At 47.8% G+C, this 72,089-nt stretch overlaps 2 long non-coding RNA genes across 4 annotated transcripts in view; both read right to left on the reverse strand.

Annotated features, from left to right (window-relative positions):
* Positions 1–26,999: 26,999 nt before the first annotated feature.
* Positions 27,000–47,801, reverse strand: LOC135920385 (uncharacterized). Of its 2 annotated transcripts, none has more exons than XR_011508848.1 (3): positions 47,629–47,801; positions 44,108–44,265; positions 27,000–27,097 (listed from the first exon to the last, which is right to left on the reverse strand). It is a non-coding gene; the product is annotated as an uncharacterized lncRNA (long non-coding RNA). The 2 variants fall into 2 exon arrangements; XR_010570244.1 differs by lacking the exon at positions 27,000–27,097 and adding an exon at positions 41,593–41,847.
* Positions 47,802–69,203: 21,402 nt separating this feature from the next.
* LOC135920411 (uncharacterized) overlaps positions 69,204–72,089 on the reverse strand; it is a 23,033-nt gene continuing 20,147 nt past the window's right edge. For both annotated transcript variants that reach the window (XR_010570254.2, XR_010570253.2), the window contains 5 exons: positions 71,029–71,196; positions 70,755–70,953; positions 70,471–70,677; positions 70,226–70,393; positions 69,204–70,150 (listed from right to left, as the gene is read on the reverse strand). This is a non-coding gene — a long non-coding RNA (uncharacterized lncRNA). The remainder of the gene's footprint in view (positions 70,151–70,225; positions 70,394–70,470; positions 70,678–70,754; positions 70,954–71,028; positions 71,197–72,089) is intronic.

Consider the following 72,089-nt stretch of genomic DNA (forward strand, 5'->3'; position numbering starts at 1 on the left):
CCTTTATGGACAATCTAGCGACACCACAGTTGCTAGCATTTCCAATTGCATCCAAATCGGTCGCTCGCTCGTTCACTATATATATATATATATATATATATATATATATATATATATATATATATATATATATATATATATATATATATACTTTTCTAAATAAGTGTCAGGCCCTCATAAAAATTACTGACGCATTCAAGTCGGGATGCTCGTAACATTTAATTAGCTGAATGCCAATAGATAGGCTGATGCTTTCTCATGACTAACGAGTGTGTATTTGTCACCAGACAGTGCCACCACAGACCAATAGAAAATGACTACACTAAGGCTATTATGTCTACAGGCGGTCTATACATTAAGCGACCAAAAACCTAATCTATACAAAGGCAGGGCTGTCCGATTTTACTTTATTGGGAATGTGAAAACATTCACAATATATCTGAAATATATATCTGAAATGGCTGAAACAATATCTGAAAACATTTTGTAATGAAGGAAGAACAGGAAGAGAAACGAACAAGCAAGAACGAAACACGCCGTAGTTGTCGCCAGACAAGACGGGCTTCAGAGCAGAGTTATAGCCCTTTAGCGGAAAGCGTACACCTAAATGACGTCACGCTCAACGTGCATGCAAAACTCTTATAGGCGTGACAGAGTCACGCCTACGCTGTTGCACTTAACCAAAAAATAACGATGTTTAAAGCCATTATGCGGCTTGGCCTAAAAAAAAAAAGGGGGGGGGGCGGCACGTGTTGCTCGCGCAAGTGCAGACACGACTCGACGACATGCAAAGTCAGCAGACCGTGAGGCCGTTTGGTTAATAACCGCGAAACGCACAGCAGTTCGTTGTGCACAGCTGATTCGCTGCTGCACACGCGAGAAAACCGTCTGTAGTGCGAGAGTTCATCTCGACCTTGAAAGTGTTACAGGCCGACGCGGTGGATGCCAACCCGGCACGCATGCGCCGACGGGGCAGGAAACGGGTCGCTAACGAAATACCGACAACCCGTGGCCTTTGACGAACGTCTGCGCTCAACGTCTGTCGTCTGTTTCCAGACACTTCGTAAAAAACAAACGAGCGGACGGGGGACATCAATTTGAGTTCGTAAACAGTACGGTTAAACAGTTCAAGCTTTATTGTTTACAACATACACGTAAACCGTTTGCGTAATTCCACAGCGAGAACTCTTATACTGTATCGACTTCTGTGTTTTGAGTGAGTGGTACGGGCTGGGCGCAAGTCAGTACTGTTTGCCTAACACATCTTCTGTTCCGTGCATGCCACAGCTTGCGAACACGCGCGAGGAGCTGCTCTTCCCACATTGACGAAATAAACGGCTTTCTAGTTTGCAATGATTTATTGCACGATTATGGAGCAAATCGGTTTACTTAAGAGGGAAGGCAAGAACCAAAATGGCTGTCGCAGACCGCGCGATGGAGGGCTCCGAATTTGTATTGAATATATGGAATTTGTCAACACGGGCATAGCTCGCTATACAAACGTTTTCGCAGTCCGCGCCGAAACGAATTTGGTGTGCTAACGAATACCAGTTGGAACGCGTTACCGCATGTACCATATCCGCCAGAATTTGCACTGGTGGTACAGAACCGTTGCCAACCACTTCTCAAATAGCGTATGCAGGATATATGTATAGTAAGTTACTCGCTGGAGGCTGTGGATAAGTGGCTGCGAAACTTTCTGCTTTGTGAAACGCTCTCCAGACGGCAGTGGTCACATTCTCCTGAAGGACAAATGCATAGGCGCTCGTTCACTGAGATTTAACTGCTAGATAAAAAATGAAAAGGCGTGAAACATGCATTAAATAAGAGAATCCCAATCGTTCCAGGCGTTCGATCGGGCCATGTATAGCCCGCAAGGAAGCTTTGGAATGTCAATGCGCAAAAATTGTAGCTTATATTAGGGTCAATTTCCCTGCTGCAGCAAGTAATCTTATTGACACAGCGCATCCGAGTAACATTTACGATAGCGCATGGTTTTACACGCCAGCCCAAGCTCAACCGTTTTATCACGGCCGCACATATATGCTGTACGTGTCTGATTCCAGGCCCTTAATTTGTACGGGCGTCTAACAATAGCCACGAAAACTCAATTTAGTTTACGCAATAAGCTAATCTTGAGGTATAAGAATCAGTTGAGTACAACGCCTGCATATGTGACAATAGGTATGCCACGCCAAAGTTATTCTTGGAATACGAAAAAAAGAATGATAATAAATTAAAGAATTTCAGACTGCATGGGGTTGCTACTGTCGTTTTGCCGATGTCAAATGAGGAGACCCTGGGGAAATAGGCCACCCATTAGCCGATTATTCCGATCGCAAAAACAAACACCCGGCGGCTTTGCAATGTAAGAAAGAAACAAAAAATGCTGAGAGGAAGAATAACGAGGAGGATTAATATGCCAACTCAGCAACTTCCTCTTTTTGAAATTGCATGTTCGTGACTGTGAGTTGAGTAACCTTTTCCTCGGCGTGTTCTTCAACGAAGACATTATCATTATCATTATTATCGTTATCATCATTATTATAACGTGATTTCCTTGCATTTATATCCATTGTGTATGCAGAAGCGTGCAGTGCTAAAGGAAAGGCGACCAGCCCTGCACTGGTGAAACTTTTAGCCCATCGTGGTACTGTTCTTCATAGACTAAATATAATATTTCTTTTTTTATAGCGCTGAGCTTGTTATGTAAAAGCGGCATTAACCTCAAGAGAACCACATGTCGCACGCTTTCTACGCTCACTCTCGCTGCAGAAAGCGCTAATTGTCGAACAATCTAATAAAATGTCTCCAAGGCCAACCGTAAATAGACGAAGTCCACGCATACTACCTCCTGGACGTTCTGTTAGCGGTCAAACCAAAGAAAAAATACCACAACAAAAGGAAGCCCCTTAGACAACGTTCAGCCCGTTGTCGACGTACTTGCGTCGATCGTACGAAATTGGCCGAGACGGACTTGTGCTGCCATCTGGTGTAGGATGTGTGCAACTACACTGTTGCCCTCGCTCATTTTTTTTTCCCGCTCGGTTTCTCTCTCTCTCTCCCTAGCCTTTCCATTGGCTCCGCCCTTCCCACCACGCTACCGCGGCACCAACGGCAAATCGCGTTGTTCAAAATTGTTTCACCCTGTAGAAACACTGAAAAACTTCATTACAATAACAGCGCTTTGCCCACTGGTTAAGCAAACACCTGAGGCGCTTGCAAGGAATTTTCTTATACATGTCCCTGTTATAATATTGCGAACTTATAGCCAAGCCAGCAAAGCAGCAGATAATGATGTTGCGCAGAGTACAGCAGTTCAGCTAAATACACACCTGTAGCAAAGACTAGAGTGCATGCACAACCGCACGGTAAAGCTCTCACTCTCACTCTGCTGTTTTTGAAATTATATTGAGAAGACATTCTGAAACTGAACAGAGAAAGAAGAAACAGAACTTGAGCCTATTTGCATAAAAAATCTACAAAAAAAAGTATGTTTACGTCTAGTAAAGGGGGCTCGACCACTAAGCACATGTGCGGCGTAGAAAAGCCAAAACTAAACATTAGGTGATCTTTTTTTTTTAAAGTGGGCTTCTCAACGAGCCTCAAATGCAATGTGGTGCAGCCCCCTATAACGGCGACAAAGGTTGAACGCTTGCGGGAGAACAAATACGCCTTCGGAGACAGGCTGAACTACGCACAAGATATGAATAACCGAGCATAGACAACATACAGAATAAATGTACAGGTCACAGACACCCATTTCGAAAGCATTTGCGTTACTGACCGTCTTTCTATCTCATGTTTATGGTTTCCGTGCGTGCCGTCGTGTCGCGTTACAGTGGCATCACTAACATTTTTTTGTTTACATGTTTTAGACACCAGAAAATCCACCTCCTTTATTTTTTAGATTTCTGAGTGAGTTAATATAACTGCGACCGTGACAAAAGTGCGCAAACATTATTTATTTTAGTCTTGGCACAACTACAATAAAATTCAGTTTAAATAAGTTCAAGAGAAAACAATGGTCAACAGTTTATCATATCTTCTTAATCGTATATCATGATCAAGGAATTGCGAACTTTTCATGTGGGGTGAGTAGTTGAAAATGGTCCGCGTAATAAAACGAAATGGTACTCGCGATCGCTAATGGGTCGCTAGCTGGAACGCTAGATTTCAAGTGCATCTGGCGATAACAATAAATCAAAACAGAAACCATGCGCAAGGTATACCAACCCTGATTATCTTGTAGCCGGTGCATAGGGCTGTGTCTGGAAAATCCATCGCGTACTTCCAATTTCACCAGCCGATGACTCCATCAAAGCGTAGTCCGAGGAGACTTGCAATCGCATCGCGTTAGCTGACGTCGATCACACCATCAAAGTAACCGAGGTCGAAGCTTGCACGAGCCTTTCACCTCCGCTGCAATGACGGGCACTTCACCACCGCTTTCGTGTTGCCAGATGACTCGAATTTACTTTCGTTAATCCGCAATGTTGGTGACGTTCAGAGTAATCCCGCAATCAATGTCATTTGCATCTGTAAGGGGCTGATGAGATTACACACAATAAGGCGTCAGTCCGGTACCGATCGCACGTGGTGTTCGAACCAGACAACAGATGGCGTTTCGTTCGCAATGTGCACTGATCCAGGTTGTTGAATGTTCCACCTCTGGCCGCATTGCTGCGCGAGGCTCTGCTGAACGACGCGGAAAGCACACATAAACACGAGTGCACTAACACATGCGCATACAAACAAGGAATACGTTTGCATCTCACGTGACAGCACCCCTGAACTGTATGAAACAAAACATGAAGTGAACTGGTCGCTGCACAAGACAAAATCCCTTGCCTCAAGAGTCATTGACAGATGTATTCGTTAAAGTGAGATGAGAGGGACACTTCCTTTGTAGCAAAGTGTTTAGAGGCCGATATTTTTTTGCTTTTTTTGTTAATGATGAGATCCAATGAAAAAATAAGCCTCTAGACGGGCGGCTATCATAATCACCAAAAAAGCTCCAAAGACGGTAAAAAAACGAAAACACACACACACACACACACAGAGAGAGAGAGAGAAAATGATGCATAGAAAGGGGGGGAGGTTAACCAGAGTATTAGTTCTGGTTGGCTATCCAGCACGGGGGGAACGGTTAAGGGGGATAAAGAGAGAGAAAGAGAGAGAGAGAGTGGAAGGGAGAGCTAGAGAAAAACATAGACGAGCACGAACAAACCGCGTACACAACAGAGCGGTAGTGGGCGGGGTTCTTAATGTCTATCGTGAAGCCCCGTAGACCGCAGGATCAAGTACTGACCTAAAACAAAAACAAACTAAAGAAAAAGGAATAGGTGAAGAAAGGAAAATTTGGAGAACAACAGAACAACACTCAAGGATTCGTGTCCAACTCTCTGTCGTAATGAGTGTAATTAGCAATTTTTCCCGTGAGACAGGATAATACAACTAAAAGAAATGTTATGTTAACAACCACATATTGCAGGCAGAATGTTCCGGACCATTCTTATGAGGTTTCAGCTTCATTTCCTCGGTATGGGAATCATCTTGCACAGCACGTAAAGAATTGCGGCGACTTGCAACGTCGCTTCCTGTTCACTGCTGTGCATATTCCTATGACCTCATTTCCAACTTGCGCACCCGACCGCTCTGTGCAGTTGGCTCAGCTTACGCAGAATGAAGGTGTGTCACAATGTATAAGATTCAAGGCATCCCAATTCCGAGACCTCCGTAGAATTCAAGAACCACTGCCTAGCAGTGCACTTGGATGCTGCAGAAAAAAATGCCTTCACGGCGCCTCCTTGCGATTCTGTTTGGTTGACTCTCCCGAAAGCTATTCTTCTGTCTTCTTGACGGCAGGAAACTATGAACTCATCGCAGAGGAGAATATAAGCACCCTGTGCTTAAATAATAATACAATCTTATAATGGCTGTTATCGAACATTGTCTTCTGACCGACAGCTGTCCTAAACGTCCTGTGCGATTCACCAATTTCACACAATGTCCAATTCACTAATGCCGTAGACTGAACACTGGTCTTCAAGTTCATCTGCAGTAGTTTGAGCATTCAAAAAGCATAAATCCCCCTGCACGTTACTGTTTTTTATACGCCTTTCCGCTTTCTTACACGTGCTGTCTTGTGTGTGGCTCGAATACCAATGGCATATTGTATTTCCTAGTTTACAGTGGTACCATGGCCGTAACGTCTTGCGCATGCTCGACAGAGAAAACTGCAGCAACGTCTACTGTTTTCTCTTCCCCTTTGATGACTGATGGTGTTTTGTCAAAGAGTTCATAATCGAGACTTTCGTAATTACCAATCAAATGACGATTTTAGTCCAGTTTGAACTTCAATGAAATCGACACTAAAAGTGAATACGCTCGCTGAAGACAACGTCTGCTTAAGTGAATTGAATGGCGATGCCGTCTGTGAAATTGAAGCGATAATCCCTGACCCAGAACTGGAGAGCCGGTTGCCTTGTGGCGATAAATATTACGAGCCCATATGACGAAGGAATACTAAAGTACACTGGCGTAGGCTTCATCTTTGTACACACTGACGCCGCGAAGTAGTTCGTCGTGGCCTCACCTAGCAATCGAATAACTATCTGCTGAGGAACGACAATTCCTACATTAAATTGAATGCCTGTGGTGCAGACTAGTCGTTCCCGCCTCAAATATTATCGCCAGTAGCACCACTTCCTCCTCACGTGCACGCGTTATTGTTGATTCACAGCGTGTAGCGTTGTCATACTATACTTCATTCCACCACTAATGACGAACGTTTTATCATAGCTTTGTCAAACTAGGAGTGCGCCTTCACCGGACCCGTTGGTATCGCGATTCCCGCACAAAACAGTCCTCCAGTGGGTTTCTCTAGTGGTTTCCCGATCGAAAGTGGCGTCGCAGCCAAACAGTTCAGTCCGTGGCATATCACACAGGTATACTAGGGACATCTGCACCACACGATGCGGTGGATCTTGCTGAACAATCGACATTGTTTTTCAATTCAAACGCCCACATATCCCGTCTCGGGCCATGTTGGCAAACACCTCTTGACAACTGTTAGGCAGAAGATTTTTCCTGTGCCTACAGAGTCCCTTGTCACTACACAGCGTGTTTCGTTGGCCCTTTGACTACATGGCTTCCGTTATCATTGTGATTCCTTTTTTTTAGCTCAGATAAAAATTAGACTGCCGTAGCTGTTTTCGAGTAACACCGTTGTACTTGTCTTTTGATTCCCTCGCGTAGCGGTTACCTGTGGCAATGCGTTTGTCAGCTCCACAGAAACCAATGCACCTTAAGCAGAGCACGTGATATTCTGACCACTGGTAACTAAGTCTACATCCCTCGAGTACGATCTAATCCCCGACGGCATATGGCTGACTGCCTTAAATTACATAATACAATCACGTCGAATAAGGACTGCACAATGCGGAGTTGGAACTCAGATAACGTTTCGTTGTCGTAGACCTGAGCAATTTAGGCGCTACACATTCAGCATGCCACGATGACCTTCATCGAAGACGTCCGTATCTTTTTAGTGCTGTCAAGAATTCTACAGGGAGCTCACAATACAGGTATACTGCAGATGGAAGCCCTTAGGTTATTAGTGTTTACGTTGAGCTGCTATTGGATCCAATGGCTGCGACATTCCACCATCGATCGCGGAAGTTCCATGTCCCGTATGCACTATATACGGGACATGGAACGTAATGTCGACGATGGGGCTTAACGATGGAACTTAATGTCGACCATGCGGTCTCCTTTAAGTTACGTCGAATCCAATTATTGTTGCATATGGTGTATTAGGTTACGCATCATGAATTTCAGGCTGCAGCGGCTCAGGTGGTCAGGGTCCACGTCCCTAGGTATCGTGAAAGTTGCCAAGGATTGGGTTCAAGGTTCGACGCTACGTAGTAAAAGGAAAATATTAAAGCCAATACACCGAGGAATGCGTCAGTAATGCTTGGGTGACGAGAAAAGAGCACTTCAATGCGGTGGTACCATTTCCAAATTGGAAAGACATCCAATAGACGTAAGGAGCAGCAGGAACTGTATCCACATGGCGCTTCTTCCGGGAAGCAATATCCCAGCCCCTAGGCACCACAACCATAGCATCCACGGCAAGAATCGCTGATCTGCTCAGCCGGTAAACCCGCAGACTCCATCTCCTTTAGTTATACTACACAACTACACACACTGTACTTGACGTTTGGCACAACACAACGCAAAAACTAGGCACTCGCTCGCCGGCGCCAAGGACACCACTTGCACACCACGAAGTCCAGATCAGCAGGGCTAGTCGTTTTACATTTCATGATGCAAATCACGAATGCATTGCGTCCAGGCGGTCAGGTTCGGAACTCTTCGCTCTCTATGCTCCATGGAGTCCACTCTGGCTCAGCTGTCCGTTCAAGTTTGCACGAGCCCAATGGTAGGCGATTGCGCCCAGGATATGAAATCGGGATTCTTAAGCACCATGGCGTCCAGCTGATTTAGATCGTCCTGCTGGGTTGCGTTGCCTCTATCCCAGACTGCAACGCCAAGAAGAAGAAGAAGTCCTTGCCGTTATGCTTGGCGACGTCCAGCACCGCTTTGTCTGTCCTTTAGGGCACGCGACTACACTCCAGGAATGCCACGCCCAAAAGAGGAAGTCCGCGTCCATATGCATGACGAGGACCAGCGTGGCCTAGTTAGCCCTGGTGGGTTGCGTGTCTTGAATCCAGGACTACGACGCCCAGAAGAGCAAGTCAATGTCTCCATCCTGCGCGACGCCCCGCGCTGCTCGGTTCACTCCTCAGAGTCGCGTGATTTCGACTCGAGCTCGCTGCACTCAGAATACGAAGTCGGTGTCTTTTGAGAACCACGACGACCAGCACGGTTCGGTTCGTCTCGTACGCTCACAAGGCTTCAATCTCGGCCTCCAACCATACACCTAGAAAACACCAGTCCGCGTCAAAACAACCTGTCCGGCGAGGTCGGACTCGTCGTACAGTTTGTCCACGTCCGTAGTCCCTCGTGGGTATGGCCTCAGCTGGTCTCGTTCCGTTGGTTGTAACAATCGTGCATCCGGAGGAGCGGGCCGTTCTTCGACGGCGGAGTTCTCGGCGGCACCGAGCGCGGAGCCCAGCCTCCGCAGTCGCATCCGACGGCGCGTCGGTGCCCGACTCTGGCGTGCGTCTGGCTGCGGTGCCGCGCTAGAGGTTCGCGCCGGCGGGCCGCGTGCTATTTCTCCCGGCCACTCTTCCACTATCATTTCGTTCACTTTGCCCTTCTCGCCGTCGCCGGCACTATTCTCGACACCCCCCCCCCCCCCCCCTTCCCTTCCTCGGCGTCGCCACGTCGGGCGCTGCTTATTTCCACGCGATATCATAAAAGTGCAAATTGCCCGCACGAAAAGTACCGTATAATAATAATCGCGCGCCACCAGAGCGCGCGGGGGAGAGACACACAAAGTACACTGCCCCATAGAGAGCCGCCGCCGGCCCGTTTCGTCTCGGCTTGCCGGGCTACACAGCGGTCCAAGACGCGGGGGTAGAGTGGGGGCAAATCGGTCCGCGGATTCTTCCTCCTCACTCAGACACCCCCTCCACCGCTACATAACGCCGAGCCGGCGTGTCTCTCTCACTGATTCTCGCCTCGCACGCGCGGGCTCATCATATTTTTATTTTCTCCTTCGTGTTCCACAATTAACAATCGTGTGTGTGCCACGGAACACTATCATTTCGAGGAAACCCCGGCTCTTTTCTGCACCCCCCCCCTTCCCCCTTCCTATTTCTAACCTACCGCCCTTTCCGCCGCCTTGCCTTAACGTTTCCCGTGAGGTCTCGCAGCCCCCCTCTTCGCTCCGTGCCTAGGCGGAAATTACGGCGCTGCGGCGTTGATATTTCGCCGACGGGAGGGAGTCGCCACGGTGCGGCCTCAAATAACGCCAATCGCCGTCGTTTTCCGTTGGTTAGTGTGCGCTGTCAATTTTCGGGGCTCCGCAGTAAGCGGACAATGGTTCCTTTTACCGAGCCAAGCGGGGGTCCGCAATAAGCGAAAATGTTGTTCGAAGCTCTGCTCGCCGCCAGGCAGCGTGAATGAAAGGGCTCGTAATTTGTTGTTCGCTACTTCCTGCACCAACACATTCACTGCGCGAATGTGTTGGTGCGCACAAGGTCATTGGTTCGAATCCCCGGCCGTGGTTGCCGCGCTACCGCAGAACGCAGGATGCAATCACGCCCCAGTGCTTCTTACAATAGCGCGTTGAAAAAATGCGATGTGGGAGAAATTATTTCAGAACATTCAACTACGATGCCCTTCGCACTCACTCACTCACTCACTCACTCACTCACTCACTCACTCACTCACTCACTCACTCACTCACTCACTCACTCACTCACTCACTCACTCACTCACTCACTCAATCAATCAATCAATCAATCAATCAATCAATCAATCAATCAATCAATCAATCAATCAATCAATCAATCAATCAATCAATCAATCAATCAATCAATCCTTTGCATTGCACTAAACCCCAAGCGTACTCCTCGGCGCGCGCATATCAGTTTCAATATTGGCGGTTTGAATTACCATGGTTAGAGTAGAAAGCGTTTACTTCCGGGCTCACCATACGTAATTTCTGTTAGTTGCACAATTCGTTTCACATCTTAGCAACACTCCTCAACAAAGGAGCGTGCTTGCTCATGTCAGCATCATGTCAAATGAATGAATGAATGAATGAATGAATGAATGAATGAATGAATGAATGAATGAATGAATGAATGTCGTTGCAAAAAAGACTGTTACAATCGACATAATTTTGTAGGCCCAGGCAGCTTGTTGACCATTCACGCAGTTTATGAAGTCCGTAAATAATTAGGCGTATCAATGACTCTAACACGGGATTAATGGGAACCAGTAAGACGTTATATAGCTGCATGAGACAGGACTGATTACAAATCCAAAACTACTTTATAGCCAAGGGTGGTCTTACAAAAATATTGCTTCAGCTTTGGTAGACTATATAGTTGCAGCTGTGCCCTAAGAAAACGAAAATTTGAAACAAAACATTAAGCGTAAGTTACAACATTCGTCAAAGAGCTTAGTTGCAACCATCACGTGTCCCTTACGCGCTAACTCAAGGGTTGCGGCGCCACTGGACAGCGGAAATACACGTGCAGCATGCCACACAAGCCGACGTGTGCGCCTTACGCACCACGTTCACAATACACGGGCTCGAACTCTCAGCGGAGAGGGAGAAAGAACAACCGGGCCACAGTCGACGGGCCGTCCGCATAAAAGCTCACGAGCAGTTTTTTGCAAATCAACGCAACCGGCCATTTTGCATCCGCCTGTAATTTGACTTCAGAGCTCGAAAAGGGAAAATCTAAAAGGGGGGAGGGGTGGGGGAGGACGAGGCGCCATCTTAGTCGCCGCCAGCTGCTCGCCTACGTACACCCCGAATCAGACCCGCGCGCACTAACCGACCAATCGCGGTCCCTCTCGGCGTTTGAAAATTGGGATCCTTGACTATCATTACGGCATTACGCTGGGCGCCCGTTGGAGCACACAAAATTCTCAGCGCGCTTATTTTCCCTCCTTCTCCGCTTGTCTCGGCCAACGTGGGCTCGCTCGAATGCCCCGAACAAAATGACGGCTGAGCGGCTCAACCGGGGGAAAAGAAATTTGAAAAGAAGAGGCAGGAAGAACGGAAAGGACCTCACGCAGGGGAAAGCGAGGCGCCGCAAGAGTGGACGCGTAATCGCCGGATCGAATTCTCCGTCCCGACCGAGCACACACGACGAGGTGCGTCGCCCGGAGGGGCGCAGTAATGCCCGCCGTGCTGGCGTACATAGTTTCACCTTGCGCTGTGCGGTATAGGAGCAGAAGTGCGGCATTGTGTGCGCCAGACGGCGCTGCAATAGAGTGTTCCTGCATATTACAGGAACACTACTGCAATATAGGGCCCCTAGGTAAACAAGTTTCAAGCTTTAGTGCCATGTCCCCTTTCTCACCCCCCCTGCTCTAATCGTCCTCCTACGTGGAGCGCCGCAGGGACACCCAAAATGTTCCAAACTTCCGAGTCTGCATGCCTGTGCAAAAAAAGAAAAGAAAAAGAAGCCTTCTCTTTCTGTCGTATATACGACATTTGCAGTCAATATTCGTTTTGAAGTCCTATTGCGTGTAGTACGTAAATCGTTGTTTATGAGCATGTTGGCGTAAACCATAGAACACGCAGAAGGAAACGAAAATAAAAGAAATACCCTGGGGAATTTAGCTGATGTTTGAGATCAGTGTGGTGACGTGAAATAACACGTGACCGCAATAATTCAATCACGCACGGGAAATGGCGGGAGAGCCAGAGGATCAGCAGGACGGCGGCTAGATTAAAGAAAGGCGCTACCTTGAAACTTGATTTCTAGGGACGGTACGGCAATATAAAGCGACCGACTTCCGAGCAAATATGGAATCGAGGCTTTTAGTGTACCTGCAAAAGTACTGACCTTCGCAAAATACCAGGTTACCGCAGACAAAGAAGACAGTAATGGTGTGATTTATTAGCATCCCCTTTGAAACGGAGGGGGGGGGGGGGGGTGACAAGCAGTCACCTAGCCTGCTTTAGTTAATCAAGAATGTAGTGCATGCTTATCCATCTTGCATTTTCGTATACGTCTGCTTAATCTTAACAATTCTGCATAGTAGCGGTACCTTGTGACGATTCATGCAACCACAGGGCGGGGCTGTCTTATGTTATATGTGCAATACGCGTGCGAGCCAATCTTAATAAAAATGATTAATATTAAAGACTGCTAAATGGTGGTGATGGCCACATGTTTCAGGATATTGACACGTGTACTTGTTCCTCTTTCTCCGGTGGGAGCTTTTTACCGGCTAATAAATGTTAAACGTTGTCGCTCGGCGCGGGACGCGCTTGTACGTATCGGAAGTTTCTCGAATGTTATCGGTAGTTCTAATCGTCGTCTGTTGTGACCAAACCTTGCGTAACCTGATTGTATGCGCGATGTGAATTGTGTAGTGCATTCTGGGAGGCATGCGTGCACAAGCGATTACGAGCAGAACCTTCGACGAGTCATGTATAAACATGAGGCTTATAGCGTGTGAAAAGACAAGGACGAAAGGAAGACGTGACACACACAGGCGCTAACTTGCAACAATATTTATTTCGAGTAAAGGACCCATGCATATATACAACTTTTTCGCATACATCATCATACATGCGCTGTTTGCAAAAATACCTTACACGCCATTGCGCAGGTAAGCTAACTCTTTGCGGGAAAGGGCAATTGATGGCTTTTGACACACAGTTATCCCCAAGCCTATTAATCATTTCTGATTCGATAATTTCGCGAGTTAACCTTTCTCGGGCTCTTCCCACAATGGAGTGCTGGATACGTGCAATTTTTCGCGCGACCGCAATCGTGCGTCGCGGCTTGCGGCGATGGGCGGCTCGGGCGTAAATCGGCCCTTAAACGACCGTTGAGGCATCAACCGCTTTGCCCCACGTAATTTTTCCCACACTTTAAAGGAAGGTTGTAAACAACTGCTCCGGCACATTCAAAAAATGGTTCCTGGTGTTTCTTTTTGCACATGCGTTTGTCATACAGGCCTGGTCTGGTCAGTCTGCACACACACTGCAATTTTGTAGAAGCTGAAAACACCACCCTAACATTCGCACGTTGACCTAATTTCTTTAAACGGTGCGATAGGCCGTGAATATACTGGATGACAGCAACGCTCCTCTTATCTACACAAGGCAGGCTGGGGGAATTATTTGATAACTTCGACGTGAGCAGACCCTCAGAAATGCTAATAAGTACATGCGTTGGGTAACCTGCCAATCGAAGACGGAGGATCTGATCGTTGAAGCTTTCGGTCATCAGCTCCGGGCATGACTTACACAATGCGTTTGACAAGCATGTCTTTGCGATTCCCCTCTTAACCAACTTAGAGTGCGCCGACTGATATGGGAGCAGTGGCTTGTTCGCGCGAGGCTCGTACCTCTAGCGTACATGGTCGTTGCAAAATAAAAGCTTAATGTCAAGAAATCAAATACTTCCGTCAATCGGCAGTTAATGCGTTACCTTTAGAGGAGATAAACCCTCGCGTATAAAAGAAAGTGCATTAGTGGTTAAAAAACCAAACAGTTAGAGCTGCAGTCAAGCAGAACTAAAAAGTCATCAATGTATCTAAAAACTTCGAGAATATTAAAATCTGGAAGCCGACCCCTCATGTTCTTGTCTAGTTCTGTTAAGAATATATTGCTAAGAACGGGAGCTATACTCGATGCGATGCAAATTCCCTCCTTCTGTATACAAGGCTGTCCTTCCCACAGAATGAATGTAGACCGAAGATGAAAACTAAGTTCTAAGAAACCGTCATTCGACCTCCCAGTGGCGTTCGTGAAGGCAACATTTTTTCTTCTTGTATTTTGTGGCACTTCAAACTGCGGCGAGCTAAACCACTGGGCAGCAATGCTGGAATCGCTACTGCGTGTGGAGCTGTCTTCAAACACACACAAGGAATATATAATTACTTTGTTTAGCGCAAAACAACGGACACAAGAAAGACAAGGCGCTACTCTCAAATGATATCACTTAGGTGTGAAAGATTGCACTTGTGCGCATAACACCTCATCGGCAGCCTTCTGCTGCACAGAATGTCATGAGCTTTCGTATGCATTGGTCACTATCTCACAAACCGGCTGCTCATTTTGTTAGTTGGAATGTAGTAATAATGCAAAGCAGATTTGACGTTCTAACAAAAAGAATTGTGCCTTCTTATTCCCTAATTCTCCTCACGTGATGCCTAGTGTTATAATAGCAGGGTTGGCACCCTGAGAGTCAGTGTGGTGTATAATTGTGTGTATGGCGGGGGGGGGGGGGGGGGAATGTACAATAACTTCAGCAACTCTTCCAGATGACTTGAATCAGTATTGTGGAATGCTGTTTTTTTCGCTCATTGTTACCAAGTTTCACTTTGGTTGTGGCAACAAGTATAATGTAGTTCGCTAGCGCTCCTGCCTTCATATATTATGTGCAGGCATCTGTGTTGAAAAAAAGAGCAGCTAATGGTTTGCCAAGAGCTAAGGTCCATTTAGACAATAAAATTTTGAGCTTACACCAGTGGAAATAACTGTTGAATGAAAGTCACACAGGAGGACTGCCCATAATATTTTCTTTCATTATAATAATGCTGAAATTTTAAACAGCATTTGAACTGAATTGTTTAAAAAATGACCCATTTCCTTGTTCAAGCAAGACAAAGGTTCCACAGGAAGACAGAAACTTGAAGCCGTCAACAGCAGCGTGAATATAAACAGCGCTTGTCGTTTCGCAATCTTGCACCTGGTTATCATATTGTCCATCCCATTTTTTACCACAGGATGTTCTTTACTTTTTTATCGCCATACCCAGTTTAATTTCAATGTACCTATTTTTAAATATTTGGTCAATACATCTTTTCTTCATCGGCTTTCAACAAGATATGTATTCATAATGTGCCTTCATTTACCATTTACACTGATCGTAACCAGATGCATCTTGATACAAAATTTATTTTCCTTAATTCTTCGTCGCTTTTTTCCAAACGTGCAAACTGTTTATCTTAATACCTATTTTGACTTCTGGGAAAATTAGGTCTACTGTATTGATGACTGCTTACACGTGTACATCGTTTTCTGTTTTAGTCATCCCTACTCTTTGCAAGAACTGACAGCAGTGCTCATACCCGCTCCATCACAATCAGCACCGCTAAGCACACCCTTTCTGCCTTTATTTTAACACTTTGGCTTCTCTTGACCTATTATATGCACCAGCTTCTTCTCCCCCATGGAGGCTAGAATCCAGTGAGCTATGCACACACACACACAAAAAAAAAACACAGCCAAGGAAAACTTTTGCGGCCCTGATGACAAGCACCTATGTCGAAATGCATTGGCTACAGCAACATCCCTTGTTCCAACAATGTTGGTCTACGTACACGTTTTTCTAACACAGAAGCTACTGCTTTGTTCTGTTCTGTGATTATACCTCTTTGCCGCTTTCTTTGGGATGTAAATTCACGGATACTATTTGTTTATCCTAACAGCAGCAAGTTTATCCTTGCAAAGCGTTTGGGGTCAAGAACAACTTTCACCAGGAAAAAGTGCAAGACGAGTGATTAGAGAAAATAAAGTTGCTTCTGTGATCTAAGAACTTCAGGACTGAAATTTTGCGCGTTTTTGTATGTATGATATGCAACGCATTCGTATCACAAAGTGCAAAGTGTTTTATCTCTGCAGCCATGTCAGTGTGTTGGCGCGACAATTTTCTCCATGGTGACCTGCTGCTTCAGCTATGAGCTGCCTTCATGACATTTGCATTAAAGGAGATGTACTATCATGGACAAAAGTACCCTGGAAGTGCGAGCACGACCAAATTACATCTCTGTTCAAGACCACTGAAAACAGTGGGTCACGTATGCACATTCCGAACGCAGATGTTAGCGCGGCTCATCCCAGCAAATAGTGCACCAATAAAATTCGGTCGACTCTTGCGCGTCCTGGGCAATATTGTCCCCGATGGTACATTCTCCAAACAATGGATATGCTCTGCAAGACGAAATACGGGAAGCACTTGTACTTTTAATGGATATAGTACAGATTCAGCATACGGAGTCTTTCGTTTTCTGAATATGGCAAGCACCTGTATTTTAGCGGTTATAGTACAGATTCAGCCTACAGTGTGTTCCGTTTTCTGAATACGAGGAGCACCTGCACTTTAACGGTTATAGTAGAGATTCAAAATACAGAGTCTTACGCTTTATAGATACAGAAGCACTCATATATTGTATTACGGTCTCTCTGTTACAGTTGTCCGTTCTACGGAAATGACCGTTCTTTATTTACGGAAAAGTGTTCAGTCACAAATTACCAGCAGATATTGTGTAAAATAAGGCTATTTTTTGCAGTGTATATAAAACGTATTTTATGCTACTAACGTTATCAGACAGCAGTAGTTGGCACTTCCGTTGAGCGTTATATCTATGCGACTGCTGCAACCTGAGCTGTCGCCCTCTGAGTTCATGCTCTATCCGTTGGAAATAGCGGAAGCATAAAAATTCGTAACACCGAAGCGTTGCACTCTAGGAACTGCATTGATTTTCTGCCAGTTATCTGTAACAGAAGTCCCAGCACCATGGGATACTCCAAATTGATAAAGACAGAAGTTACCTTCACTATTTATTGATTCAGGGGCTCCAGTGCCTCCATCTCAATAGTTGCGTCCGTTTTGTTTCTACTTGATCCAAGTCGCCTCCGGTATGTCACATTTGCTCAGCAACAAACGCTGACCGCTTCCATTACCATGTGAAAACGGAAAGATAATGATAGTCGCTACTGTACAACTACTACTACTGCTACTACTAGTGGTAATAATACCAACCAAAACTTTACGCATCCGACGCACTGAGTCTGGGTGATAAGAATCTTTACTTGCGTTTATAGAGAAGTTGTCAAAGGCTACTGTGTGCCATGGCTCTCGATTTGATGCAGATCGACGGTGAAATCGACATTCTGTGGCTTACTCACCATGATTGCTTTTTTTTTTCATGTACCATAAACCAAACCTCAAATCTATGCGAACTAGAGTGGACTCTATGCTTGTGCTTACGTATACTGACGAGTACAGTTCCTGCATATAATTATCGGCATAGGCAGCGGTCTCACTTTGTTTTGTGCACTGGAGCAGTATGCACGCTCACCTTCACCGCCGCGCCGTAACACATCTGCAGCATCTCTGAGCATGACGGGGCACCCCGAACCGGGACTGCACGCATCTCACTGAAAGCGGGAAAGCTTTTCACTCCGTGCCGTGCAGACGAACCATTGTCGTCTGCAAGAGTTACTGCGTATGGGCCGCTGTCCTAGCTAAAAAGGAGCGTTGTAAATAATCATGCTGACAGGCGCGGGATTTTCGAAAGAGAGGCGGCGTATCGCACAAATGGTTCTGGACAACTTTATAACCATATAGCTTACGTGGCCATCCCAAGTCATGCGTTCAACGAAGTATAGATTCCAAGGGATTTTACTGATGGTACTAGCTCTGTGTCATTTAACTTTATTAGAACAAGCTGAACAGGCTCGTTTTGTGGTCGAATTAAAGCTCCCACCTAAACATGTGAGGCCAGAAAAAGAAAAAAATGTCTGAATCGGCAAGAAATGCACCGAACTTGATAGTATTCTTTGCGTTTGAAAATAAATCCAGCGAAAATCCTAGATTTATACCATGAACGCGTTTAAGTGTTTAAGGCTCATGCAGCAATTTCGAACTTATATTTTTAATCATTTGGCAGAGAATATTTATTACAGTTCACGCAATAAAGAGCTCACAATCTTAATTTTTTTTTTTCACAGAGGGAATGTCAGAGTAACGTCACGGGTTTCCAAGTATATTTCCAGGTAGGCCGTTATGGTATACCCTCTGCATAATTCTTATGCTGGGCCGTTGGCCCCTTAAAGATTCAATGTTCTCGTTCTTTACCGATAACCAGTCGCCAGTGACTTGGACATCGTCAACATATGTGACCTTACGGAAAGCTGGTGAAAGAACCTCATGTTGCGAGACCTTTCGCTGTTAAAATAAGAATGACAAATGTTCATGAAATATAGGTTCATGCAAGTTGTCATCGTTTTCCTTCTTGAACTAATATGGGATATAGAATTCGCACTTACCATTTTTTAAAGGTCACCAATAATTTCACAAGTACTCGATTCAATACATTAAGTAAACGAACTTACCTCAATCCTTTAAAACAGCCCGCCGCTTTACAAACTCTTCGTCATGATCTCGCGTGAAAATTGGGCTCTTTTGTTAACGTGCTCACATATACACAATGCAATAAATAAATAAATAAATAAATAAATAAATAAATAAATAAATAAATAAATAAATAAATAAATTGCTAAGAGATTTATTAGCAACGGGCGCGAACGGGTAGCTGTCACAAGCGTTCGGCGAAAGACAGCAACCACGAGCTCATGCCGGTAGCGATGGTGCTGTGGCGCAGGCGGCTACTCTTCTTCGTTACAATCGCCCTCCGCAGAAAAAGGCGCCATCCTGGCGGCTCAAGGCGAAGAGACTACTATTGGGTCGTAGTACGGCTTAAGGCGAGAGACGTGGACAAGTTCGCGGCCGCGATGGCGTAGGTCCGTCGATGGCGTGAGGGGCTCTACGATGTAATTGACGGAGGACGTTTGCTCGAGAACGCGGTAGGGTCCTAGGTACTTTGCGACAAGTTTTGAGGAGAGGCCGGGTGTAGTAGCGGGTACCCGAAGCCATACGAGAGAGCCAGGCAAAAAAGTTGGTGCAGAACGGCCGGCAGGTTGACGGGATTGCTGCTGCCACTGGTCCTCGGTGGAAAAAGAGCGGGCAAGCTGGCGGCATTCCTCAGCATGACGAGCAGCTTCAGATAGCGGAGTACTTTCGGACGCGTCAGGTGTATATGACAGAATAGTATCGAGAGTAGTAGAAGGTTCTCGTCCGTATAGGAGAAAGTAAGGGGAAAAACCAGTAGTCGCTTGGGTCGCAGTATTGTACGCATACGTCACGAAAGGGAGAACTTGGTCCCAGTTTGAATGATCAGAGGCGACGTACATGGAGAGCATATCGCCAAGAGTACGGTTGAAGCGCTCGGTCATGCCGTTAGTTTGCGGATGGTACGCTGTACTGGTGCGGTGAACGATTCGGCATTCGTCGAGTAGTGCCTTCAAAGCATCGGAAAGAAAGGCGCGGCCTCTGTCGCTCAGAAGTTCGCGAGGGGCACCGTGGCGAAGAACGAAATGTCGTAATAGGAACGATGCAACGTCGCGGGCGGTGGCAGTCGGCAGAGCAGCTGTTTCAGCATAGCGGGTTAAGTGATCCACTGCAACAATAATCCAGCGGTTGCCTGCTGGTGTGGAGGGTAGCGGTCCGTAGATGTCTATGCCAACACGATCAAAAGGCCGACGAGGGCAGGGAAGGGGTTGTGACGGGTAGACTTGTCCGGGAGGTAATTTTCGGCGTTGGCACGGAGCGCAGGAGCGAATGAACTTTCTGACGTAGTTATACATGCCTCGCCAATAAAATCGGATGCGTAGTCGAGCATAGGTCTTGAAGAGGCCGGCATGTGCGCACTGAGGGTCTGCGTGGAAAGCGTCGCAGATAAGGTCACGGAGATGGCGGGGTATCACGAGAAGCCACTTGCGACCGTCAGAGAGGTAATTACGACGATAAAGAAGGCCGTCGCGAATGCAGAAGTGGGTAGCCTGGCGGCGAAGAGCGCGCGATGGTGATGAGGTGGATGGATCAGAAAGGATGCTGATGGGAGCACTGATCCAGGGATCCTTGCGCTGCTCCGACGGCATGTTGCGCAGTGCATGAGATGGAACTGTGGGCTCAAGGGCGGATAGGCAAGCGCAGTCAGCGGAGACCGGTGAGCGAGAAAGGGCGTCAGCGTCCGTGTGTTTGCGGCCGGAACGGTAGAGGACGCGGATGTCGTACTCCTGTAGCTTAAGGGCCCAGCGAGCAAGTCGGCCAGATGGGTCCTTAAGGGTAGACAGCCAACAAAGGGCGTGATGGTCAGTGATGACATCGAAAGGGTGACCATACAAATAAGGACGGAATTTTCCAAGGGCCCAAATAATGGCTAAACACTCTTTCTCTGTAACAGAGTAATTAGCCTCGGCCTTTGTCAGAGTTCGGCTCGCGTAGGCAACGACATATTCATCAAAGCCCGCTTTTCGTTGTGCGAGTACGGCGCCAAGTCCGATGCCGCTGGCATCGGTGTGGACCTCTGTGGGCGCTGCAGGATCGAAGTGGCGGAGGATAGGTGGCGAGGTTAGCAGGCGGCGTAATTTCGTGAAGGCGTCATCACAGGCGGGCGACCAAGCGGAAAGTTCTTTGTCGCCACTTAGAAGGGCTGTCAGGGGTGCACTTATGGAAGCGAAATTTCGAATGAAACGTCGGAAGTATGAGCATAAACCAAGAAAACTTTGGAGCTCTTTTAACTTCTTTGGTTGCGGAAAGTCGGTGACAGCGCGGAGCTTGGCTGGATCCGGAAGGACGCCGTCTCGTGATACAACATGGCCAAGAATAGGGAGCTTTCGGGCACCAAAACGACATTTTTTTAAGTTAAGTTGAAGTCCCGCGACAGTAAGGCATTTGAGAACTTGCTCGAGACGGCTGAGATGGGTTTGGAAATCAGCGGAAAAGACAACTACGTCATCCAGGTAGCATAAACATGTGTTCCATTTGAGGCCGCGTAAAATATTATCCATCATTCTCTCAAAAGTGGCGGGAGCATTGCACAGGCCGAAAGGCATTACGATGAATTCGTACAATCCGTCAGGTGTCACAAATGCTGTTTTAGGTCGATCAGATGGTGCCAAGGGGACTTGCCAGTATCCGGAACGTAAATCCAGCGAAGAAAAGAATTCAGCTCCCTGCAAACAGTCGAGGGCGTCGTCGATGCGCGGTAACGGGTAAACGTCCTTGCGCGTTATCTTGTTCAGACGTCGGTAGTCGACGCAGAATCGAATAGAGCCATCCTTTTTCTTAACGAGGACGACCGGTGATGCCCAGGGACTGTTGGAAGGCTGCACAACGCCACGCTTGAGCATGTCAGCAACCTGGTGGTCAATGACACGGCGCTCAGAGGCGGAAACTCGGTAAGGGCGCTGCCGTAAAGGTGCGTGACTGCCGGCATCTATTTGGTGAAAAACGGTCGATGTGCGGCCCAAACCGGAAGCATGGCTGTCGAAAGAAGCGCGGAACCTCTGCAGGAGAGCAATAAGCTGGCTTCGTTCTGAAGATGACGTGCCATCGTCGATGGAGCAGTGGAAAGCGTCGAGGAGTGACTGGTCAACCGCAGAGTCACAAGTAAGTGCGCCAAGGCCCGCAGAAGTAGAAACGGCAGGAGTGTCAAAGATGCAAAAGGTGTCGACTGGTTGAACAAGGCCTAGGCATTCACCATGAGATAAAGCTAAAGGGCAGGCTGTGGGATTGTCGACGACCATTTTCGTGACGCCATTGCGAAGAGTAAGGAGAGCAAAGGGCAGCGGAGAACATCGGCGGCGAATGAACAGCTCAGAGGGCGTAAAGAAAACAGTGGCATCAGAAATAGCGGCGCACGACACAGGCACAAGCAGGGAAGAGCGTGGAGGCACGGAATTGTCTTCGGAAACAAACAGTTTAACACTGGAAGGGTCGTTGTCGATAGGCTCGACGTCTGGAAGTGCAGAAAGTTCGAGTTCGGCGTGACAACAGTCAATAACGGCGTTATTATTTGCAAGGAAGTCCCAGCCTAATATGATGTCATGGGAACAAGTGGGCAGCACGACGAATTCGACGGTATACAGTAGACCTTGAATGAAGACGCGAGCAGTACAGGCAGCGAGAGGCGTTATATTTTGAGCGTTCGCGGTTCGAAGGGAGAAGTCGGAGAGAGGCGTCAAAACCTTTCGTAGTGTGCGGCAGAGTTCGGCGGAAATTACGGATACGGCGGCTCCTGTATCTACAAGCGCCAGGACGGCGATTCCTTCGACAGAGACTTCGATGACGTTGGCTGGAGAGGGACGAGGACTTGGGCATTGCGACGTGGACGCAGTTCGTGCCTCGGGAACTGCGGCCATCAGTTTTCCTGCTCGGTGGACACGGGACGACGCCGCATCGGAGAAAGCGAGCGACGGCGGGGAGATGGTGAGCGGCGAGTAGAGGCGGTTGGGCGGTCAGGGGAAAAGGAAGAAGTAGGAAGGCTGGAAGGCGACGAGGAAAACGGAGCGGGGAAAGGTGGCGCCCGCCGGATGTTCTGAAGAGGAGGCATGCCACGACGACAATGGCGCGCCACGTGACCAGCACCACCGCAAGCAAAACATATTGGGCGGTCATCGAAGGTGCGCCACTGGTGGGGGTAAGGGCCGAGTCGCGGTTGAGCATTCGGAAAAGGCTGTCGGTCGGGCAGCGGCATAGGAGGAAAATGCCGGCGGTCGTGAAGCGGCATAGATGGCGGCAAAAATGTCGGTGGTCGATGCATAGAGGGCGGCAGGGGCGCTTGTGGACGAGATCGGGAAACTGCTTCAGCGTAAGTGAGAGGAGCCGTGACTGGTGGCTGCTCAACGGCTGGAGGAACGGCTTGAGAGACTTGTTCTTGAATGAAGTCGCGGATCGTAGGATGCAAAGCAGGGGGTGGTTCCTGGACAGAAGATATCAACGATAGCTGGCGGGCGACCTCTGCGCGAACGAATTCCTGGATTTTGATGAAGAGAGTAGCATGGTTGTAGTCGTCGACCCCAAGGCTGGATAGAGAGTCGGCGGGCGGGGTGGGACGTCGGGTGTGAAGCCGTTGCCTGCGCAACTCGTCGTAACTCTGGCACAATTCGATGACTTCAGCGACAGAGTGAGGACTCTTCGATAATAACATTTGAAATGCGTCGTCCTGAATACCCTTCATTATATGTTTGATCTTCTCCTCCTCTGACATTGACGCATTCACCCGTTTGCAAAGGTCGACAATGTCCTCAATGTAGCTCGTGAAGTTTTCTCCGGTCTCTTGGGAACGTGTGCGCAAACGTTGTTCTGCACGAAGCTTTCTTACTGCAGGCCGACCAAAAACTTGGGTAAAGTTGGTCTTGAAGACCAACCACGAAGTGAGGTCGGCTTCATGGTTGAGAAACCATAGTTTCGCAACGTCCGTAAGATAAAAGGCGACGTTTCTCAACTTGGTAACGTCGTCCCACTGGTTATGGGCACTCACTCGCTCATAAGACGAGATCCAATCTTCAACGTCTTTGTCATCTGTGCCGGAGAAGATAGGGGGATCTCGCTGACGCAAGGCACCGGCACAAACCAAGGTAGCCGGCGCCGTTGGAGGAGCTGGAGGAGTGCGTGCGTCGTCGGGCATGATGGGGGGTAGAGTGCGACTCCGAAGTTCCAGGGTGGTCGAAACCCAGCACGTCCACCACTTGCTAAGAGATTTATTAGCAACGGGCGCGAACGGGTAGCTGTCACAAGCGTTCGGCGAAAGACAGCAACCACGAGCTCATGCCGGTAGCGATGGTGCTGTGGCGCAGGCGGCTACTCTTCTTCGTTACAAAATAAATAAATAAATAAATAAATAAATAAATAAATACACGTGCTAAAGCACATGCGCGAAAATGAAGAATTACTAACAACATTTTAGCGTGTTTTTAAAAATTATGGGGTTTTACGTGCCAAGACCACTTTCTGATTATGAGGCACGCCGTAGTGGAGGACTCCGGAAATTTCGACTACCTGGGGTTCTTTAACGTGCACCTAAATCTAAGTACACGGGTGTTTTCGCATTTCGCCCCCATCGAAATGCGGCCGCCGTGGCCGGGATTCGATCCCGCGACCTCGTGCTCAGCAGCCTAACACCATAGCCACTGAGCAACCACGGCGGGTATTTTAGCGTGTTCCGAATTTTCACCTAAATTTTGGAAAAGATGAATCATTTGTTAAGGTAATTGAAATATGCTTAAGGTAATACATTCGAAAGTAGTTGACAGAGATATGGCTCCAGCATGTGAGCAGTCAAATGACTTGCCCCTGCCCTACCTTTCAGCTGAGTTGTGCCATGTGCATGGCCATGAGCTGAAACCAAGGAGACGGGGTGAAACTCTCTTTAATGAACAAAGGCAGTTGATCCATGTGCTTCATGATTTGAATTATACAGAGTGATGAAACTAATGGCATTTACAGCTGGACGCGACACTATATTCGGTGCGCCACTTGCACACGCTTCTCTTTGATAGTGCTCGCTCAGTCCCCCGGTGGAAGCTTAAAGATGTGAATCTATGATGTCGCTCAGCTTCAGGTACTTCCGAAGATGACGAAGGCAGTATTCGTTCAAATCGTCCAACTGAGTACGGCCGTCAGACGAGTCGAGGCAGACAATCTCATCGCGAATGACGCCGGCGAGTCGCATGAATTCGTTCATGTCTGCCATGCTATGCTTTTTCTTGTCAATCAAGTCCACTGCCTGTTGCTTCTCCATAGCTTTGCGAGAACGAAGTTCTCCCACCAGCAATGGACAATTGGGCATTCTCTCCAGCGCTTCTGCGGTGTCCTTCTTGGGATATCCGACGATGAAGTCTGCGGCGCGCTTTGCAGGGCTAGCGTTTCTGTCCACGACGCTTCGTATTCTGAGCTTCTCTTTCAACGTATTTGATCCGCCGTCCGTGAACCTCACGAGCCCCACGTTGTAGTTCTCCTCGAGCTTTGGCTTTGACAATTCGCGGACAAACTCGCTGAAGGCTTCGGGCCCAGGAGGCTCCAGCATAAATTGACACAGGCCACGGCTTCTCTGCAGTAGGGCGGCCAAGGGAAGCAGGCCCATTCTGGGATTCTGTGGCAAGGTTACGCTGAGTTTTCTGATGGTCGTGTTGTGGAGCACAGCATCGCAGAATGATGGAGCACACTGGTTCCAGCAGCGGCTGCAACAGGTGCGGTCAACCTGGATGGTTAGAGTCACCATGGCGGGCGCTCTTCGGATGAGCTGAATGAGCGGCGAAGCGGCTGGTTCAGTCACACGTGTAAGGCAGAGGAAAGAGAAGACTATCAGATGCACGTGAGTGACGAGGTCGCACGCGGCCACCTCAAAGAGTGTGCGTTCAAGGTCACAAAAATTTACATTTTCAATCTGGCCTAATTCATACCGCGGCAGTCGATTTGTGCTTGGATATGCAACGTCATAAGAAATGTCGGCGCTCACTCTGTCCATAACTCCAGCCGTGGTAAGGAACTTGTAAAACTCAGAATCGTTCTGGCCCAGACGTACCATCGTGACCCTGTGCAGCGTAGTGTTCTTGGACAGGGCGTTTAGGAATGCTCGGCACTCCAACGTGCAGAAGCCCAACATGGAGAACCGCAGCTCATTAAGGGAATCACTTTCCTGCAACAGGGCCTGTATCCAAGGCGTGATGCGATCGGTCTCTTCCTCATGAAACGTGCCACATCTCAAGCAGTGGGATAGTGGTCGCGCTAGACCAGGGATAACAACACGGTGGTAGAGTTCGTCGACACACTTGTAAGTGAGGCTGAAATACTTGAGGGTCTTGGTAGAGCGCAGTAGGTTCCTAACCGGAGCTGCAAACTCTTCCTTAAGCGTGAAAAGCATCAGGTCGAGCCGGGTCATAACCGAGTTAAATGACACGGCCTGGCAAATGGATTGGACATCTACCTCTAGTTCACGCATGACAGAAATCACTACAAGACTGGTGAGTGAGCGACTCGTCGATAAGTACCTAGCAAAGCCGGCCGGTCTGAGACCTGGTAATCTACCGCTGTCGTAAGCTTGAAGTAACCCTGTCGTGATCGAGAGGGATGATAGAGTTTTGTTTTGATAGAGCCCTTCGAGAAAGTCCTTGGCTCCATACATCCCCCTACAGGCTGAAAGGACGCCAAGCACCTTCAAGGAAGACGTAGTTGCAAGCAGAGGCGCCAGATTGTCGAAGAGCTTCGGGAAGTCCATCATTAGGTTCAGTTCCACCAGGTGCTTCATGGAACGGATAGCTGTGACGAGAGCTTTGCTCGTTGCTGCCTTGGCCGAGGATTGCAGCAACGTCAGCGCCGAGATCTTGCTGCCGCCGAGAGCGCGGCACACGACCTGCTCGTGGCCTACGAAGACGTCATCGTTGATGGCCGCCTTCACGACGCACCTGTGTTGAGTCAGCAGCCAATACAGCAACGTGGCGGCCTGCGTCTTCTCTTCGGCCGTGGCCATGTTAGCTATGGTCACACCTTCGCGTGATCCGAGGAGCGACAGGGCTCCGCAGTTCTCCTCTCGCAGCTCAAGGCCTACGTTTAAGAAGAAGCCGTTCCAGGCGGCAGCATTCTTGCAGACATGACACAGTTGGCTTGGACCAGCCGTACATGTTTTCTTGTAGTCAACGCTGAGTCCTGTGTGGCGGCTGCAGATGCCGTCCATGTCGACCAGTGGTAGAGTCATGCCATTGTGCTTCTGTCTTTTGACCATTGTGGAAGTACCTGTGGAAGCCTCCCGTTTTCTCCTTGGCATCTCTGGAGTTAGAGGATGAAGGATGAGCCTGCGAATAGACGTATTGCAGAAGAAAACGCTGCTGTCAAATTTATACAAAAAGTACGCTTTCGTATAAAGAAGAGTTTTTGAAGGCCGCAACTAAATAACAAAATCAAGCCATTAAATGGTCGAAATAAAGAAGAAAACACAAGACCGGTATTCAAGTAATTGTCAATCGAAAAACATCACAACAACAAACATCCAACGCTACAATGCTCCCTCTTCAAGGACTGTAGGCCCGACAAGCTGTGCATACCGGAACTTGATAGACAAACGTTAAGTGCCGTGAAATATATAAAGATGCACGTTTCTAATTTTTAAAGGCAGCGAGTACTCTTTTGATATATTGTACCTGTCCTTGAACTATATATGGCTCACAAGAATTTCCGTAACCTCGATATTACCTTCTACCTCATGAAAACTATCCAATATGCACGAGCCAGTGCGGCTAGTTGTTATTAAAATTTTTTGAGGAGGGGGAGCGCTCTACCGTTGCCGGCTGTCACGACTGTGACTGCGTGGGGACTACCGACTTCCTTTACAGACCGCTAGTTTCCCGGGACGGCCGTGATTGTGTAACAAAATGGCAGCGTCCAGGCTGCCATTTTGTAGAGCGATCCCTTCTATGAAGAGGTAGGTGAATATAAGCTCTTTCGGATACGAAAACAAAAAATGAATTGTGACTATCGAATCTGAAATACTCATATACGCCGACGCATATGCTTGCGGCAGTAATATATATTTCGGTATCAGTAGACATACCACGCCTGTAGTTATTAGTGCAAAAAAATTGTGCAATGCAGGCAGTTGGCTAAGCGGGATTGTTTATGGTTCCGCGACGCGCTACCAGGCTAGCAAATGTGCTTGTGCATATCATGTAGCTGTGTGTGTAATGCGAGTACAGCGAAATAGAGTTAACGCGAGAGGGCGTGTTTGTGACGACAGCAAAGAGACGACGTCGATGGTAACGACGACTGCGTAATCTCTACGAACTACCGATTCTCGTAAACGAGTGACGTTGAGGTTCGACACTGGTAAGAAATGCCGAAATAAATTAAACATGGGCCGAAACACGTGGTATCATTTGAAGGACACCAATAAAACACATATATCATCATTATCATTTCGAGGACACGAACAGGTGACTTGAGGCTGGAACTGCAGCACAACCCAAGCCCATGTCCTTCGATATAGTAAGTCGGACGACTGGCTTGGTGCACTCCTGACTCTTGCGGAGCCGTGATGACGTTGCCATAGTGTAATTGGGTGCAACATTGTCATACTCGGACACTATGTGGACCAGGAAAGAGCAGCTCATAATGTTTGATTAAGCGGCCTCGTAATGACGGGAGGAGCGAGGAGGCGGTGCACGTTGCTGTCCGGTGTTCGGTAATCGACGCCAGCGGAGAACTTGCTTTTCGATCGGTGTTTGGACGGATGCAGCCACCTATAGTCGGATACAACTTTAGAAAAAAGGAGAGGCCCCGCCCAGATGACCGAAGCGCGACAGCCGAGTGCCTCCGCGACTAAAATAGTCCCGCTAAAAAAATCGTGCTCCTGAAACGCGCAATTCTCGGTATAAATAAAGACTTTTGTATTTTGATGACTGGTTTAGCAGAGCTCTCATGTGCTACAGAACATGCCGGATAGCGACAGAAAAATAACACCGTGCCTTTTACAACGCTGCCCGTCGTCTGCTCTTTAGCTTCATTGCAAGTCACAAAAGTAGAAACAGCAGCTCTGCATGGCTTTTGCGCTTGTTCGCATGTACACGGCGTATCTACTACTCGTTTTCCAAGCTTAAAATAAATTAGTTGCTATTGAAAAAGTACTTATATAAAACAATGCGTTTATCGCTGAAGCACAGAGCTGACGCGATTTGGCCCAGTTCGAAGCGCGGGCGGCCATCTTCTCCGTCGGCGGGGTCACCGGCCGTCTGGCTCATGACGTCAGTCCAGAGTGCGCGCCAATTGGTGGATGCTCGTGTGCATCCGCGTCGGAGGAGTAAATGCCCCCTTTTTTCTAAAGTTGTATCCGACTATAGCTAGTGGTGCTCTGGTGCCGAGTTGCCGGGATCTTTTTACATGTGCCACCTGGCTCGAGCACATGTAGAACACAAGAATCAGAGGCGAGAGTCGAATTTTCCAGTGCTCTGATGCCGAGCTGCCGGGATCGTTTTGCGCGGATCTTTTACCGGACTCCAGAACAGGTGGCGCAGGAAGATCAGAGGCGAGAGTCGTATTGCGAAGCTGGAATGACGGTGCAATCCCCATCACGGCATCACGAACACGAGCATATAGCTATCGGCACAAGTTAGTGGACAACATGGTACATTGGGTTGGCATAAGTTCTTGTCGTGGTAATAATGTGACATGACATGAATTTGTGTCATTCGTGTCATGCATGTCATGACGTTAATGGCATTCATCTCATGGTTTGGCAAACAGACCTGTCATTATATGCATTCATTCCAATCATGTTATTCATGTCATATACATCTCCGAAATACATCAGTCAGTTTGAGATTAGGGACTTGACCTCGCTGTTATTTCGTGGCCCAGTTTAGGCGACTACAGCAAAGCGTAGGACGAGCCCACACCTGCTGCGCCGGCCAATAACCGGAAATGAGGCACGCATATGGGTTCCGCGAAGAGGGGACGTGGGCAACACTCACGCGTGAAGAGAAAGCGGATTAGTGGCTGCACCGTAGAAAAGGCACTAGAACTTCACCCCCGCTCGGAACAAAAGGGTAGAAGGAGAGATGCAAACATGAAGGGGAGCGTTCGGGGAGACGAGCGTGAAGATGAAAGAAGGGGGGTGCTGGAGGTCACGGCCGCCGCTAATGCCCACGCGCTCCCCGAATGTCCAGTCACGCGACGCGACACTGCCCAGCCGCTTTGATGTTTGCCATCCGCGTGGGCCTGCTAAAGATTTCCGTGAAAATGGCGGTAGCTATTTTCACGGGAAAATAGCTACCGAGGAAATAGCTATGGCCGAGGAATGCTTGTATGTGCTATTGCCATCAGGTCCCAATTTTGTATTTCAAGCGAACCGACACACAGCTGCACGGGAGACAGATTTATCAGTACTGGCAGGGTAGCCCGCTGTCCGGCGGATATGTAGTTAATAATCCGCGATGCCACAGATCATTCTCGGCAGCTTGCATGGCGGCCGGTTGCAGGTGGATAGAGGGAAGACATCTGGGGCCGATACTCGCAGCCCAACGTAGGGGAGAGGGAGGTGTCACGTGGTCTTTGAGAAATCATATCCCCTGGCGTGTTCTAAAGAGTGCCACTGTTTTCACCAATGTCGTGTGCGGCACGATAGTCGTTGTGCTATTGGTTACAATGATGTGAACTCGCATGTGTGATTGGCTGGTTTGCGAATCCTTTGTGCAACTGAGGGCTTATAAAGTCATGTTTGGTTGTGTGGAGAGAGCGGAGCTTCTGGCTTGGACCCGGACAGACGCTTCGGCGTTTGAATAAAGCGTCACTTCATCGGACAACGGCTCTTCCTTCGCGCTGCCACCGTGCACTCGAATCATCGAGGGGCGCCGACTTCGGACCTTCAACACCTTCCCTCCTTGACTAGCAGTGAAGCTACAAGAGGACAAGGGAAAGGAAATTAACTACATCATTAAAGAAATGCATGTCATGTCATTCAATTAAATGTCGGCTCATTTATGACATTGATGTCGTGGCAGGCGTATCATGCCATCCATGTCATGACAAGATTACCGCTCATATCAGGTCCATTTCTAACAAGATATCCAATAGGATATCCATGGCATGAATGAAACGACATTAGATGCATCACATGAATGGCATGACACGCATGTCATGACGTCATTATCGTGAATGACATACATAACATCATTTGATGACACTATGATAATTTATTTATCGGAATATGCATCAGGATACGTGTGACGAGTGATGCGTGCATGACACAACAAGAATGACATGACATGCATGTCCTGTCAATAATGTCATGTCTTGAACACGTCACGCCATTCATGGCAGTTATGTCTTAATACGCATGCCATTTATTTGATTAAATTTAGGTCATATCATTAATATGAGGTCATGCACACATGCCATGTTAAATATAACCGGATATAGTTGTATATCCAGTTATAGGAACCACGACGGCGTGATGTCATTCACACCATTTGTATCATGACACACATGCCATGAGAAGCTTGGAATGCTACTGACGACTTTACATGACATGCACGTCTTGTCATTCATGTCATGACGCACATGCGATTTATACCGTTGATGTCATAAAACGTATGGGATGGAGGACGATGAAAAGAAAGGAAGGAAAGTTGGGGAGGTTATCCAGTCGCACGTCCGATTTGCTACCCTACACTGGAGAAGGGGTTTAAGGGAAGAAAAGAAAGGAGAGGGAGGAAAGAAGGTACTTTCGGTGTGAGTACATGCGGATGTCCATAACTTCACGCCTATGATCGGTCATTGAGGCCAGTCGCTTTCACGAAACGTAGCATTGCCGGCGTCTCTTTGTAGGCCTGCCACGCATGCGGCCATGGTCCAAGAATCTTAATCTCTGAAAATGGTCTGTTATCTAATCGGTTTAACACCCTCTGAAGAACGTCGCGTTCGTCGTCATATAGATCACAAAAACACAACACATGCTCAATCGTCTGTTCAGAGTTGCACGAGTCACAGATCGGTGTGTCGGACATTCCAGAAAGGAATCAGTAGGTTTTCGTAAAAGCCACCCCTAACCAGAGGTGGCACAGTAAAGTAGTATCAGGCCGGAAGAAGTTTCATAAAACGTGCGTACTTCATGTTGTTCCATCTATGTAAGGTCATGCATATATCGGTATACAGGGTGTCCCACCTAACTTTAGCCACCGTTTAAAAATGTGCGAATGCCACGTAGCTCGAATGAGGCAAGGTAATGTTGTTCTCAAATTGCATTTTGCTTCTACCTATTCACATAATTAGTCCTAATTAATATACAACTTCTCAAAAATTATAATTAGGTGAAAGGTGTCAATGAGATCATTGAAGAGCAACATGAAAAACTCCCGATACAGCTTTCTGTTGCTCGATACGTGCTATGCAATTGTTTTTGCAAGCGTGAAAGCAGCCCGAGAATACACGCAAAGTGCCTCGAGCGGCCAGTCGCGTGGCTATTTTGCATGCATTTGTGGGGTTCTTTCTCGCTCAGGAAAAATTTTTTATGGAGCACGTATTGGACAACATAAAACTGTATCGGGAGTTTTTCATGTCGCTCTACGATTTTCTCATTGACATTATTCATATAATTTTAATATTTGATTTGTTGAACAAATTATTAAGACTAATTGTCTAATTAGGCGGAATTAAAAACAATTTGAGTATATCCAAGCTACGGCAATCAACATTACTTTGGTTCTGTCCACTTACGTGTAATTCGCATATTTTTAAGCTCTGGCTAAAGTTAGCGTGCACACCCTGCATATTTAATCGAAGAAACGATCACAACGGCGTCATGCTATTCATACAATTTCTGTCATGACATTGACATATATGCCATGAAGCGCATGTGATGTTACTGTCATCATTACATGAGATAAGCATGCATGTCTTATCTTTTATGTCAGGACGCATACGACATGTCAAGCAATCAATGTTATCCATGTCATGACAGGCATGTCATTCTTGCCTGCATGTCATTCATATCCTGATATATATCGACCTAAAAGAAACGACCACGATGTCATCGCATCATTCATACAATTTACGTTATGACATACAAGTAATGACAAGTTCCATGGCAATGATGTCATGATAGACAGGTCATGGAAATGACGCCATGCGCTTTCCCTTCCGCCACTTGCTATGCCTGTTCTGATGCCCAGTTGACGACAACATCGTGGAGTAGAAGGCTAGATGGATAGATACGCTCAAAACGCCTGAAGTGCGCAAAGAATGCTTCGAATGAAAAGACATAGTTACCCGAGACAAAGGAGTAGTTTTCAACCCGGGATCCCTAATTGTGATTAAAGAAGGTTGCACGATCGAGTAGCCTTTCAGCTACATTAGAGCGAAGTTGCAAACAACCTTTCAAAGAAAGAATGGCCACTGTATATATATGGCTAGCTCTTAAATGTAAAAATAAACAAATGGTTGCCCCCAAAAAATCGAAAATGTGGAAAAACAAATGAAAGCTGCTGAAGGACTCGTGTGCCGGAAACACATGTAGAAGGGCCCGTTGCAAGAAAGACATCACAGGGTGTGGTGTAAAAGAGTAAACTGTTGCGTGACAAGACTCACAGGTACTGCAAGACAGATTGACGACAAAGACCACGTATAGCATGTAGGCTGCTGACTCGCAGCCAAAAACGAAGCTTGCATTACAGATTTTGTTACAGCACTCTTTCGACAACTTTTGGCGTCGTCTCAGTTTGGATAACTAGCTGTACTTCGCTTAGGAGTTGGAGCAGATTAATCAGACTTTATTGTTCTGTTCTTGCGAAATTTGGTTAGTTTCTAATAACCGATAACAGCGATTAGTTACAATTTGAATAAGAATACTTAGTGCGTAGCATTCGATTCATGCAGCATCCGTACCAAACGTAAGTACGGTAATACCGGGCAGCCCGAGGAAAAGACTTCCCGTACAATATACTTGACCTAAGTAGTCTATACCGTATATGGCAACATGCGTGCCAACTTTTGCGAGCCGAGCCGTGCCAAGTCAGTACACAGCTGCCGCAGAGTCCACGCCGCGCATGCCCAAATCTCGCGTACGTTTTAACCAAGGGACGAGTTGATGTTAATTCACCTTCTGTTACTGGATGAAGCGGCAGCAAGTAGACAGTACTTCTAACCCGGGGCATAAACTTGAGCTGAACTTTGCAGAACTTGAACTCGTACCCTTTATAACGGGCGATGTTATACACTCCGACCGAAGGTAAGACAGACATGGCAAAATAAAAAGTAAGTTACTGAAACAAACAAACGAGACGCCGAAGAAAGAGAGCGCACTGGGTTGAGCGGCGCCGAATTCTGGCGGAGAGTGTTTCTTTTGGTCGCCGAGTTATATTAGTGCAGTAACTAATAATACTCTACTTATGGGCTGGTGTAAAGTGTCGGCAGCAACGCAATTGATAGCAAGCAGTTCATTATTTTACATTGCTTTGTCGAGAACACCCGTGTAACAAAAGAACGCTTCGCGTGCTGATCATCAAAGAGTCACAAGATGTCACTACTGGCGTACACCATGGTACGTTAGTATGAAATAGCAATACCGTATCGTATACCCGACTTGCGGTACTGCACGTAACACAGCGCACGTAAATCTCTCTTGTCTGTGCGTCGACAAAGTTGTCGTAGTGCGCACGCCATCTTTGCCGGGCGCACCACGGTAGGCGTCGTTTTCATGCGCACTGAAGACCCTCAAGGAAATCACTGCACGACAGCGATATTGACGCTGCAAAATGCGGAGCCACACAGCGACAGGCTAGATGGCAAAACGAAACCACTCAGTCAGACCAAGGAAAGGTTTTAAAGAAATCACGTTATCTAAGCGACGTTGCACCAAAGCACTAGGAGAATGTGACGGGGTATAATTATTTGTGGTGTTATCCCTGCATCAATGATAAATATAGAGAGACAATGACCTGGACAAAGTACAGAATAACCAGTAGTTTATTTTATGGGACATACCTAACAGGTGCACGAATTTTTCGTAATGTTTACAAGTTTGAGCGCATTCTACAATTTTACCATGTTTCTTTACGAAAAAAGAAATCCGAGGACACCTAGCAATTTCCTATGAGTTTTGAATACGAAGCCATTAACGTCCAATTGAACCCCGTTGAGCGGTCTTTCGAGTTGAACTCCATCCGCCGTGGTCGCTTAGCGGCTATGGTGTCAGGCTACTAAGCACGAGATCGCGGGATCGTATGCCTGCCACGGCGGCCGCATTTCGATGGGGGCGAAATGCGAAAAAACCTGTGCGCTTAGATTTAGGTGCGCGTTAAAGAGCCCCAGGTGGTCCAAATTTCTGGAGTTCCCCATTACGGCGTGCCTGATAAACAGATAGTGGTTTTGGCACGTGAAACTCCATAATTTAATTTCTCTAGTTCAACTCCTCGCAGGCAAGCCAGGACGATGAGATGCTTGGTGCGTTTCGATTTGCCCTAACGCAGGCGAGAGCACGCGCTGAAAAGGAACACGTGGAGAGCGAGGGTGACGTGGCGTTGCGGCGATCCCCTTTCCCCTCACGCAATAGTGCGGCAGCAGGTTTACTCCCTCCCCCTCTGCTCCATCGAGGGCCGAGCCAGCGTCAGTGGCGTTGCAGCCCATGGGACGTTTCGCTGCTACAGTCTCCGCCGCCCTTTTCGTTCAGTGGACATGTTGATGCTTTCAAATAAATAAATGATTTTAGTTAATATTATTACGATATGATTGAGCGATGCTCAAGAGACGAGCCGCCGCGAGAACGACGAAGAAGTTGGTCGGTGCCCTTGGCACGAGCGAGTGTCAGCCTGGCTGCCTGGCTCCAGTGTAAATAGCGTGTAAATAGCATATCTCGTCTGTGTCTTTCCACACGTAACATTCCTGGTGGTAACATCGCTCAATCATATTGTAATAATATGTTTTGAACATGTTGAAAAATGGGGCGGCGCTAGATTGCAAGAACATAAACTGTGATGCAAGGAAATGCCATATATACCGGAAGGGTATTTGCTGCCAGCGAGTTTAGTGATGCGTTTCTGAAGCAGTCAAAATCGGCAGCACCAAAAGCGCTTGTCTTACAAAAAAAAAAAAGAAAGTGATCTAAAAAGAATACTTTCAGTATGTGATACTTTCAGTATGGGCTACTTTCAAGTTTAGTGCTGCTTGTGTGAAGCGTCCAAAGACAAATAATAGTTACCGAAGTGTGTACGGTGCAACACGTAGGTGCATGCATGCTGTTTCCTCATCCCTCCCTTCTCCGACGCAAAACCTTGCGTCCCCGCGGGATATCTACGCATTATAATGTTGACATGTTAGCAGCTATTCTGCGATATGCCATACTGCACACAGACATTGTCCCATAAGGTAGGCCCGCATTGTAATGCGACTGCCGCAAGGGACGAAATAAAACTAGAGACAGCGTATTCGCTCAGTAGTGAAACTTCGGCAACAAATCTATAGCTAGCGCTCGATCATGGCAGGTTTTAGATGCACATGGGACATTCATGTCCCCAAGTGGTTATAAGCCAATTTAGACGTGGTGGAAAACTAACGTGTTGATATAAGTTTTCCCTAGCACATGGTTTCACGGGCATTTGGTATTTACAACGTCATGCAAAGAGCCACAATGACACAATATAGCGAAGTTCGGACAGTGAGGCGGTCATTAACACGGCCTAAAGGGGGCACGACTATACATCGCGACGATGTTAGAACGTGCATTTTGGAGAACAGTGAAATTCTTTGCGCCATAGTTCACCCCCATCTTACTGTGCAGACAGGCAAGCGATAGGATTTTGTCAGTGTTGAATGAATCTCGTGCACAAGAATGCACACACACACTGAGTGCTTAAATACGAATAATTGTATATGCTATAGAAGCAGCAGCCTGTCTCGTCGCTGGCACGAACACATTGGTGGGAATTGGTCACGAAACGTCGAATTATCACTCACATGGCTCATTAAAGCGAAAAATATTCTCGGAGACGCGCTTTATCGTGTTATTGCCGGCACTGCACTTCGCAACGTGGCGTTCAGTTCACTTCAGTGTCGGTGAAGGGCTGTCGAATTCGGCGTGTTTTTCAGCAGTGTATTAGGAGTTACAAAGTGAATGTGGAAACGACGAAGTGGTGTTTGTCTTCGTGTAAGCAAACAACGTAGTCATAGAAGTGCAACATTTTGCACCTCGCAGCCGAAGAGGAAAAACGATCTCTCGAGGCATGTCCGATCACCGGTAATGTGCTCTTACTGCGTTCCCTTGATCAGGAAACAATTGAAAACTCAAAGGTGAAATGGGCCAGCAGCAAACAAAACCAGTGAAAGTTAAAAATAGAAGTAATTGATAAGAAATTTTGCCTCTTTCCAATATTGCGTCTTCGCTCTTCGACGAATCCAAGGAAACAGCAGGTAATGGGGAAGGATTTCAATAATAGCGTTATCAGAAAAGCAAGCTCGGTATATATATAGTGACGGGCGACTGCGGGAGATGTGTAGGTGGGAGATTTGAGAAAAATGTGCTTGACAGGCACTACAGACTTGCAATAATACGGCGGCCATTTTGAACGTGATGTAGCCCGCGCTATATGAAGCGCGAAATGATTTACTACTGCAAGAGAGGTCGCCGCTCACAGTGCGGGCGCCGTATAACTTTGTGCGCTTGGTTACCGACTTGTCTTTGCCAAGTTTGATCACACACGCCTTTTAAAGCTCTCTCACTGCATGTTATAACCGATTAGACACGCAGCACATTCTTTCGCTTCCATACTTATCGCTTTCTTTATGCTTATCGTTTGCCTTCAACAACACAAAGTGGAACAGAAAAAAGTTCGCCAGCATGTTACACCTCTTTGACACGTGAAGGCGAAAGCCTGCTGCTGATTTGGTAATGCGCCGTTTCGCATCGTTGCTAAGTATGGACAGCTGGGCTAGTTGGTTATGATTAGCATTGTGAAACATAGTTCCAGCGCACATTTGAACAAGGACGAGGCGAGAAAGACGTTTGTCCGGCGTTTGTGTTGTCTTTCTCGCCTCTTCCTTGTTCAAATGTGCGCTGGATCTATGTTTCACAACGCATCGTTGCGTTGCTGTTTTCGCAGTTAGGCTTTTTTTGGCTCATTTAACCACACTGCACAGGGAGGTGATTCATGGTGGCCAACACAGAGACTATCAGAATTAAAACCCTTCCATGCACGCGCCACCTCCGCTTTCACCTGGTCGGCGAAAACGTATATGGCGTGGCTTTAATTAGGATCGCCGACCACGCGTCCGTGTCGTAGCACGCCGAGCGTATTCTCTTCGGCTGCGGAGAAAGGCAGCAATGGCGCTACCTTTTACAAAGGATCGAGCTGTCTTTAGCAGACATGATGGATCGCCTCCGCACCTGGGAGGCAGAGGACCCCGTGCCTAATAAAAGGCAAGGAATTTTTGAACGCCGGCTGTCTAATTTGTTACGGCGTCCGTCAAGGCATGCATCGCTCAAGCTTGGATGGAGGGGTTTTGCGACCTTCCTCCTTCAGGGAAGTGAAGGCGACGTACCGCCGATCACATTGCACTACTCGCGCAAACATGCTATACCAGACGTCAAAATTTCTAGATTTGTGGATTGCTTTGGCTAAACATTCTTAGAGAAAGCTTTGTGCATCGCACCGCAACAGTCGCCCTGCTGTACCCAAGCCCCCCACCCAGTCAGGCCGGGTAGTTGGGGAGCACCGGGGTCAATGTACCGAATGATGCTGGGTTGATGAGTACATGAAAGCTCTGGGACGTGGCACGTCCGGGTGCTAAGTCCTCCTCCCATATGACAATGGCGCATCTCGTTGAGTTAGTGCAAGAATGACTCAGCGTGATGACGTCGCTAAGGTATTAGCTTTGACACGTGAATACGCACAAAAGTGTCGCGAATAAATTAATACATTTCTTATAATGCCACTCGATCTATTGTGCCGCACCCATGGAGTCCCTATTACAGTTGGCGAGGGTATGGGAGTTACGAGGACCACCTAGGCTAACTGCGCATTGCCGTTTCAAATGAGGTTGGCGAGCGCCTAGAGTAACTCTAAATTGTCGTTGGCGTAAGATGGTTAAGTTTTGTCCTTGTTAAAACAAAGTATAAGTTAGAAGTAGTCCCTGTAACGCGCTATTGCTTTTGAAATCACCACACTGAACAAACAAAAGGAGTAAGTAAGCAAGCTCAGGTGACAAGGCACAGTTGTGCTAATTCCTTCTGTTACGGCGCACTCAGCAGGCTGGTAACAATGTTCAACAACTTTGAACATCGTAAAATTGCCTGCATGAAACTGCAAGGAAATTCACACGAAGTGAAACGGGCGCGATTCAGCCCCTATGCAATCAAGTCAACGAATTCTATCTGCTCCAAAAAAACTTGTATTACTGTCGCTGAACCTTCAGCCAGACACGTGTGCGTCGGCTTTTGCTTTAAGGAGCAACAAAAAAAAAAGCAACCAACCTTCTTGCGCAAAACAAAATTCGCTGGAGAACAGCGCGGTCGCCTTCCAGATTCAGCGCACATACATACGTGATGATAAGTTTTTCCTAACTACGCCTCTCACCCCACCTTTGTTGTTTTGCAGCAAGAGTAAACTTGCCTGACACTGCGGTTGACATTGGGTCTCATACATTTACACTGTCCTTGTTGCCAGTGAAAAAAGAATTCACCACATATACTTATAAAACGCGCCATACCGCGAAAAATAGACAAAGGCCAAGATGACACCGACAAACAGCTCATTCTGGCCTTCTCCGTTTTTTCCCGCAGCACGACGGCCGCCGCGCCCGAACAACGAAGACTCATGCATGAGCCAGATTCATACATGACTCATGCATGAACTCTTAACGAACACGTTCAATAAGGAACAGTTCGAGTCAGGCCAACCGAAAAATCATGCAGATCCCACGCACTGTGGGAATCGATGTAAGCGAAGCATTCCGTGGTGGATGCTGACGCTAAAAGATAGCGGGTCGTCACTGCGCATGCGCTGAACGCTAAACGAAATAGCGGGTATAGCGGGCGTACGCAACGCAAACGAGTTAGCGTTAGCGTTTTTGCGGGGTTTGCGGAGTTTGCGGGAAACACGGCGGCGATCCCGGCTGCCCGCTTCGAATTGAATTTGGCGTTGCTTTTGTAAAATGCACTTTGTTCCTAGCAAATGACTGTGTAAACGGCTTTCGCTTAGTCTCAGGCCGCTTCGACGACAGAGTATTATGGATAACTTCGTGGTGTTTTCGAGATCGCTTCTTGTTTCGAACGAGTCGAAGCCTAACGAAAGAAACGTTTGAGATGTCAGCGCCGCCTATCGCTACAGGCGCGAAATAGCCGCCACGACGGAATATGGCCTCAGAGATCCGAAGATATCGTCAGCTAACTAAAATTGTAGAAAACGTGCGCTGCTTAGCGTACGCTATTTTATAGCGTATAGCGTACGCTATAGTTGCGTACGCTAAACTAAAACTCACCCCTCTTTTCACTCCCATTCCCCCTGTGCAGCGCGGTTGAGGTGTTCTCCCGGGAGAGCTAGTTAGTGCGCTGCATTTCATCCCAATTTTTCTTCTTTCCCTATCAAGAATCTCCCTCTCTCTCCCATATGGGCTGTGCAGAATAAGCGTCCTTTCCCTCGCCCAAACCACCAAGAACACTCGCACCTTAGTAGAAAGCGAGGCGCTACAGTTTCTGCAATGCTTCTGATGGGAGTCACAGCTGCCAAGAGGCGAATGTGGCCACGGCCAGGGCGCTCCAGAGGGCATTGTGAACATTCAACACGGTGGGGTGAAAACGAGTTTCTAGCATCGCCTTTGCCCCCTGACTCGCCCTTGTCATGTATACGCACCTTGTGACCCCCTCCGCCTCCTTCGACGCGGTAACAGCTGCAGCAGCACTCGGAAAGTCGAAGCGTACGCACGCTAGATTTAGCGTTAGCGTCTGTGCGAGCTTTGCGGAGTTTGCGTGAAACATGGCGTCGGTCCCGGCTGCCCGATTCGAATTGAATTTGCCGTTGCAAAAACGGCTTTCGCTTAGTCTTGGGCCGCTTCGACGACAGAGTATTATGGATAACCTCGTGGTGTTTTCGAGATCGCTTCTCCTTTCGAACGAGTCGAAGCCTAACGAATAAAAATAAGGATGGATGGATGTATGTATGTTATGAGCGTGCCCTTTGGAACGGGGCGGTGGGTTGCACCACCAAGCTCTTGCTATTATACTGCCTAAAGGTTAAACAATAAAAAAAAACATTCAAGATGTCGGCGTCACCTATCGCTACAGTCGGGAGATAGCGGCAACGACGGATTGGGCCTGTGAGATCCGAAGATCTCGCAGGCCAACTAAAACTGTGAAAAACGTGCGCTGCTTAGCGTACGCTATAGCTGGAAATAGGGGAAATACATAGCGGGAAATACGCAAAGGCGAGGATTTCACAGACAAGCACCTCATTTTGGTCTTCTCCGTTTTTCACGCAGCACGACCGGCACCGCACCCGAACAACGAAGACTCATACATGACTCATGCATGAACTTTTAACGAACTCGTTCAATAAGGAACAGTTCGAGTCAGACTAACCAATAATCTGCGACAACTTCCACAGAAAAAGCAAGCAAGCCGTGCATGAGTTGATTATGACCGTGAATGTCTTATTCAGTTTACAAAGTACTGTCAGACCCACCTCGCTAAACCTAAGAATTAAAATTCGTTCCATGACAAGGTAACACACGAAAAAGAACGCTTGCTTACAGTTGAGTTGCACCGAGGATTCACTTCGCCGATGTGTCTACGAGGCCGCTTTACATCGGTGTCCCGTCGAAAACTGCAATGCTGATGGATCAAGGAGGGCCTTGACGCTGACCGCCACCACGGAGAACTTTCTCGCCAGTGAGTGTGTATGAACACGTGTAAGCATGGCGACTGGTCGCCACTTGGTGATCGAGGCGAGGAGGAAAGCTCGCTGGGGGCGGGAAGGGGCTTTGTCGCGCCGATATGCCTGTTTCCAGATTCGGCTGAAAGTGGCATGACTTTGTAGCTTCAGCGATAATGGATTGGGGTAGGCAGGGAACACTGAAAAGGAAGAGGGAAAAAAAAGTGAACGGATAGTGTCGTGGCTTCTTCTCGGAAAGGCCAAGCTCCCCACAGGCGACTTATCTGAATGCGGAATAAGGAGATGCGCGACCATTCTTTAGAATAGGTGGGATGTCGACGCACAGGTGGGATGTCGACGCACAGCTGAGAGATGGCACACCGCCAGGGTTGCCTGTTCCGCTTGATATAAGCGAATGTGGGCTTCTTTTTTCACCGAGTCGCTTATAAATTTTTACAGTCGCTTGTCACGTTTTTTGGGGCTTACTCGCGCTTTTCCTGCAAATATTGTTATTTTAACTGAGTAATACTTGTTGGGGGGCTAGTTGGTGCATGTTTCCAGAAGAGGGTTATAGCGCCGAAAAAACACAACACACAGCAAGCGAGACGGGACAGGCGCAACTTCCAACTGTTTATTCACCGCGTATGCGAATGAATATAAGGACAAAGATGGGTAGCAAGAACCACACATGCGCACGAGGTTTTACAAAAAGCGGATAAAGATAGGTGAAGTACACACGTATCTCACGCCCGTGTATCTAAAAAAGCAGTTTCATTCTTATAAATGGAGATAGATGGGGAGCTAACACAATCGCTACAGTTTCTTTCAATATAGCTTTTTTAGATACACGGGCGTGAGATACGTGTGTACTTCACCTATCTTTATCCGCTTTTTGTAAAAACCTCGTGCGCATGTGTGGTTCTTGCTACCCATCTTTGTCCTTATATTCATTCGCATACGCGGTGAATAAACAGTTGGAAGTTGCGCCTGTCCCGTCTCGCTTGCTGTGTGTTGTGTTTTTTCGGCGCTATAACCCTCTTCTGGAAATTGTTATTTTAATGCCCGTCGCGCGCGTGTGTCGTTAAATATACGTGATAGTAGCAGGAGTCACAAAGTACGAAACTGTCCCTATCCATTCATCAATGTTTTGACGCCTTGCCAGCACTCGTGGTCGTCTATGTCGTAGTGTGTTGGCGGTGTTATTTGCGAAAAATAGCTTCAAAGTGGTCGAAATATGGCAAACGATATTGTAAAGAGGGGTAAAAGGAAGCGCAGCTCAAGGTCTGGTTACGCCCAGTCACCGGAGACGATAAAAAAGCTGCATGCAAGTATTGCAAGTGTGAAATCCGCGCTCATCATGCCGACTTCGTTCAGCACATGGCAACAGAAAAACACGCGAAGAACTCCCGGCCACTTTCCAGTGCACGTTTGACAACCATGGCCTTCACCAAATCATCGCCTCCAACGACAACACCAGAATTGGAGCTCAAGCTGGCATGTTACTCGTCGTGTCATGCCACTATCAACTCTGTGGATCATCTCGGCGAGCTGTTGCCGTCGTCCACGGCGTTCGAGGTAAAGCTGCACCGAACAAAATGTGCAGCACTAATAACAAAAGTTCTTGCCCGTTGCCTGCTTGAGGATCTCGTGAAGGATATAGGTGCCTCGCAGTACTCATTATTGATTGACGAAAGTACTGACGTAGCAGATGAAAAGCAGGTCGCTGTCGTGGTTCGCTATTTCAGCACCTCACTAAAAAAAGTAATGTCCACGTTCCTGGGACTGTTTTACGCTCGAGGGTTCAAGTGCCCAACAGATTGCACAAGGCCTCTTAGACTTCTTGACCAGTGTTGGTCTGGATTTCATAAGGTGTATCGGAATTGGAACCGACGGCTGCAATGTTATGGTTGGGAGGAACAATTCTGTGTACACGCACTTGCGTCGAAAAAATGAGAACCTCATGCTAGTCAAGTGCGTGTGTCACTCGATTCAACTATGTGCAAGCAAGGCAGTAGAAGTGCTGCCCCGGAGCCTAGAATTCCTGGTTGGCCGTTCGTACAGTCGGTTTTCGCACAGTTTACTGCGGCTTCAGGAATACGGCAAAATTTACAGACTGATGAACAACGGCAAAGAACCATTGAAGTTGGTTGAGCTGTCGGGAACGCGGTGGCTGTCAATAGGGACGTTTAGCGGTGCTACGGAAAATACGGTATACGGTACGGTAAGTGCGCAATACCGTACCGGTCGAGGACTGCGCATGCGCCAACTTTACCGTACGTAATGACTTTCCGTGCGGCATACTAGACAGTAAGGAGTCGGTAAGGCTCGGCTGGCACCGTGTGTCGCGAGCCGAGATGCACCAAGCCAAAACAGTGAGAAGCTGATGACGGCCACAGAGTCCACGTCTTGCATGCTTTTTTTTACTGTGATAATACCAAGGCAAGAGGTTACTTAACTCACCTTCTGCGGAGCGACGAAGTGACAAAAAGTAAACAGTAAACACCGCCCTCCTCAGTGAGGCACCCGATGACCAGGAGTGGGCCATCCAGCGGGCCAGGGCCGTTGCCGAGGATCTCGGAAGGCTTTCCTCGGGCGATGGACCCCTAGCAGCATAGCCCCTGGAACCAACAGCAATAACCGTTGGACAAATAAAGTTTATTCGTATCCTATCCTTACCTGCACTGAGCGGCTTGTCTTATCTAATTGGCTCACAAAAGACGAGGAGCATGCTCAAGTGGAGAGAAGAGTTGACTGTTGGGCTAGCTGGTCGTCCATATTTGAAGTAGTAGCTTAGCGCGAATAAAACCACGGAAACAAGAAAGACGGGCAACCGTCTTTCTTGTTTCCGTGGTTTTATTCGCGATAAGCTACTACTTCAAACAAGTGGAGAGAGATTCGATGGGGCCGATCCACTGCACTGAATATCGATAACCAGATGAACAGGGTGGTGCCGGCGTCTGCGATTTGTGCGCTTTCCCTTAAATAGCTTGCAGTGGCTGGCCGAAAATCGCGGCGGCATGCAATGGAAGCTTAAGAATGACTCTAAAACGGATCCTCAGCAAAGAAGAGTTGGCAGAATGAGGTCATAAACGTGCCGAAAGTTGTCGAAAACGTTACACGGCCACGCAAAAAGCTTTATTGCACGCAAATAAACCCATACTACCCGGCAGGGTCGTGTAGCCAGTGCCGGAGCGATCGGCGACATCTCTTATTCCTTTCGGAACGGGGTAGCCTTCGGCTATTCAGAAGAAAATTCAATTTTGTTCGGAATATTAATGCATCTTTAACGCCTGTGCGTCACTTTGACGCGGTAAGTGTTTGCAGTTTTGTGACGTCGCGTGAGAGGCAGGTGAAGTGGGTGCAGCCGGAAAACGTTTGACCAATAACCCAGGGCTAATGGCGAAAAGGCCTTAGAAACCAGAAATAACTATTTTTCTTTTGTTCGGCTAAATCATGCATAATCAGTGTGCGCACGTCATATCAGATGGGGAGCAATCCCGGTTTTCGTGACGTCGCGTGATAGACAGGTGAAGTGGAGGTGGTCCAAAAAAGTTTTTGACCAATGGCGTTGGGCTGATTGCAGAATTGGAATAGAAGAGTTTGGAATGGTTTTACGTTATAGCGCCCCTGCTCTGCAGCAACGGCGGCGCAGCTTGACATGCAGCCGGGGCGAGGGTACGCGCATGTGCATAGCGGAAGTGCAGAAAGGACCACAATACAGGCATCTTTTCTTTTCTATATCCCTTTCTTCTTTCCTTTTTTTTTTGTCAGGCGCATTCACGCTTTGGCAATTTTATTTCAGTATGCCTAAACAATACTCTAGCCCAAGCATAAGTCGATTCGTAAAATAGAGAAGGCACCACTAAAAATAAGAACCGCCGACAGATCCGCCATACAATACATGCAAAAGGAACAAATGTTTCTGGGAAAACTAATCCCACCGCCACCCGACCTCAAAGGCCGTGCGGAGAGCCACATGCTTTGCGGTGCAAACATAGATGGCATGGAAACTTGTTAGTAGAGATAGAGTTGTATCGACTGCCTTTTCGAACCTACTGCTGTTAGCAGACGTCGCAGCAGAGCGGCGTAGAGCAAGTACAGCAAACGCATCTGAAGCTTTTTATGCTGCTGGAAATAATAGACTGGTCGCATGCATGCTGCAACATGCCGGCTGAAGCAGTTCATAACCCTAGACAAAACACACACGCACACAGAAAGGAAGAGGGGTGTGCCAGATTTTCTCTTGATCATACACTGAATGCCCACAAATGTGAGACAACTGTCTAGAGCTTTTCATTTCAGTTTATTATTAACAAATGTTACTTCAGCAAAAGTATGCCGACGTCCAAAAATCAGCTTAACTGCCGATTCGCTCTCATGACAGCGGTATACTTACTGTAGTAAAAGCTTTCGTGCATTTAAATGCAACGAAATAATACGTTAACTTAGTCGCGTTACAAGCGGGACTCACTAGCGCGTGTGCGCTGGCGCGGAGGGTGTTGTGACTTCGGGGTGGAGGACGAAAGATGGACTCTTTCCGCAGACGAAGAAGAAACGAAAAACTTTATACAATATTTACAGATGGTGGACGATAGCATTACAGGTAGCAGTAAGAGTCCATCAGACCGACGGGGCGGTTGGAAGCGACTCTCTCCTCTCACAATGGGCCGGTTCTTCCTTCAAGCCCGAGACACATGGTGCGATTCTGGGCGCGATCGGTCGTACGACCATTCGCATCGGCAGCCGCACTCAACACCTCAAGGGAACCAGACTTGTGGCGAACGATGAAGTGAAACAGATCAGTTACAAGCTTTCTGAAGCAGCAACCCAAGGAGTTTAATGAGACGTCTGTCGCCATGCGATGTACCATATGTGAGGCAATGAATATGCTGAACCCTATCAGAAGTTATGAAGCAGGACGCACAACAACGCCTCAAGCAAACACCACCCCCAATGTGTTCTGTGTACTACGCAGACACACAGAAGTCGTGCGCGCTAGGTAAAGTTTAACATCAACTCACCCCTCTTGTGTTAGACTAAACGTTGAAGAAGTTAAACATTGGCCGTTAATGTCACCGCTAATTATTGTCAATCACAGCAAACAGCACAGAAAGCTTCGCTTACATCGATTCCCGCAGTATGCGTGGGATCCACATATCTTTTAAAGCGAAAGCTTTACTGGCCGCGAACTTGCGATTTCACCGTGGCGGAGCTCCGAGGAGGCACATGACGTCACCCGCATTCCTCGTCGTTGCGCTCACCTCCGCTCACTTCACCAGCTGCGTCGCATGTCTGATAACATGTAGGAGGATTGAAAAGGGGAGCTCAGGCGCGCCGCAACCACAGTTGAGGCGGCAGTATGGATGGTGACAATTCTGATAAGCAGGGAAAGGCCTGGAATCGACATCGGCACGAGATGAAGAGGAAACGAATCGCCGAAGAAACAGACGAACAGCGCGCCGAACGACTGGCTAAACGCCGCAACATAGCTAGACTACCAGACTAACCTGGACTCGCAATCAAGATTAACCAAGGCTAACCATCATATGCCTTTGCTTTCGCTACGTATATCCTGGCATAGCCGAGCTAAGCCACCCTTTGTGGTTTCTCGTGTCCTTAATTGTTCCCTGTCTCCGTTACAACCCGCTCGCATACATTTAGCGGTGACGTTTAGCCTTACCTGCTAAACAACAAGTCTATGCAAGGCTACGTCTACCGAGATGACGTTTTATTTTGTAATTTGGCATCAAGCCGGCCTCCCCGCTAGCTTTGTCACTCACAAACGGCACGCAATCGAGGCACACTTTGGTGCACGAATTGACGGCTCCCATGAAGTGAACCACGGAAGCACGCATTCTTCGATGGTTGCACACACCCACCGAACGCGCAGATGTTCGTTCCTGCGCGTGTTGCACTACATAAACACACTTTCAGCGCATTTTCAAACATGTAAATTGCACAAATGTGAAACATCAACATACCTGAGCATACACAGATCAAGCGCATAGTAACATATTCTGTGCCTCAAACAGCGGAGAGCAGTTAACGTTGAAATTAACTGGCAAACACGACACATGAAACGAAATAACTTCGCAGTAAGGCATGCCGCCCCCACCACCATCTTCTCGCAATGCTTATCCTTCCGCTACTTTCAGACCACGTGACATTCACTAGGCACCGGCGACCTTTTCGGGTGCTACTATTTCTTGAGATTGTCACGCTCTTTCTGCTCAGAGCGACGCTTACACCGCGTTATCAATGAGACCAGCCAGCCATGAATGGTGTGTGATACAGCGAAATAAAGCGGAAGACATGGCTACAAGATCACGACCAAGGTGTTCCAGGCTCTTCCATCATTCCTCTTTCGTTCGCTCGAGCGAGCAGCTGAGAAACCCAAGTGCAAAAAAAAAAGAAAAGCGGAAGAGCAGCGGTAGAGTGCGCAACCCTCTCCCGTCACGTGGCAAGTCGCGGCCTGATTTTACAGGCAAAAGGCTATCGTGTGCAATTGCGGTCAAGGTGCCGCAATATTCATGCTGCCGAGTACGTAAAAATCAAGGGCACAGTGAAAGCACATGTCGAGTATGTGATGTTGCCAACAGAGCTGAGTATACTTGGGTACCGTTCCTTGGTACCCAAATATTCAGCCTCTCAGCCTCAGAGACACGAATTCCATCACTTACCGTATGACCTCTTTCTAGTTCGTTTCCTTGTTCTTTTTCTTTTTTCGTGTTGGTGTTGTGGCGGTTCATGCATGTATGCCGCAGCACTACGGGAGGGTAAATTTACAAATTTCCCGTAATGAAATATCGTCTGACAGCACCATGCCTCGTCACGTCGTGCTCTTGCACCGCGTAAGTTGTTTTAACCGCTGCGCTCTACCATTAAATTGTTCACCTAGTAGTTCAAGTGTCAACTTTGTTGCCAAATAAATGCATGGCGTGGTTGGTTAGCATCAGCGGAGCTGTGAGCTGCCCGAAGCTTTGGCGGTATTCTTGAAAACTGATGGTAGCGTTAAAAGGACGAAAGCACGGTGAAAAGACGACATGACGACGAGGAAAAGCTTAAGCGTTTCCTCGTAGTCGTGTGGTCTTTTCACCGTGTGTTCGTCCTTCTTAGCGCTACCATCAGTTTTAAAGAATGCATCACCAACTAGCAAAGCACCAAACTTTACTTTAGCGGTATGTTCTGATTGTCCGTCGATTTTAATTTTTAGTAACTCTTCATGCAGAATATGCCTTACATCACCGCTTTCGAAATTGCAAGCCTAAAGAAGAAGCTGCCTGAGGAATCCCTATCTAAATACGTGAGAAATGAAAAACTGGCTTTCTCTGCATCCAACACGCCTCCCTTAATTACATTTTTTTTTGCATTTAACAGGTAATGTAAAAATTTAGCGAATATAAGGGGTGCATTGTTGACGACTGCCAATTTCCTAAGTTTGACTGCTGCAGCCATTTTTCAAAATTATTCTTTTATTCGCTTGGCAGAAAATCTTGATAAAATGCTCACACTTTCGGAAATTTTCCACCTGAGAGCGGGATGTGAATGCGACGTCATGGGTCTGTACTCTCGCATTTGGGGCGTTTGGCTGAAAGACTGAGCATTGCTAGGCAGAGCCTCTCGGTGCCGTTAAGGTTATAAACATCGTTTTTTTGCCGATAACCAGTCACCGAGGTATAGACTACACTGTCAAATTTGCGACGTCATGTCAAGCTGGTGTGAAAGCCTCGGGGAGGCGCGCGCTTTTCGCTACGTTAAGATGAATACATTAATGAACCTTCGTTCGTGCCAGATTTCATTACATTAAATAAAGTTAACTTCCAGGGCTTTACGTCCGAAAACTATACCTGACTGCTACACAAGTAAACGAAAGTATACCTCACTGCTATAACACTAACCGCAGCGTTTACAAACCTTGCTGTAAAGATTGCCCATGCAGATACTGCCATTTTGTTACAATTCTACACATATGTACGGTGCTCAAGAAATAAATTAATGGTAATAATAAACGCATACGCGAAAGTACACCCACAAAAGTTACAAATGACAAACATTCACACTCCCGATGCGTCTATAAAAGCACAATTTTAAGAGCTGAGTTCTTGACGTTTAGCTGATTTTTGGAAAATATTAGTCATTTTGAGTCATTATAATTGTTGACTAATCGGTGGCACACTAAAAGTAACATCTTCGAAAGTGTTTGATAGAGAAGCAGGTCCAGCGTATAAACAACCAAATGACCTTCCCTTGGCCTACTTTTCACCTAAGTTGCGTCACTTGGCAGTGAGGAACAAATCAAGGAGACAAAAGTAATGGTGGCAGAAACTATCGAAGGATATTGTCAAATTCGGCGATAGCTTTCTTGTACAGCCGGCTGAATGTTGCTATACCATCCATGAATCACGAAACCTTATGGGCACATCTGCAGATTCGAATTGGCAATCTGGCTAGCAGTCACAATGACAATTGGCATCACGATACAGTATATCTTATCATCACTACAACCTCAGATGAAACTCCTTAGCAACCCACACTGTATATCCCTATACAACCCACAATATATATCCCTATCCAGGCTGCAGCTTCGTTTCAATATCCATCAAACGCCAACGCTCGTCACAGTTCCTGTTGAGGATGCGACGCTATCGCAATAGTATATTTTAAGATACACATATATATCCCTTGTGTCCCCACGGCACATTTACTCCGGAGGGCTGACCAAGAATGGGCACATATCAGTACACAGACGGAGTGCCAAAATTGCCTACTACCAAGTGGCACAAATTGTCTAGTAGGCCAGCCAGCAGCAAGCTGTCTATTCGGACACACTCGCAGTGGCCCATATTGCCTGCTCGGTAAGCAGCAGCCAGCATGTATCTACTGGTCCAAGGTGGTATAGACAACTCGTGTCACTGCATTTGTGCCCCTCTGTGTTCGAGATTATCCAGCCATACAAAGTGGCGGAAGTAACTAGAATAAGCTATCGCATTATTATAATTGCAGCCGTGAAGTGTCGAAATCTTATTTGCAATAAAGAAATGTAACAAAAAACTAGGCTGGAAATATCTTTAATGAGCAAAAGAAGTTCATGTGTTTCTCAATATGAATTGTATACACAGTGATGAAACTGATAGTATTTACAGCTGAACGTACTGCATTCCATAACGCAGCTGATACACAACGCTGTATTTGATGCTCCACTGCATGCAGACGCGTCCTTTAGGTAGTGCTCGTTCAGTCCGGTGGTGCAAGCTTACAGAGGTGAATCTATGACGTCGCTCATCTTCAGGTACTTGCGAATATGACGTAGGCAGTAAACGTCCAGATTGTCCAACTGCGTACTGCCGTCAACCGAGTCGAGGCAAACGATCTCATCGCGAACCACGCCGGCGAGTCGCATGAATTCGTGCAGGTCATCCATGCTCATCAAGCTGGCAGCAATCCTCTTCAGCGTCTGCTGCTTGTTTATGCCTTGAGAGGCGAGAAGTTCTTCCACCAGGAGTGGGTAACTGGACATTTCTTCCAGCGCTTCTGCGGTATCCTTGTTGCGATATCTGGTGTCGTCCTTTCCGAAGTCGGCAGGACCGACGACGAAGCATGCAGCCCGACTGGCAAGGGTGAGGTTTCTGTAGACAACGTTCTGTATCTTAAGCTTCTCTTCGACGAGATCTGGTCCGTTGTGCGTGAGCTTCACGAGGGCCAGATTGTAGTTTTCCTTGAGCTTCGGTTTTGACAATTCGCGGACAAACTCGCCGAAGGCTTCGGGCGAGGGATGCACGAGCGCGAACCGGCAAAGCCCACGGCTACGTTGCAGCAGATCGGCCAAGGGAAGCAGGCCCATTCTGGGATTTTGTGGCAAGGTTACGTTCAGGCTTCTGATGCCCTTGTTGTGGAGCACAGCGTTGCAGAACGACGGAGCACACTGGTTCCAGCACCGGCTGCAACAGCCTTGGTCAACCAGGACGACCAGAGAGACTAAGGCAGGCGCCTTACGGATGAGTTGAATGAGTGGGGAATCGGCTGGCCTGTTCACATGGGTAAGGCAGAGGAAAGAGAAGACCTTCAGCATTACGTGGGTGACGAGTTGGCACGCGGCCACCTCTAAGAGTGTGCGTTCAAGGTCACAAAAATTTACATTTGCAAGCTGGCCTACTTGATGTCGCGGCAGTCCCATTGTGCTTGGATATGCGACGTCGCAAACTATGTCGGTAGTCACTCTGTCCATAACTTCAGTCATGGTGAGGAACTTGCAAAATTCATAAGCATTCTGGCCGAGACGGTGCATCGTTACCCTGCGCAACGTAGTGTTCTTGGCCAGGGCCTTTAGGAATGCTCGGCACTCCAACGTGCAGAAGCCGAACATGGAGAATCCCAACTCATTAAGGGAGCCATTTTCCTGCAACAGTGCCTGGATCCAAGGCTTGATGCGATCGGTTTCTTCCCCGTGAAGCGTGCCACACCTCAAGCAGTAGGACACTGGAACCGACAAGCGCGCGCGTACTGGGATAACTGCGTGGCGGTAGCGCTCTTCGACGCAAGTGTAAGTGATGCTGAAACGTCTGAGGGTCTTCGTAGAGCGCAGCAGGTTCCTAACCGGAGCCGCGAACTCTTCCTTGAGCGTGGTCAATCCAAGTTCCAGCTGGGTCAGAACAGGGTTCAGTGACACGGCCTGGCAGATGGCTCGGACATCCACCTCTGGCCCGTGCTTTGGAGCAATCAATTGAAGAGCCCTGAGTGAGCGACTCGTCGCTAAATACCAAGCAAAGGCGGCTGATTTGAATTCCGAGGATGGGCAGCAGCGGCAGGAAGCTTGAAGAATTGCTGTCGTGATCGCGAGGAAGGATAGAGTTTTGTTTCGATAGAGGCCTCCGAGAAAATCATTGGATACACACAGGCCTTTCTTGAGTTGGAGGGCGCGAAGCACTTTCAAGGAAGAGCTATTTCTTAGCAGATGTCCAAGATTAGCGACGTGCTCCTGCGTGTCGGTCATTAGGCTCAGTTCCGCTAGGTGCTTCATGGAACGGACAGCTGTGACGAGAGCGCTGTTCATCACTGCTTTCGCCGACGATTGCAGCAACGTCAGCGCCGAGATCTTGCCCACGCTGCCGCTGAGAGCGCGGCACACGACCTTCTCGTGGCCTACGAAAACGTCGTCGTTGATGGCCGCCATCACGACGCACCTGTGTTGAGTCAACAGCCAATACAGCAACGTGGCGGCCTGCGTCTTCTCTTCGGCCGTGGCCATGTTGGCTATGGTCACGCCTTCGCGTGCTCCGAGGAGCGACAGGGCTCCGCAGTTCCCCTCTCGCAACTCAAGGCCGACGTTTATGAAGAAGCCGTTCCAGGCGGCAGTGTTATTGCAGACGTGACACAGCCGGTTCGCACGAGCCGTACACGGCTTCGCGTAGTCCACGCTCAGGCCGGTGTGGCGGCTACGGACGCCTTTCATGTCGACCAAGGGTAGGGCCATCATATGTTCTTCTTCATAGTGTGTGCGTTTCGCACTTTTAACCGTGACAGATGTATCTTCTTCCCGTTCTCTCTTCGACATATCTCTGGAGGTAGGGGATGAGCCTGCGAATATACGCACTGAAGAAAGAATTTTGCATTAGTAAGATCTTGACTAGGGCTAGTTGGTTCATACTTAGAACTGAGGTGAAACTGCGCGAAAAAGACGAGGACACAAAGAAATACCACATGCCTGTGGTATTTCACAAATACCACATGTCTGTGGTATTTGTTTTCTTTGTGTCCTCGTCTTTTCCGCGCTGTTTCACCTCAGTTCGAAGAAAGAAAAGGCTGCTGTCATAACATATACGGGAAAAAGCACGTCACAAAGCAAAATTTCGAAAGAAAAGTGTGAAACAACAAAATCAAACACAAACAAAATGAGGCAGAAAAAAGGCGAGACTGATGCTCAACTAATATTCATAATTAAAAGAACATCACCACAACAGTTATTCAATGCCTCAACTCTTTCACTTTGTGCACTTTGCAGGCCCGTAATGCATATCGGAACCTCCACGACAAAACTCTAAGTGCCCTAAAATTTACAAAATTACATATTCGCAATTTTTAAAGGCAATGAACACTCTTCCGCTAGGTTGCAACTGTTGTCAAAGTGTGTATGGCCGATATAAATATCAATAACATCAATATTACCCTTCTTTGTCCTTCCTGTTTATGTTTCTTCGATGTCACCCTCCTATACCTACCCAAATCTAACAAATATGTACAAGTCAGTAGGTTTACTGGAGCCGTGGACGGCGGATGATGATGATGATTTATTGGCACCTCGCGCGAATCGGGGCAATGACAAATAGACACTAGCCTGCTTGTGCTGATCTATACACACTTATCAATATAGCATTTTGCTTACGTCTCTTTAGCATTTTCTCTCTTCCCTAAGACTCCTATGTAAACCTTATTTCGTTACATATGCCTGAAATAGATCTGGTCGAATGCATCTCTTTCGTGCTTTTTCCCACCAACACTTTAAAAGTATTTTGCTTACCTGGACTGCTCTTCGGTTAATGCTTACATACGCTTTAAATCCGAGCGCTTTTGGAAGGTGTACGCCACGTAGGCGAGTCGCTTGGTGAATATAGATTCGCATTCCATTATGATATGCACTCGGGATCTTTGCTGCAGCAGACACATCCCTTATCCAGTTACCAATATTTGCTCCGGGATATTTTCGTTTCTAGACAACCAGCTCGAACCTCAAATAGCAAGGCCCTGCCTTTTGTGTTATCGTGTAAGTTTTCCTTTCTAATTTCTTTCTTGGCATTCTTCAATATCCCCATGGTACTTTTTGTTTCCTTTATTTGCATCCAAATTACTGTTCTGCTTCTCTCAATTTATTTTTGATAAAACCTGGTTGCTATTTCTACTTTCAATTTATTTTGTTTATTTATACACCACGGCATCTATATTGACTGACTATGGATACAACTTGCTTTTAAAACTGATATCACGTCATTGTCTCTTCGTTAAACATCCTAATTCCAGATTTCTCTATGCTAAACTGAAGGCCTAGATTTATCGCTGCATTGCGATACATATTCCCAAATCTCTGCATATATCTTGAATTGTCCGTCAGTACCACTATGTCGTCCGGATACATCAGTTCGGGGACCTTTGGTTCCACCCTTTGCCCGTTGTGGATGGAAGCTACGTCAAAACCTAATTCACTGTCTTCCAATCAGCCTTCTATAGCCTTCACAAAAAGCTTGAGCAACAACGGAAACAGGGAGCATTCTTGTTTCAGTCATCGGTCAATATCCACCACTTATTGCATTCCCGACCTTCCCACACAAGTTGTACTCGTTTGTCTCTATATATTTCCCTCAGCAGCTCCACGAAATCGACAGCCATGGCGTCTCGTTCGACAATATTCCAAAGCAATTCCCTCTCTACATTGTCGTAAAATCTCCTATTATCTACAAATGCGATCCATGAAGGTCTATTCTGAGGTATGTAAATCTCTATGCACTTAGTTAACTCAGTGCACATAGACAATAGTAGAAAAAATATTACCCTCTAAACGTCTGCCTCATCTGAACCCATTCTGACGCTCCCGCGAAATATTTTTTTTCCCGCCCACTTCGACGGCCCTAATCTTAAAGCTTGCATTGCCATTCTCATAGACATTACCGTAACTGGCATGTACGAGCTCGTCTTATCTTGACCACATTTGCCCTTATATATAACGTTCATGTTGCTTTCGTTCAGATAACGTTCAGTCTGGCTACACCCACTGCAGGGCAAAGGCCTCTCCCGTACTTCTCCAACTACCCCGGTGATGTGCTAACTGTGGCCATGCTGTCCCTGCAAACTTCTTAATCTTATCCGCCCACCTAACTTTCTGCCCTCCGTGCTACGCTTCCCTTCTCTTGGAATCCCGTCTCTAACCCTTAATGACCATCGGTTATCTTCCCTCCTGATTACATGCCCTAGCTGCCCATTTCGTTTTCTTGATTTCAACTAAGATCTCATTAACTCGCGTTTGTTCCCTCACCCAATCTGCTCTTTTCTTATCCTTTAAGGTTACACCCATCATTCTTCTTTCCGTAGCTCGTTGCGTCGTCCTCAATTTAAGTCGAACCCTTTTCGTAAGCCTCCAGGTTTCTGCCCCGTAGGTGAGTACTGGTAAGACACAGCTATTATACACTTTTCTCTTGAGGGATAATGGCAACCTGCTGTTCATGATCTGTGAATGCCTGCCAAACGCACCCCAGCCCATTCTTATTCTTCTGATTATTTCCGTCTCATGATCCGGATCCACCGTCACTACCTGCCCTAAGTAGATGTATTCCCTTACGACTTCCAGTGCCTCGCTACCTATTGTAAATTGCTGTTCTCTTCCGAGACTACGTACAGTATACGTTCAGTACAATATACGTACAGTATATTCGAACTTTATTTGTTCTTACATAATAATTGTGTGGAGCTGTGTTCCAGTGAAATAGCCACTGTTTCCAGACAATGTTCCAGGTACCTACTGTACCTATTATCTCGAACAATAATGTACACATAGGAAAGTGGGACCATGTCTAAGTACGTGGTAGATCGTCTCATAATTTAAATCGCGCCACTGGATATGTTATACATATGTACAAACTAGCCAAAGCCTCGGCCCTATTGCAAAACGGTTTAAAACACCAGCGTGTAACCCATGAACAATAAGGGGTCTTTTGGCTCATAAGATCACCGTAAGCAAGAGCTGCGTCAACGGAAAAGTGTTCAATGAGTTAGGTGACACCTCAGTTAGGTATTGCCCATTTGTGGAAACCGGAAGACTTTACCTCTAAACCAGCTACACGGACGACTTTTCTCGCCGGAAAAATGCTCGGCACCTCGCCTATCACAGCTGCCAAAGGCCACAGAGCGCTGCTGCGATTTCTGAAGGCTATCGGACGGAGCGACTGTCTTTGGTACATATAGGAGACAACTTTCGCTGCGTCGCTGACATAACGCTGGACTTCGTCTTCTCTTAATATATTCCCTCGCGCAGTTCAGGGTAGCCTATCCTAGTTCAGGGTGCTTAACCTATCCTCCTCTCCTCAGTTACGTTACTGACTTATGTAAGGCCCATACAGGAAGCGTCAAGTGTAGGGGCTTGGCATCGAGCAAAGAACGCCCACACCACTCTATAGTCGCGCAGACGAACTACATTACCCTAAAACATGTTGCATCCTTAAGGGTGTTTATTTTTCCGTGGGTAAACACCCTTATTTTTACGGCTGTAAAAAGTTAGTGCACACGACGGTGAGCTGAGGAAAGCCGCGTGCTTCGAGCAGTACTCTGTGGGTGACGTGGCTCCGGGCGCGTCGCAAGCCGGGCCCAGCGCTAACATTCGACTGGAACAGGCCGTCTGCTTCCGGGGTTCCATACGTTGTACTTCTCGGCATCCATTAAAAAAAATGTATTTCAGGGCTCTTTTAACTCTCTTCACTCTGCGTACGGTAGCAAACCGTATGTGCGTCTGGTTCGTTTTCTAGGTAACAAATCCAGAGCACGGACAACACGATCACATACACGCACGCACTCACACGCGCAAACATCCAAGAAAAGGACCCCTCCTTTCCACAAGCACGTCTGGTTTACCTCCCTGCCTTTTCTCTCTATCTCATGTTCCTTTTTCACAAGTGCCGAGTGGAACAAATAACTTCACTGGAGCTTCATGCACAGCCCACTGCTTCTATCAGCTCGCGATGCTGTTCCATACATGGCGGTTAAGATACGTGTGAAAGAAGAGTGCCTATCAGCCCGTGAGAGACAGCTTAGCGTCGCCAGAGTCCTTCCATGGCGTCGCTTAGTCACACCGCAACAATGAATCTCTCCCCCCACCTCACCACACATAAAAAAGATACCATGAAATGACTAATGCATTAAGTTCTAAAACGACGAGTCTTAATTGCAGTTGCCTCGGACATAGGAGTTATGACGGTTGCGCATGATATCATCGCATTGTCATTTCACATGAAATGTGTGAGCGCCTAACCCTCAAATATCGTTGGCGTAGGATTAATAACTGTCCTTTCGTTAATAGAAAGCAAAATAAGTTAGAAGCAGTTCGCATCCCACACTATCGTGCCTGAAATCATTGCAGTGAATAAACAAAGAGACGCAAACAAGGCAACGTCACGCGTTTGACAAGCCGCATTGCCGGTGGTCCTCCTTCACGCCGAACTGGTCGACCTCGAAAGGAAGGTCATCAGCTCAGAATACCACAAAATCGCACGCACGAAGCAGAAAGTAAAATAGCGTCAAGGTGAAACGGGTGGTCGATCTCTATGCCTTTTATAGGTCAATGAACCATCCATCCCCTAAAAAGAGTATCGCCATCAGAGAACCATCGGTCATGTGAAGGTGCATCGGCTGCTGATTCGAGCAGCAAATAAAAAGTAACAAAGCTTTTTGCGCAATGTAAATTATGTATTGATGCAGGACAGCGCTGGCACCTTTTAGGCTTAGTTAACATTGTGATTGTCTCGACTCCCCGCACGTCCATCTTTTGCAGCAAAGTTTGCTCGACAGCGCGTTATGCCCTATCTTTGTAGATTGTCCTGGCTACACATTTATCCCCTGAAACGTGCTACGGCGCGAAAAACACCGAAGGCCAAAAATACAAAGACGAACAGTTTATCTAGGCTTTCTGTAGCTACTGCGCACTACAACCGTCGCCGCACGTAGCCCGAACGAATACGTCTAGTCTAGCAGCTTAAATTTTTACAAATTCGTGCAGCTCGAAGCAGACCAACCAGCAATATCCAGCAACACCAGCACAGGAGCAGAAATTGTGATAAGGGGCGTTCGGTTCAACTACTACCAGAATAATTTAATACTAATGCTTTAAATATGATGACTCTGGCATGACGGTGACTCAACGTTCACAAGTATGAGCCTGCATACAAAGTCGTTCAACTGTCAGACACACCTCAATAAACCTGAGAGTTAACTTGTTCAGCAATAACAGGAAAACGTACCTAAAGGAAAGGAACACTCGCTTACCGTGACTGTCGAGGTGGATCAGCTTCAACGACGCGTTTACGATGCCACTTCTACATCGGCATCCGGCCGGACATTTAGCAACGCTGAGCGGTTACTGAGGCCGGCTTCACTGACTGAAAACGCGGAGTCTCGACAGAGCGAGGACTGGACAACGGGTGGAAACAAGACGGCTCAACGACAGCTTGGGGTCAAGGCGAGGAGGACAACTCACTGTGGGCATGGAGGGGGCGTGTCGCGCAGATACGCTTGTTTCCGGATTCTTAGCCCGATATGCGCCGTGGCTTCACCCTGAAGATTCGTAGGAGCAGCTGGAGCGACAGCAGGTTGGTATGTGGATAATAGTGAAAAGGGAAAAAAAACGAACTGATAAAGTCAAGGCTTCCGCTACAAAAGGCCAAGCTATCCCAGGCGACTTATCGGAATTCGGAAATACTATTCTTTTGAATTGACGGGGTGAAGACGCGGAGCGTGTGGTTTGGTCGAGGGTTTATCTACAGGGAGCGAACGAGGGGTCCGATTTGGTTTAGTCACATTGATATGAAACCAAGGGAGAGTTCACAAGTACCGGCTAAGAGTAGCTTGAAAAATGTGGTGAGCACTGCCAGACAAATGATGATTTACAAACATCTCTAAAGTCGGATGACATGCAAGGCGTTTTCGTCAACCCCAAATGCTCGTTAACAGACTGCATTTCTATTTCAAAGTGCGATCCCCCTCCGGGAAGCAGCGTGGGCTGGAAGGTTTCTTTTTTTTAGAATTACTCTCAAAATTCAGTATTATTTTTCTTCTTCCCCATGTGGCCACCGAGACGGAATATACTGTCGTTTTTCATTGGCCCTTCCCATCGCACCTTCACAGAGAAGAGAGATTTGGGGGCCGTAAAAAAAGAAGTTGATTGATAATAATGCACCTTGTTCTACGAGTTTGCGGTCGAGACCATTTTGGAAAGAAAATCTCTCTCTGGCACATGAGCAGCCTATTTTTGCAAATGGTTACTCTCTTCTGCGAACACGCTGTCTATATAAAGGCTGGGCTGGAAAAAAAAAAAAACGAAATGTCCGGCGAACCGTGCATCGTATGAAGTACCCCTTGTCAAACGTTAAACAGCGTCTGTGAAATACTTTCTCAGAAGAATTTCGTAGCATCGCGCTGTGTTAACACAGGTACACGACGTGCGACAAAACCTTCCAAGCAAGGCTCCGATGTGCGCCCTGTTGTGATCGGCCGTTCACTCCGCGACACCCCTCGGTCACGGCTCGCACGATTATGGGAGACGGGCCGACGGCCTCGTTAAAATTGTTCTCGACACGGATGAATTACGACCAGCGAGAGTTTTCAGCGATTAGCAATGATACGGCTGTCTGCAGCACAAACTAGCGTGTCCAAGCCAGAGACGCGCTCAGTGCGATTATCCGGCCATCACCTCTCAGAGTACAGTCGACGAAATGGGCAACCTACTTCCGGATTGGTGGGACCTGATGTCAGCGGCCTCCTAACACCGGGTTTGCAGGACCTGATGTCATTGGCCCCCCTGGCACCAGATTTGAGGAAGTGACTAAATAATGATCACGCAAGGCATAAAAGAGCTACGGACGGCGGGAGTGATCAGCGACTATAGCTTGATCATCAATTTTTCTGTATTTCTCTGCGTTTTCTTGTACATATGTAAATATATGCGTGTTTGCCCAACGTCCTGAATATCGGACCCAGCCTCACGTTCACTCACTCCTCCACGAGGAAAGAGGACCCCACGTCTTCGAATCCCGAGTTGCAACAGCCCTCAGGTTGTGTTCCATGCTGGCCATGACTATGTCACTCCTCACACGTGATCCAATGATGCCACGTTCGGTTGGTTCGAACCACGTGTGCCAGCGTCCCTTTACGGAGATTTCTATTTTCTCGATACTAGTGTTTCGACCCGACAAAGTCGGGAAAACCAATCATTCGGTCCCGGTAAACGCCAGCAGGTTGAGCCAAAACTTCTTAGAGGGAGATGTTGATCAGGAAGCAGAGATGCAAAAGGCCTGCATGGTGGCCAGGCCATGGCCAACATATAAATATATCTTGTCCCCTTTTTCTGTCAAGGCACTCGAGTAGAAGGGCAGATGACTTGATTCTAGTAGAGCTAGGGTGACTTTTCAACGAAGAAGCGCAAAACCAAACTACGAGCACGCGCGCCCATAGCGAAAAAAAGAAAAGGAAAATGCAATTGTGCGCTCCGCGAACAAGGAGCATGGAGTGCCGTTCCGTCCCCTATATCCGGACCCACATAGGCGCCACAACCGAAAAGAAAGGCAAAAATAAGGAAAGCAGCGCCACGCACACGCTGTTTCGCGCCATGCGAATGGAACCTTCCATCAGTCTGCTAGAAAAGCGTGGTCGCCAGCACGAGCATGCAAGCGCCTTCGCGTCTCGGCTTCATACTGCTAGGCGACCGCTGCCACGTTATCTTCGGCGACCCTCCGCCATTGGTCGCCGCTGTCACCGTGCAAGGGCTCGACACTTAGCAGTACAGTGAAGTAGAATGTTTCACTATATTTACCAGACATGACCTTCAGCACGTGATCCAGGCACTACGCTTGCAATATCAAAACCTGATGGTCTGAAACGGGGTGGACAAAATTTGTGGACACGTAGGGTAAAGCTACAGTAAAACAGTAGCACTCCAATTTAAGTGAAGCGTCTCATATTGGGAGAACTACGGACGATTACAAATTAACCTCCTCCCTAGCCATGCTTTTTCTCAACTCGTTCGCCGAGTGATCGTGACTAAGCTCCGCCTCCACTGACCCTGCGCCATGATGTGCCATCGTGCCGTCTACTTCCGGTTGCCATAACGCGAAGCCTCTCCAACCTCTCCGATATCCATCTGGCCGTCGGTCCCCCGCGAGAGATATCCAAGCACTAAGCGTGTCCGGCATTCCGGCAGCCGCGGTCGAGCTGGGCGTTTTGACGGATAGGTGGAGGCGTAAACTAAACCCCCTCCATACTAATACCGCTATGATGAAGGGGCGTTAGTGTCTAGTGCCTAGGGACTATAGCGTACACGTGAGCGTCCTGCACCGTGCAGCCACCTGGTGGCGCAGAGCTTAACCGGCCAAACACAGCTACTTTTGCTGTAATCAAGTCTAAGACCGTTTATACATTTAAACAGAAAAGGTGTTCCCGATTACGCTCCTGCCGAAAATTTGCACCTGCAGCTAAGTAGAATACAATTCGTTACTGGTATGTAGACCGTTTTATCGGCGAGGAGGAACTTAGCCTCGAACCAGCGCGCCGCGCCGCTCTCCTCCTCGCACTGGTATGTGCGGATACAGTGGCTAGAAGCGGCCGCTTGCAACGGTAGCGGTTTAAATGCGAATTAGTGCGATTTTAATGTGTCGTGTCTGGGATTTCTGTGATGTCAGGTGACTCTGGGTCGACGGGCTACCACTCTGCTGTATTCGGCTGCAAAAATAACTTTCGGAAGCAAGCGTGAAGTGCATCTTCAGACGCGGCGACTTCGACACCGCCGCTGCAATAGCAGGGAAGCGTCCGCTTTGTACTGCCGCCAGCATTAACAGAAAGGGCTTGATGCCATCGCGTGTATGTTCGGAACGTTTTGTTCCCAGTAATCTCTCGGTGACGAACTCGAAATTCAGCACCCATGATCAAAGTGTAATATGAATGAAAGGTTCGTATTCGAGTCGGTCAACTATTGCGAATGGAGGAACTATTTCTTCGTGCAAGCACATTAAACTTATTCTGTTCAAACATGTTCTAAGATTATCATGCTTGGCACCCAACGTTCTGATGGAAGTTGACCGAGGATGCACTATGAAAACAGTACGTGCTGACTAAGAAATGAAGCTGTGTTCTTTTCCATTCTGTAAACATACCCATGCCTACCGTGTGCCGGCCGGCCCAAGTTCACATGTGCCCTCCTGTGCTTCTATATAGCATACCCACAACGCCAAAAGCGCGATTGAGTGATAGAAAACTTGCAAAATAGTGCCGCCCTCTCCCGTACCTAGCCGCAGCCGTACCACTCACTAGAAGGTCTGGCTGGAAAACAACGGTGATCTCGACTGCTACCTGGGTTGCAACAAGCCTGGCCCCGCTTTTAGCGCTGTTAGTTTTTCCAAGTCATGTGCCAGCTAGGTGATCGACATACATAATATATATGCATCAATTCGTGCCATCGGTTATGCGATCGACAACTGACAGGCATAAAGGAAACGGCTCCGCTGGTCACAGCATCACAGTCAACGTGCTGGAAAGATGGCGGCGCAAACGACACCGATCTGGAATTTTGCACAACCGCCACCTCTAGACGTAGCCCGCTGCGTGACCAACAACCACGAATAAACAGCGAACGGTTTCTACAGCCTTCATGAGGAGCGCGACAATACTTTGCGCTTGGGACGTGTAACGGGCACTGCTATGGCTGCGTCGCGCACGAACTTCTTGCTCTGGTGGTGCTCAGACACAAAGAACGTTACTGTTTTCACATCCTAGTTGATTTGCCGGTTGCACGCCATGTTCTTTTCTTCGAACGTTAGCGAACATGCGCGCGAGCACTGCTAGCTGTGTATCGCGCACGAAGGCGTCACAACTTCCCGCTACTCTACATCTACTACAGCCATTACTCTGTGGCGATGATAAGTCCGAACTGATGCGCTCCCTTTTTTAAATCTCTTATGTTTTCGGTCCTTACCTCATCCCCTGTGCAGAGAGCCAACCAAACAATCGGTTAACCTCTATGCCATTCACCTGCTCCTTCCCTCCTCTCTCAGTGTAGGCAATGCTATTCGTTTTTAAAGCAAAAAAGTGACCTCTTATAAACGAGGAGAGCATTTGATTAGTCTTTTCACAGAACCCTGCGGGTCACCGTCAGATGCTTTCATCGGCGGTTACTCAAATATGACGTCAGGAGACTGGAATAGAAACGCATTGGAATAGATTTACGTTTACGATTTATGGAATAGATAGCCGATATTCTGACATGAGAAAAAAATGGAGCTGGGCAGGCCATGAATGCGTAGGCTGGATAACCGGCGGACCATTAGACGTGCATGTAGAACGGGTGCGAAGAGCAGTGGAGGACGGCAGAAAACTAGGTGGGGCATTGAGAATAAGAAATCTACAGGCGCAAGTTCAAATCGGTAGGCGCAGTGCAGGGGTAAAAACATCCGTCTACCGTAACAAAGGTATGTTGAACCACCAAGAACGGGATTTACCTATAGCATGATATATGGCAGTCTGCGTGGTGCAGAATGTTTTGCGGAGGTTACGCTAATTAATGTATGCATTTACATTTGCGGGAAGAGTTCGAACAGACCTGTGCACATGTTTACATTGCCGAACATAGCCTCAGTTTAAGGTCTTCACGGTTCCTGTTCCCTTGTCACCTTCAAATTTCACAGGTCAGGTGTTACCAGGGCGTTACCAGGTCAGGTGTTTACCTACATTTAACGCCTGCTCTCTATAGTCCATGAACAGCGCATACAATGGGCTTACATTTTACATTCTCGCCATATATCGTGAAAGGGGTGTTCCGATTTCACATGGAATTTTACGACCGACTTTCTTCATACTGCTACGCACGAAGGTAACCTCGATGACGCCGACCAGAGAACACTCCTCGCAAGGAAGCGTGGATTTTGTTTTTTTTACTGCTCGGTCAACATTTCGATACCATTATTTACGGGATTCACACATGAAGTAAGTGCAACTCGTCAATACTAAATTGTTTAAACTGTGGAGCACAGCGAAGCGTAACGTCTTAGAGTGCTCGTGTTATCTAACAAGAGCCGGGGGCTTGTTCTAATAGAAGGGCTAGGCGATTGTGCGCTATATACTAACCCGTCCGCAAAGCTCCCGTCCAGTCGATGTCTTGCGACTAGTTGAAGACAGTGGCTGTGTCCTTGTAGTTGGCTGATACGACGCAGTCCTTTTACCACATGGAGTTAGAGATGGCGAACAGGCATAATGTTATTGTTTAAACAAGGTTTGTAAGGTGCAGTTTAATGCAATGCATACTCGGTACAATCGCCGCAAAACACGAGTGTGAAGTAAGTGAAACTGACTCAATGCTGCGTGCTGCTCACAGCCGCATACAGCACATTTATTACTACACATAGAATGAGCAGTCTCACTTATGCATTTGCATACGAATCCATACCAAATACATAGCGGGATTGCAATAGCACACAGTTTCTCAATTTCAAGATAATGTGACGTAAAAAAAAACTAACGCGCCAACGTTGTGTGGGCTGCGCTACCCAACAAATAGAAGCAAAAATAACAGCAAAACACAAGGAATAAACTTTTTACGACTACAGTGCTATGAATGGAAGGTTTCACAGTTTGGAGCTATTAAGACCACCTGAAATGAGTAAGCGCTGTACAGCACCTTTGCATGGACACAGAAAAAAAAAATGTTACCCAAATGGTGGTGTCAGTAATCAAGAAAGGATGCACATGCCAGTCGGATGCGGAACACAGACGAGACAAACATTTCCACACGACAATCCTATATACCACATCACATCCTACATTATCATAGGCCTCTCAATATGCATTAGGGAGGCGGCACGACGAGGAAGCCGCCGTGGCCACGGTTTAGGTCGGCCAGTTATGGCGCCGCGGGATCTATAGCGTGGCAGGTACTCACTGTGGGCGCTCAGGTCCATCGCCTGTGTTCCATTCTCATGCACGTGAGTCGCCTTCAGCTCTGGAGGCGATAGACGCGCCGCTACAGGGTACCCCTCCCAGTGCGATGCATGATTGAAATACGGGCAAAAGGCGCCGGTACATAAAAAGAAGAGACTGCAAGCCGATATATATGAGCTGTAATTCGGAGCCTCCATTAGGTCCAGGGAAAGTCCTTGTTGCGGTTAAAGGCACGCATAGCTCTCTGGTGATCGTGAAAGCCTGGGCACAGGGCGCATTGTCTTATGCGTTGAGGACATCGTCTTACGTTGTCGAAGTCAGCGTCGAGTGCAGTGCAACTAGGCAAACAGGCGAGGTGTATTGGCCGGTTGTTCGCGCGTGCCGAGACTTCAGGCCGTTGAGGGGAGAGAAACGTTTCTGATGAGGTGAAGAAACTTCCTCGTAGGATAGAGGGAAACAAGACTCGTCAAACGGCGTGAATGGAGGCAGTGGCGGAAAACTGCAAGTGGCTCTGTGCGTTGGTACCCTTGCCGATTCATACTGCGTCTCCATTTCACGTGCGGGTACGGTTGGGCAGGGCGGCGTATTGCGATGAGTAGCAGGACCTTGGTCGCCACATGGCGTGATCGGTCCGGCCGCTGCTGGTATGGTGCGTGATCTGCCAGGGCTTTCGTGAGAGAGTTACGGAAAGCAGATGCTGTCGTCGGTGGTGGTATTGTCGGGTTCACTCAATTCGAAAGGGGCTATGCCGAGAAGCACTGGTCGCATAGGTTGCGAGCGAGGCGCAGGCGCAGTGATGCCATAGTGCGAAATTGCGACCTGCCGGACGTTCTCGTAGATACACGGGCCTGGCAGAAGCCGGAGCTCCAAAATAAGACCGCCTGGCAGCACGCGACTTGCGTGGAGATAACGCAAGTATTGGTCACTTACATTGTTGAAGTGTAAGTTATTGTCGAGCCGAGGAAACGAGGTGGCGGAATTGCTTCAGCAATCCGTGCATGGCCCACCATGCACGGATTCATGATAGGCCATGTATCCTTGGAAGGCGCGAGCACAGAACATCGTAAGGCTCTCCTGCTACTTGCGGCGAGATGTCGAATTGCGATAGCGTCAGGGCAGCGGTTGTCGCTGAACGGATCGCCGAGGTTCTGCTTGTGGCATTGCCGTGCCTGCGATAGCGAAATTTGCACCTAGTGGAGTCGGTGAGAGCCTGTGAATTGGTGATGAGTGAAGTGGCCTCGAACTGAGAAAGAATAGCTTGCGGCAACGTCCAAGTAAGGAGAGCGGCGGGCCGTGGTGCAGCCAAAGCTCTTACGTTTGGCCCAGTGAATTCCTTGGAACGGGTCGTCGCGAAGCTGCCTTTAATATGGGGAGTATGCTCACGGACTGAGTAGAGGTTCGATGCTTGGACCGGCGTGTGCTGACGATCGGCATGGGTGGACACAGGCGAAGTGGGACGACAAGATGCGGAATTACGCGACGGTTCGAATGGAAAGAGTTGCGACTGAGCGCTCAAGGTGGCGTAGCGAAGAAGGACGGCTGCGCGCACGTCCTCTAGAAGTCGGTGTCGATCGGGAGGGGGGGGGGAGGGGCGTGACAGCCGGAGCCTGGAACTTTGTTGAGAAGGAAGTGACTATCCAGCTGGATGAACCAGATGTCCGGCATGACGATGTAGAATTCCGGACACCCTTAAACCGCGGGAAGTCTGCCGGACCGCGAGAGGCGACTTCCCTCTCGCCTTCGTAGAGTCTGCCCTGAGGCTAGTATGCATAGGCTCGGTCGTCCGGGTCACCGATTTGTGGGGGGGGGGGGGGGGGAGGCGAAGAGGTAGCCGCCGTAGCCACGGTTCATTTGGGCCGGCCAACCATGGGGCCGCGAGATCTTGGGAGCGGCAGCTATACCGCGGCCGCCGAAGTCCAGCGCCTATAGCGTGTTCTATACTCACGCTATATACACGTGGGCCGTCATCCGCTCTGGAGGCTATAGTTGCGCCGCTACAAGCAGTTATTTCGTGCATTGCTGTCGTACCGTGAACTACCGAGTGCTGTGTGGGTGTGTCTTGGTCCTTCTCTGCGTCCCTGTACCAGTAGTCTTACGCAGAAAAATGAAGCCTTCAAGATGAGACAGCAACAAGACTAAGGCCACATTAGTCGTATTGTGAACCAATTGCGACTGTTGTGTGGTAACTGCAGGACTATTGTAACTGAATAAAATAAGGTTTATTATAGGAAGCCTGCATAGTGGCGTGGGCATATTCGGGGTCAAGAAAAATGCGGTAGACCTGAACAGCACCGCACATGCGTGGTTGTTCGACCTTTCAATTACAGCGAATGAAAGCAGCGAAAAAAGGAGGCCGGAGTAATGCGGTACAGATAGTTATCTACCAAGGACTGGGCTGACCTTTAGTTTTCAAGCGAAGTGGAGTCAAGGTTATTAGATGTTATTGAGAACACTGCAAATAGTTGGTAATTCTAGGTGTGCATCCATATATTGGGACAACAGCGGAAGCATGAGAAAATTCAGACCCTATAAAAAGCAAACGCTTTCCAATGCATTCGAAGTACAATGTTAAGACGTTAACATAGCCGTACATCAAAAGTACCAGAGAAACTGGGAACTAGTTGCATCAACGCAAGTTTACGCATTATTTGGAATAAGGGGAATGAATGTCGCCCCTTTGAAGCAGTCGTTTGACAATGGCTCATGCGGAGTACTTGAAGCACTAAAGAAACGGTGCGCCATCTCAACTATACGGTCAGCAGGCAACGACGTCAGTGCCGCGTGAAGGGTTCACTGGACGGTTCACTGTTCCTAAATACCTTGCGCAGAAAGTGGTAACTGTGTACACAAATCCCAATCATACCACGGCAACAAGGCGGCACAGCATGCGCGGTGAACAAGCGGCGACAGTGGGCGGCACTGTCCGATGAACAAACGACGGGAAATATGAATGACTATGTAGAGATACATGCTGCTCTGCCTTGTCGGGCGCCGCTCCGACGCCTGCGTCTACAATGGCAACAAACTTCTGCGAGGTTGCACGGTCTACAGATATCGCGAACCGCAGTCGTTCGGGCCGTTAACTCAAACCTACGTATGGCCTTGGAAACACTACTTCAAAGAGCGCTCACATTCGTAGAATCACTGATCCGTAAAAGCAGCTAATGATTCAGGCACATCAGAAAACTAGAAACAACGAGCATGGTGACATTTACTAGCAAGCAGTTTAAAAATGGGTATCACTGCCATCATGAGGTAATCAGGAAAGTTTTGTTGGCGAGAGTAACTACCCTCCCCTTTCCCATTCATTGATATTGTGCGCTTTCGCAGTGGCACGTTGATCTATGGAGTCGGTGATGAGCGACATGGAGGAACCGAGATGTATATGAAACCTTCGTTTGAGATACCAGAAAGATGCTTGATCAAATTCGCTGAATGCTGAAACGAGCACTGAGATCAACACAAGGACCAAGTCAAAGAAACGAATGGTGTACCCAGTCCAAAAGCGGATGTCCATAGGCGATAGTAAGCCACCAAACCTGGCACCTCTCAACGGGGATGAACCGAGAAAAATCAACCGTCAACAGGTTTTGCGGATACAACAGTGACACTGCAAGTGCTACCGAAATATGAATTCGAAGTAGCGAATCCGCATAGTAGCGAAGCATTGTCATGCACCCGTTCTCGACCGAGCAGATGAAGCATTGTCATGCACCCGTTCTCGACCGAGCAGATGAAGCACAGGCGTGCACATGTTCAATGAAAACTCGAATGGGGAACACACACACACACACACACACACACACACACACACACACACACACACACACACACACACACACACACACACACACACACACACACACACACACACACACACACACACACACACACACACACACACACACACACACACACACACACACACACTACTACGAAAGCGCACAATGTGAATGAATGTCCATTACTCTCGCCACCAAAATTATAGATCAGCTCATGAAAACGTGAACTACCTTTATGAAAACTAGGTGCTGTACACGTAAGCAGACGTTTTTACTTCTCTGCTTCGTACTAACCAAACAGCTAGAAGCGCGATTCATTCGCCGAGCAACGCAACACTCTTTAAAACAGGAAAGCTTACTATAGAAATATTAAGTATGCATAGTAAGAACGCAACGGCGAGCTGTCGGTGTACATTCGATAGACGGTCACCAGACGGCGACGACACGCAGGCCAACACAGCGCAGGAAACCGCCAAGAAGGAAGTACGACACTTTTCCCAGATGAGAAGAGCGTGCAGTAGGAGTTCGGCAGGACGATCGGGCTAAACAGTCACTCTTGAGGTAAGGACTGGTGCTCTTGTAGATGAGCATGCGGGAACATTTCTCTTGCGTCACAAACGATAACAAACACTGCCCATCCGAAACGTCACAAGGCTTGCTGGTCTCTAGAAAACGCACAGTCCCAGTACAGTCGTGTGTATGATATTTACAGAAGTGCAAGGGAGCCAGAATAAGTCCAATATGCTACTAGGACGCCATCGGCGAGAGGATGTCGAAAGGCAAACATGGTCGGTCACAAGATGAGCGGTGCTCGAAGTAATCTCCTCTGGAGCTTACAGGGAAAGTGGGGGAGGGGGGCTTGGCATCCTTGTGGGCCGCAATCGAAAGCTAGTTCAGAACCTGGAACGACACAGCGCTTATTTGTTCAATGACGCTCATAGAACGGGTGGCACTCGTACTGCAAGTTATCTCCTCTGCAGCGTAGACCGAAGAGAACGTGTAGGAGGGGGCTAGGTGTCGTGGGCCACACTCGGAAACAGCAGCTCAGAACCTGGAACGACAGCGCTGATTTGTTACCCACGCGAGGACACAGCCGTAATACGAGCCGTCTGTACAGGACACCTACCAGCAATACTAGAGGTATGTAGAGGTGATAATACAGTCACTCATGGAACGGGTGGTGCTTGCGCTGGATGTAAGCTGATCAGGAGTGTAGCCCGTAGAGGCAACGTGCGGAGGGGGGGGGGGGGGGGCAAGGTGTCGTGGGCCGCACTCGGAAACAGCAGCTCAGAACCTGGAACGACACAGCGCTGATTTGTTAACCACGCGAGGACACAGCCGTACTCCGAGCCGTCTGTACAGGACACCTACCAGCAATACTAGAGGTTGAGGAAGAGAGTATTCCAGCAGGACGTCATCGGCGACAGGATGTAGAGGTGATAACACAGTCACTCATGGAACGGGTGGTGCTTGCGCTGGATGTAAGCTGATCAGGAGTGTAGCCCGTAGAGTCAACGTGCGGGGGGGTGGGGGCGGCTAGGTGTCGTGGGGCCCCACTCGGGAACAGCAGCTCAGAACCTGGAACGACATAGCGCTGATTTGTTAACCACGTGAGGACACAGCCGTAATACGAGCCGTCTGTACAGGACACCTACCAGCAATACTAGAGGTTGAGGAAGAGAGTATTCCAGCAGGACCTCATCGGCGACAGGATGTAGAGGTGATGACACAGTCACACATGGAACGGGTGGTGCTCGTGCTCGAAGTAATCTCCTCTGGAGCGTAGACCGGAGAGATGTGCAGGAGCGGACTGGGTATCTTCGTGGGCCGCAATCCAAAACACGAGTGTAGAACCTGGAATTGCAGTGCTTGTTAGTCAACCACAGGAGGACACAGCCGTAATACGAATTGCCTGTATACGACACTAACCAGTAGTAGTGCAGGGTGAGGAGGAATGTCCAGTCTGCTAGCAGGACCACAGCGGTGAGAAAATGCCGATGTAACACGGTAGACCATATGAGCTGTGCTTCACTCCATCTACAGCATAGGCAGGAGAGTGGGTGTGCAGAACCACGCTGTACATCCCTGTTGATGGCGCTGTAGAAACAAGAACACTGACGATGGACAGCCTTCCCCGGAACAGCTCAGTGTCGTAACGGTAACATGAAATGAACTATTTTTAATTTTTTCGCAAACATTTTCGAGCACTTGCAACACCATGACAACTTTGATTATATTTAAAAGTAAGCTTTAGCTCGGAGGCTCCTATCTAAATATACGCGAACTGAAGTCGTTTCTCAGCAACTACTTCGCGCAATTTGATGGCGTTGTTGCATTGAATAAGTTATGTAATGACTAAAGCGGAATTTCGATTTCGGCTTAATTTTTGAATAAAGAAATCTGACGCTTACAACTCCAGCAATGAAAATGGCATCAGAATTCGGTGAACTGCACCTAATGCATCTAAAGCGTACACCATTGATGTAATATACACCGCTATGATATATGCCTACAATAAGTGGGTAGAACATTTGTGAAACGCTCGTAAACATTTGACAAATTCAAGCTGTAAATATGTCAAATTTTTTGTTTTAGACGTAACGGATGCAGTTTACAGATGTTTTCATTTATTGGTGCGTTATTCTGCGTTTCTGAACTTATGATTGTGTTTAGCATACCGATGTTCTGAAAATTTATGCCTAAATTTTAGCTTCGGCTTCCAGTTACTCGTATCTTCTTTGAAACAACAAATTTCATTGGAATTGGCCCAAACGTTCTTTATTGGAAGTATTACAGCGTTTTACATGTACTTGAATAGGTGGCATCGGATCTGCCGTGAGCTATGGAGTCCTCTTTGATGTTCCAAATTTATTATCTCTGGGGCCTCGACCCATTTGGGCAGCGACAGAACGGCTGGCGATGTCAGCCTGGATTTCCTTTCGGCGCCAATTAGATTTTGGCTATAAAATCAGGCTAAGGCTGCATTAAAT

The sequence above is a fragment of the Dermacentor albipictus genome, chromosome 10 (genome assembly GCF_038994185.2).
Source record: "Dermacentor albipictus isolate Rhodes 1998 colony chromosome 10, USDA_Dalb.pri_finalv2, whole genome shotgun sequence".
NCBI lineage: Eukaryota > Metazoa > Arthropoda > Arachnida > Ixodida > Ixodidae > Dermacentor > Dermacentor albipictus.